The sequence below is a fragment of the Eurosta solidaginis genome, chromosome 2 (genome assembly GCF_040869045.1).
Source record: "Eurosta solidaginis isolate ZX-2024a chromosome 2, ASM4086904v1, whole genome shotgun sequence".
Classification (NCBI taxonomy): Eukaryota; Metazoa; Arthropoda; class Insecta; order Diptera; family Tephritidae; genus Eurosta; species Eurosta solidaginis.
This window is the reverse complement of record NC_090320.1, coordinates 197,482,019-197,554,107: the sequence shown is the minus strand read 5'-3', so window position 1 is coordinate 197,554,107 and position 72,089 is coordinate 197,482,019. Positions and strand designations below refer to the sequence as shown.

Here is a 72,089-nt window from a genome sequence, read left to right as displayed (position 1 = left end):
TCCCAACGTTTCTGGAGGCATATCTCGACGAAAAATTTGATGTTTAACCGGAAATATTTTCAGTAAAAATGGACTAAATCGGTTAAATCGCCTTCATTTATTTAAAAGATTTTCTAAAAGTGCGTAGATGCATGTAATAAGCTATTTCTAGTAAAAGTTGGAAAATTTCGTTAATAACCCTGCCCTTTTTTTGTAATAACGCTTTTTAGTACAACAGCACTTGTGTGTTTATGTTTATTGTTCTGTTATATCTTTATTTTAAAATAAACAGTAGGGAAGTCCCCATATCTGAAGGAAAACTGCATTATTGCCCGCTCAAGGTCATTGGTTAGCCTCTGTATCCGTTTTGCTTCTTTTACGCCCCGATTCTAGTGTGGTAACAACATTCTTCACCACGGTAATGAAATCATGTGGCAACTTTTACACCCTTTTGGTATTCTACCCGCGAAAGTAGCCGGATAATTTTTTACCCACAAAAGTAGGTGGTTACATCGAAATAACCACACAACAGCTGTTGTTTAGAAAAAGGCAAAACTGAAAAATAAAGAATTGTAAGGGCAAATAAGTAAAGATAATAGTAAAAAAGTGTTGCCTCTTGCTATACATATTTGTTTACATTATGTACTTTCACAGAATAAATTACAATATACCTGAGACGATGTGTATATGATCGTCCCGTTTATTTGTTAACCTCGTATCTTCAAGTGAGACATTTTCGGTAAAGCGAACACGGTTGCCACACCATGTTTTCATTTGGGACCAAAATTCATCGAAAAAAGGACAAAATTTTTGTTTTATTTTATTAGTATAAAATACAAAATTTTAGGATGTTTCCATATAAAATTTTACTAAAAATAGTGAAGACTTTCCTTTAATTCAAGCTGAACAAACAAATATATGTGCATGCAACCAAAAATGGTACTATATTTTGACATAGGGTAAGTCTATGTCTTTCACCAACCAAACGTTGTGAACCTAGTTTTGGTCACAAAGCTCTTGGTTCTAGCATTATGTTGTTGATTGCAATGAAATAAAATGTATAGTGCAGATAAGTTTTAGTAAGAAACGGTTCAAAACTTGCGTTCTGGTGTTGCCGAACTATGTATGTGGAAAACTCAATAAATCATAAATGAAACTAGGCAATTTTGTTAGTGCTATTTTTATAGATTCTTACTTTTTCCCTTAACGTTTAAACTGCATATCAGAGCCTAGATTCAGTAAGTGTGAGTTTTGGTCCCAGGCCTCAGGGGTTCTGCTAGCACCTACGGGAATAATTTTATACAAAACATTTCTTCCGAAATCAAATCTTTTTGCATTTGCTTCCTTCTGTCTTCCAGTTAAAATATTTCTTGTGCCAAGATTCTTACTTTTCAATTAACTTGCGTGACAATACCACAATAGTCCTGGAATTCCTTGAACTCATTGAGCTGGGTGAGAAAGATTTAAATATCAACGTGCCAAACGAGAAGTAATGCATAGAATTTCTTTGTATAAGTTTTGAAAGTGTTACGCTCACGGCAGAGTGCTCGCTATAAGCTATGCTAGGCGAGAAGGAATTTTTATTTTCATATATTTTACATAGTGTTTGATAACCGATCGAAATATCTAGCCGTTATTAATATTATTATAAAACAAGTTTTTTTTTTTTGATTAGTCGGTTATTTCATCAACAATTAACGACAATGTGTTTGCCAACACTTTTCTTTTTATACTCAGTTGAGCAGAGCTCACAGAGTATATTAAGTTTGATTGGATAACGGTTGGTTGTACATATATAAAGGAATCGAGATAGATATAGACTTCCATATATCAAAATAATCAGGATCGAAAAAAAATTTGATTGAGCCATGTCCGTCCGTCCGTCCGTCCGTCCGTCCGTTAACACGATAACTTGAGTAAATTTTGAGGTATCTTGATGAAATTTGGTATGTAGGTTCCTGAGCACTCATCTCAGATCGCCATTTAAAATGAACGATATCGGACTATAACCACGCCCACTTTTTCGATATCGAAAATTTCGAAAAACCGAAAAAGTGCGATAATTCATTACAAAAGACAGATAAAGCGACGAAACTTGGTGGATGAGTTGAGGTTATGACGCAGAATAGAAAACTAGTAAGATTTTGGACAATGGGCGTGGCACCGCCCACTTTTACAAGAAGGTAATTTAAAAGTTTTGCAAGCTGTAATTTGGCAGTCGTTGAAGATATCATGATGAAATTTGGCAGGAACGTTACTACTATTACTCTGTATGTGCTAAATAAAAATTAGCAAAATTGGATGAAGAACACGCCCACTTTTTAAAAAAAAATTTTTTTTAATTCAAATTTTAACAAAAAATTTAATATCTTTACTGTATATAAGTAAATTAAGTCAAAATTCAACTCCAGTAATGATATGATGCAACAAAATACAAAAATAAAAGAAAATTTCAAAATGGGCGTGGCTCCGCCCATTTTCATTTAGTTTGTCTAGAATACTTTTATTGCCATAAGTCGAACAAATATTTACTAATCCTTCTCAAATTTGGTAGGAGCATAGATTCTATGACGGTGACTGTTCTCTGTGAAAATGGGCGAAATCGGTGGAAGCCACGCCCAGTTTTTATGCACAGTCCACCGTCTGTCCTTCCGCTCGGCCGTTAACACAATAACTTGAGCAAATTCCGATATATCTTTACTAAACTTAGCCCCCGTACTTACCTGAACTCACTTTTTCTTGGAATAAAAAATGGGCGAAATCTGACCATAACCACGCCCACTTTATCGATATCGAAAATTAAGAATAATGAAAAAAATGCCATAATTCTATACCAAATACGAAAAAAGGGATGAAACATGGTAACTGGATTGGTTTATTGACGCAAAATATAACTTTGGAAAAAACTTTGTAAAATGGGTGTGACACCTACCATATTAAGTAGAAGAAAATGAAAAAGTTCTACAAGGCGAAATCAACAGCCCTTGGAATCTAGGCAGGAATACTGTTAGTGGTATTGCATATATAAATAAATTAGCAGTACCCGACAGATGATTTTCTGGATCACCTGGTCCACATTTTGGTCGATATCGCGAGAACGCCTTCACATATACATCTAAGGGCCACTCTCTTTTAAAACCCTCATTAATACCTTTAATTTGATATCCATATCGTACAAAAACATACCAGAGTCACGCCTGTCCCACCCTAATGGCGATATCTCGAAAAGGCGTCCACCTATAGACCTAATGCCCACTCCCTCTTAAAATGCTCAGTAACACCTTTCGTTTGATACCCATATCGTACAAACATTCTAGAGTCACCCCTGGCCCACCCTAATGGCGATATCTCGAAAAGGCGTCCACCTATAGACCTAGTGTCCACTCCCTCTTAAAATGCTCAGTAACACCTTTCGTTTGATACCCATATCGTACAAACATTCTAGAGTCACCCCTGGCCCACCCTAATGGCGATATCTCGAAAAGGCGTCCACCTATAGACCTAATGTCCACTCCCTCTTAAAATGCTCAGTAACACCTTTCGTTTGATACCCATATCGTACAAACATTCTAGAGTCACCCCTGTCCCACCCTAATGGCGATATCTCGAAAAGGCGTCCACCTATAGACCTAATGCCCACTCCCTCTTAAAATGCTCAGTAACACCTTTCGTTTGATACCCATATCGTACAAACATTCTAGAGTCACCCCTGGCCCACCCTAATGGCGATATCTCGAAAAGGCGTCCACCTATAGACCTAGTGTCCACTCCCTCTTAAAATGCTCAGTAACACCTTTCGTTTGATACCCATATCGTACAAACATTCTAGAGTCACACCTGGCCCACCCTAATGGCGATATCTCGAAAAGGCGTCCACCTATAGAACTAAGGATTACTCCCTTTTAAAATACTCATTACCACCTTTCATTTGATACCCATATCGTACAGACACATTCTAGAGTCACCCTGGCCCACCCTAATGGCGATATCTCGAAAAGGCGTCCACCTATAGACCTAATGCCCACTCCCTCTTAAAATGCTCAGTAACACATTTCGTTTGATACCCTTACCGTACAAACATTCTAGAGTCACCCTTGGTCCACCTTTATGGCGATATCTCGAAAAGGCGTCCACCTATAGAACTAAGGATTACTCCCTTTTAAAATACTCATTACCACCTTTCATTTGATACCCATATCGTACAAACACATTCTAGAGTCACCCTGGCCCACCCTAATGGCGATATCTCGAAAAGGCGTCCACCTATGGACCTAATGCCCACTCCCTCTTAAAATGCTCAGTAACACCTTTCGTTTGATACCCATATCGTACAAACATTCTAGAGTCACCCTTGGTCCACCTTTATGGCGATATCTCGAAAAGGCGTCCACCTATAGAACTAAGGATTACTCCCTTTTAAAATACTCCTTACCACCTTTCATTTGATACCCATATCGTACAAACACATTCTAGAGTCACCCCTGGCCCACCCTAATGGCGATATCTCGAAAAGGCGTCCACCTATAAACCTAATGCCCACTCCCTCTTAAAATGCTCAGTAACACCTTTCGTTTGAGACCCATATCGTCCAAACATTCTAGAGTCACCCCTGGCCCACCCTAATGGCGATATCTCGAAAGGGCGTCCACCTATAGACCTAATGCCCACTCCCTCTTAAAATGCTCAGTAACACCTTTCGTTTGATGCACATATCGTACAAACACATTCTAGAGTCACCCCTGGCCCACCCTAATGACGATATCTCGAAAAGGCGTCCACCTATAGACCTCATGCCCACTCCCTCTTAAAATGCTCAGTAACACCTTTCGTTTGATACCCATACCGTACAAGCATTCTAGAGTCACCCCTGGCCCACCCTAATGCCGATATCTCGAAAAGGCGTCCACCTATAGACCTAATGCCCACTCCATCTTAAAATGCTCAGTAACACCTTTCATTTGATTCCCATATCGTACAAACACATTCTAGAGACACCCCTGGTCCACCTTTATGGCGATATCTCGAAACGGCGTCCACCTATGGAACTAAGGATCACTCCTTTTCAAAATACTCATTAACACACATATCGTACAAACATATTCTAGAGTCACCCCTGGTCCACCTTTATGGCGATTTCTCGAAAAGGCGTTCACCTATAGAACTAAAGCCCATTCCCTTTTAAAATACTCATTACCACCTTTCATTTGATACCCATATCGTACAAACACATTATAGAATCACCCCTGGTCCACCTTAATGGGGACATCTCGAAAAGGCGTCCACCGATAGACCTAAGGCCCACTCCCTCTTAAAATGCTCAGTAACACCTTTCATTTGATACCCATATCGTACAAACAAATTCTAGAGTCAGCCCTGGTCTACCTTTATGGCGATATCCCTAAATGGCGTTCATCCATAGAACTATGGCCTATTCTCTCTTAAAATACTCTTTAATACCTTTCATTTGATACACATGTTATACAACCACATTCCAGGGTTACCCCAGATTGATTTTCCTTATTTTGTCTCCATAGCTCTCAACTGAGTATGTTATGTTCGGTTACACCCGAACTTAGCCTTCCTTACTTGTTAATGCCTGTCATAAATTATATCCTAGGTTAAATGTTATTGTTCTGGTACATTTTATTGACAGCAATTTTTTATGGTGAGAGTTCTCTTGAAGTAAATTTAAAATTATGTGGGGGCTAACGAAAGTGTGGCGAATTTTTTGGCAATATTGTGAATTTTTACCTGAGCGAAAAAGAAAGAAAAGTAACAATCATGGCTACTGCCTAAAAAGGATCAAAATTGAAGAAAAGGGACCAGCGGACCATTTTTGGTCCAAATGGACCAAAGTGGCAACCGTGAAAGCGAAGAAAACTACCTTTCAAATTTCTCCACAGACACTGGTGAGTTTTTCGGTGATGACGGCGTTACCACTTGGGCCAGAATCGCGGGTAAAAGAACTGGTAACGATATTCGGTTACATAATGTTCTGGGTACTATTTTACCGGTAACGCTCAGAAAGGGACGTTAAACGAAAATTAGTTCAGAATAGAACCATATATATATTTATTATTGCGCAGCCTTGAAACACTATTAAGTACACAAAACAAACAACAACAGCATTTAAAGTGTACAGTTGGGTTCGGTTTCACCCGCACTTAGACTTCCTTACTTGCTATTTTTAATTTACATTTTGAATATATTTTGAGATGCTGAACTCGAACATGTAACAAAATAAATCTGTTCAAATAATAACTTTCGCGAAAAACAACAACAAGTATATGCCATTGTTTAAGGTTCAGTTTTTATGAGCGATAGCTTCTCAGATTTTCTGGTTAGCTTGTAAGTTCAATGTTCGCTCATTAAAAATACCCTGAAACACCTCTGTAACATGATCTTTGGCGACCTTTTAAGTAAGAGTTTCGGTTATAATATTGTGACGAATATTACCATCTAATACGAATATTACCATCTACTAAGGTTATTAAATAAAGGCACAACAAAATTTAAGCAAGCTACATAAACACATTAATCATCATGTACACACATGCATACAAGCAGCAGAGAAGTAATACTCACATATACACACGCATATGGTTACACACTACAAATGCACGCGCGTAGAGATATACTCACAAACGCATGTCATCAGCGAAGTAATAGTCACATATACACACGCATATGGTTACACACTACAAATGCACGCGCGTATGGCTAGTGACCAGGTAGAGGATTCTAGAAGAAGAAACGTCTAGGCATTTGGGCAGAGGGTATAAAAGCAGCAGAGGCGGAGTAGTCCGTACTCAGTTTGATTTATGGACGCTATCAGTTTCGAAGTGAAGTTTAATTGCGAAGTACTCTTAAAATAGTCTAATAAAAACCATTTTGTAATACAGAATATTGGAGTGTTTTGTTCAACAGTTTACGATACGAACGTAAGCAGAAGGTTGCAAATAAGCGGAATTTCACTAAATTCGTTACAATATATTATTTTTTTTACACACTCGAGCTTAGCAATTCAAAATCTATACAAGGATTGATTTGTAAGAAAACCCAGCTTTTTGTTTATTTCTAATACTTAAAATACGTTCTAAGAAAACAAAATTACTTTTTTATAAACGGTATTCAATGTTAAGTTTGGACATTTGAACCAATGGTCGAGTCAAAAAGCACTAGAACGGTGCCTAAAACCCGCTTTTTAATCTCGAATACAAGTCCAGAAAAACGGCAATCAGTTTCCGAAATATAAAGATAAAGCATTTTATTGGGACAAAATGTCAACATTTGTCCACGGGTAATCCCGTGACATTTGCGAAAACACTAGTGGAAACTATTTTTTAATATATTGCTCCAACCCAGTATAAGAAAAATTGTTCCCACAAGCGTTGCCAAAGCCGTGAATAAAAAAAAAGTTATTTCCACTAGTGGTGCCGAAGTGTTACGGCCGATATTTATAAGGCAAATTTCAAATTTTTCTTTTCCCGTGCTTTCATCACAGCGCATCTTCTTCAGGGTGTCTTAGAATGTAAGTGTTTATAAGAACAATTTTTAAATTATTGGTTGTTATGTGTAATGTTGTCAACGGGTTGATTTCTTTTTTTTGAAATAAAAACTAGAATCCCCAAAGAAGATGCAAAAGCATCGTAATGTGTAGGAGGAAAAAGGGAATTTTAATTTCGCTCCAACTCGGGACTGCAAAAAGTGGAATGGCCACTAAGTGGGGAATGTGGATCTTTAGATGATTTTATTCCTTTTAGATAAAATAACTTAAAACTTATGGTGAGGAATGGACTAAAAGCTAACTTGGAATAAACGGACATCCTATTCATACCATCATTAACACGTTAAGCACCAAGCATTGAGAGGAACTGGTTTAAATCCTGTTAAATTTTCCGCATGAATGAAAGCACGTGTGAATTGAAACTACTATGTACGTACCAGACCTGTAAAGAAAAAGTACCAGTACAAGTACAAGTATCAGCATCTCAGTACTTCGAAAAATGAGTACAAGTATAAGTATCGAGGTACTTGTACTTGAATTGTTGAGGTACAAGTAAAGTACTTTTAAGTACTTTCGAAGTATTTTGATAAATATTGAACGGTTTTGAAGCGGATCAACCAGCACCCTTGCGATCACCTAACTTTAACAAAATTGTTGAAGAAGAGTTTTACAGGTATTTTAATGATACATCAACAGATTTCAATATACTTCAGAGTTATCCTCTTATGAAGGACCTATCACTCAAAATAAATACACCCTCAGCTTCCTCGGACCCAGTAGAGCGTTTATTTTCCTTAGCAGGCATTGTTTATAGTCCTAGAAGGCAATCAGTCACAGACTTTTCGTTTGAAAAGCTGGTAATAATGAAGGCAAACGCAAAACTACTTTAATATTGTTAGCTGTTGTACAATTTGTACTTATTTGATATGTTGTTTTACTTCTTCTTGCTTTCTAATATAAATTTTACTCATATTTTGAGTTTCCATTTATGAATCAAACTGACATATTTTATCAGAAAAAGTACTTTCGTGTACTTGCAAGTATTTCGTAAGTGTATCTACTTGTATTTTCGGTTCGAAGTACAAGTACCGTAGTACTAATACTTTGTACTTAAATTTGAAGTACTGGAGTACTTGTACTTATCTGATACTAGTACAGGTATGTACTCAGTACTTTACAGTCTGGTACGTACACATGTAATTAGTATTTGGGAGCGTGTATTGGTAAATGAGTAGAGGCTGATTCTATACTGATTTAATTTATTTATGTAATCCCAGTTATATGTTTGCACTCTATAGAGTTCTCTGAACATGCAAAATAGCATTAAAATCAATTAGTTAAATACATATAAATGGCAATGATTTTGAATTTCGAACAAGTTTTTGCGCACATTGAATAATTGATGTAAACGAAAAATAAAAAATAAATACAAACATAGAAAACTCAAGCCAATTCATAAAAGTGTAGCAAAACTCCTGTTTAAGGATAACTTAAAAAACGATCAACTAAACCCTTACAATTTGCATTCTGGATGTCCCCAAAGCAATGAAGTGGAATGATGGCACCATGTTGTGCTTAGATAGTATATTAGGCAACTTTATTAGTACGTTAGTCAGTTCAGAGGAGAAACTCTATAATTCCTTCTAATGACATATTGACTTCTGAGGCAAACGAACAGCAAACTTAAAGGGGCTACAACTCGTTTTGCATACAAAACCAAATGAAACGGGCATCAGAGCTCAAAGCAATGTGTGAATTTGGAAAACGAAAAATATTACATAAAAAATTTAAAATTAGATGTCAAATAACCAGGTTATAGCAAAAAAAAAAAACATTTTGCGAACCTGATCATTAACGTATAAAATCAACTTAAATTAGCCATAATAATTTTTAAGATCCACAAGTCTTCTGACATAATTTCTGCGCAACATCGGGAATCTTTTGGGATTTCCAGCTGCTGTGTTCTCAAGTGGTGATATATGGTCAATGTCGCCTGTATCTTTTCAAAACGCTGCAATGCTTGATTGCTCTTTACGTGCATTTCAACATCCCTACTGTAAGGGCAGATCTACAGAAACCTCTCTTCATTCACTTGCCAAACTGATAAAAGGGTAACTCCAGAGCAAAAATGTTGTACTTAACAGCAATGGAGCTTTGAAAAGCGTTTTACCAGCGGCCATTGAAAGGGCTTCGTAGTATTGGGAGTCCGTTCGACTCTGGTATAATTTATCAACAGGCTGCTAAGTGGAAGAACGGTCGAGGCAAGATCTAACGGTGTCGTTTCTAGATGGTCTGATTCTGAATATTAGCTGTCAGCCAAGCAAATTGGGGCTGGTTCTATACAAGACTAGGTGAATAATAATAACAATAACTTGGAGCGCTTTTACTGCGAGCAAACTTAGGCCAGTCTTTTCTTCCATTTTTTTTTTTTTCTACAAATTACCGGCAAAGGGGCACGTTTTTTGTGTCGACTTCAAACGCATCTTCAAAGCAGAAGCTTGCAATTTCGGAAATATACTTGGAACGTGTCAAACTACTGCTGAAGGGCGACACCGCTTTAAAAAAAACATGGCCTTCCCTAACTTTAACCCAGGTACGAACGAAAAATTATACTGATAATGGCGCAACGCCGAAACCGGTTTGCCTTCAACCCAAATTAAACAAGGGATGACGGAAAACCATTCTAATATACATTAGTTATCCATCCTGTCCGAAAATCTACAGAACAAGACGTATGCCATGCAACCTATTCTTAAGATAACAGTTTCATGGTCATAGCTATCTCATGCAGACAACAAGAAACGTAAAATTTTGTGTGAGGATTACCGATGTATTATTTATTTGATATATATCAAAAAAATCGCTTATGTACATTTCTTTTCTATATATTACATATCTTATATAGCTGATTATTCGGATATTACGAATGAGACAAGATCATTTCTGAGCTCCACTCATGAAAGATACGAAGACTTCGGCACAGCGGAAGACAGTCCCGTCCTCACTTGTTTTTATATTACATACATATTAGTGCTATAGTTTTCCATTGCTTTGATAAGTTATAAAAATTTTTATTGTAATACGCAATACTCTCATGGGACTGGGATTTATTTCTTTGCTATTATGTCATATCGTTTTAAAATGCATGTGCACATTTTTGCATAAGTATTTCCATACATCGGCTATGTTTCCCGAGCGAAGTTGTACTAACTTTGATTATAAAAGCATGTAATCGTTTATTTAAAGCTGACTTATTTACTTATTTTGTATACACACAAAAAATAAAAAATTTTCTCAAAACAAAAAATGGGAAATGATTCTACGTCATAGAAATTTTCTTCCCAACACTTCTGCCCAGGACTTCGTTTGAATAATAAAGAAGTCTTCATCATTATTATAACTACGTATGTATGTTTTATTTATAAAATTATTATACCGACAAAAAACTATCCCAATATTTTTGTTTTGAGATTTGTTTATGCGCAGTTTTTTTATCTCATTTAGACGCGTTAAGGATTTTCTGGCGTTACCTATACCTATCAGGACCTCACGAAAAACACACATACCCATCTGCATCATGTAGAGAAAGTTAAAAAAATTCAAATTTCCGTTGCTTCTTTCTATTTAAATAAAAAGAAAATTTCAAATGTTACTATAGTGAAACGCTTTGTTAGTTAACATTTCGAGTTAACTCGTTAAAATATTTATAAATTTTCTTTTACAATTAACAAACGTATGAACCTTTGTACGAACATGACTGTTCTTAGCAAATGTTGACTTAAATTCTTGTAGGTTCATATTTGAACTGTGAATGGTATACATGCCAAATTTTGTGTACATATGTACATTCAGATGGACATATCTTCCCGCCATAAAATGTGATGCTTCACAATTTATTTTGCTGTGATGTTGACATCAGCATTGCTCCCACCCCACTCTCCAATAGGCTACAGAAGCCCAAAAGTTTGAACACCCTTGTACATAATGCCAACAATACCATTTTCCAGTTAGTTCTATACTAGAAGTTTAGTTTAGGTCTCATTTTCAACCGATTTTATTACTAGATATTGGTTCCTGGAAAGGACAAACGTATTGGATAGTTCTCATTTCGATATATCTGACATAGTTTGCAAGAAAAGTCCTTAACCGATTTCGAAAATATGAATAAAAATAATTAAAAAAAAAATTTTAGTTAAACGGTTTTATTGAAAACAATACTTACATGAAGTAATAATAATACCAAAAGCTAGAAAATAATTAGGTAGGTCCTAGGTACTAGTCACACACTCCTCATAAATCTAGGGCGTTGATCAGACAATTAAATAAAAGCGTTGGGCGCGTGAAATTTCTAAAAATGTAAGGCGTAGCATAACCTTATTAAGCTTCAGTTGGTCTTACTTATGACTATCAATAGAAATTTGACGCGTCCAACGCTTTTATTTAATTGTCTGATCAACGCCCTAGATTTATGAGGAGTGTGTGACTAGTACCTAGGACCTACCTAATTATTTTCTAGCTTTTAGTATTATTATTACTTCATGTCAGTATTGTTTTCAATAAAACCGCTAAACTTAATCTTTTTTTTTTTTTAATTATTTTATTTTCAAGTTTTTAGTCTTTATTTAATTGCCTATTATTTCTCATTCTATTTAGTTCATTTAGTGACTCATTATTACAAGGACTCTTTCCTGACAATTTGTTACAATCTAAGTCCTCAATACATAATCCTTCCAAAGACTTTACTCGACTCTGCGCCACGTATGCTTGTCCGTCCTCCAACTCCAAAATATTTTGATGTCACTTCTAAGGGCTGTATGTAATATTTGTTCCAAATATGAGCCAAATCGGACATCATAGGTCGCTTTCTATTCATGTATGTATTATGTGTTCCAAATATGGACCACAAATACGATTTTTTTAATATCTCGATCTTTACGCCACCTAGCGGCGATTTTTTTCATATGTCGCTTTCTCTTCTTGTATGTATTATGTGTTCCAAATATGAGCCAAATCGGACCACAAATATGATTTTTGTGAATATCTCGATCCTTGCGCCAGCTAGCGGCGATTTTTTTTCATATGTCGCTTTCTCTTCTTGTATGTATTATGTGTTCCAAATATGAGCCAAATCGGACCACAAATACGATTTTTTTTAATATCTGGATCCTTGCGCCACCTAGCGGCGATTTTTTTCATAGGTCGCTTTCTATTCTTGTATGTATTATGTGTTCCAAATAATAGCCAAATCGGACCACAAATACGATTTTTTTTAATATCTCGATCTTTACGCCACCTAGCGGCGATTTTTTTTTCATATGTGCTTTCTCTTCTTGTATGTATTATGTGTTCCAAACATGAGCCAAATCGGACCACAAATACGATTTTTGCGAATATCTCGATCCTTGCGCCAGCTGGCGGTGATTTTTTTTTGCATATGTCGCTTTCTCTTCTTGTATGTATTATGTATTCTAAATATCAGCCAAATCGGACCACAAATACGATTTTTGCGAATATCTCGATCCTTGCGCCACCTAGCGGCAATTTTTTGTTTCTTATTATTGTATTGTTATCGGGTTGTGAACTATATTCCAAGTTTCAAGCTTGTAGCTTATCGCAAAAATACTTAAATTTCAATTAAAAAATTCGTGCCAGACAGCCAACCTGTCAAGTCAAGCTAAATAAAACCGCTTAAAAATATAATATGTGGACCAATATGTGCCCAAACATCGTACATTTGGGCATATATGAAATGCAGTATTTAGGTTGGCCCAAGTCAATAATAAATATATGAAATAAGTAGCGTGCTCTGCCTACCACACCGAAGATCCAGGGTTCACGCCCCGGGCAAAGCAACATCAAAATTTTATAAATAAGATTTTTCATTAGAAGAAAATTTTTCTAAGCGGGGTCGCCCCTCGGCAGTGTTTGGCGAGTGTATTTCTGCCATGAAAAGCTCTCAGTGAAAACTCATCTGCCTTGCAGATGCCGTTCGGAGTCGGCATAAAACAAGTAGGTCCCATCCCTCCAATTTGTAGAAAAAAATAAAAAAAGGAGCACGACGCAAATTGGAAGAGAAGCTCGGCCTGAAATCTCTTCGGAGGTAATGAGAACTGCTTTGGTGGTCATTTCGATATTCCAACTGGTTTCGGATATGTCTGGAAATGTATAGAACCAGGTTGATAGGCTTGCAAAATCTCCGTGTCAAAGGTATGGGTAGTGAGAGCCCATATTTGCCAGGCGTAGGTACGTAAAGTCGTAAGCCTTACATTTCGATGTTTGAAACGATTTCTAAGATATTTACCTTATGTATAACCAAAACTAGTTTTCAATATGGTTTTAGTTTTTATATCTCAACCTTTCTGGAGCCCACGGTCAAAATGGAGGTTAAAATAGGCCCAAAACCTTATTCTAAATTACGATTATCAAGATTATTAGAACTGATGTTAGGAGAGGCTTTCATTTCGAGATAATAAAGCGATGACAAAAATAGCAAACTGCAATTAATATTTGCAAAATCTGTAGTTATCATAACAGAGATTTAAAATAAGGTCTTCAAATAGGCCTTTATTATAGGGCCATGAGAAAGTGCTTTTCGAGCCGAGTATCTTGCCACTGCTACAATAAAAGGGATTGCCACTTTTTTTAAGTAGAAAACTCCTACTTCAAAAAAACTGTATAGTTTTGGGCTGCGCTTCTCAGGGATCTCCACTTTTAAATAAGCAGTAAAAACAGTAAAATGACAAAAATTCAATTCTGACTTGATGATCTACTTTGTGTTTCCTTTTCTATTGTAAATTAAATTTACCTACAATTTAATACCAACTTCACACAGAGAGCTAATGGAGTAATTAAGTTAACTAAGTTTCATACATTAAAAAGCTTATTGAACTCAATTTTCTATACAAAGTACAAATTCTTAATTGTTTCGTTATTAACCAATATCAATTTAGCATGAAGGTTAATGAAATAATTTATCAAGTCTTCTACCAAACTTCTACATTAAGGCTCGTATTCAATTCAATTTTCTAAATCAAATGCAATGGTGCTTCGGATTTTACTGTCAAATGTGTTTTTTCAATAATTTATTTGTCTAGTTGAAATTTCTATGAATAGGTGCGCATGCATTTTTAATTGGTTGTTGACTTTTTAAGACTTTTTAGTGGGTTACATACTCTAACCTCGCGTCCCAATGGACAGTGATCCAGATTCCGATAGAAATTTAACATGCAAAGGAAACAACAAAGGAGGACAGTTGGCTAACTTAATAACAAGGTACTACATGAATTATAACAATCTTATTCTAAAGTATATCAGTCCTCAAAGGAAAACCTCGCTTATTGCTCATAATCGCTTATACGGTTTTTTGATGTGTTTATTTGCAGTACATAAAGGTATGCGTTCTCATATTTGTTTATGTGTAAAATGTATTGTGTTAGTCCGAATAAGACGAATGTCGGAAAGAAAGCAAAGAATTTAAATACATATTTACATAGTATGTATGCATATTATACTATGTAGTATATTTTATGTAAATAAAAACATTTAATTGTTTTTTGTTTTTTTTTTTTTTTTTAAGTTATACAACCCTGCTAAGCATTGCTTTTAAGAAGGTAGGAGAGTCGAATGGTAACTTTGTGCCAGAATATTTTTTTTTTGTTGGTTTTTTAAATAACTTTCAAATAGTTCTCAACGATTACACCAAGGATTGTTGTTGCTACACGGTAGAAAATTTTGGTTTACATCTTAAACTTTTTGGTCTACATACATGACCAAATTTTTTTTTGGTTTTAAACGCAGACCTGGTTAAGTTTAAAACGAAACGAGCTCATTTGAATTAAACCATTTTGGTTTAAGTTTTTGTCCGGAAAATATCTATTTTTCAAACTCCTGTACTAAAAGTTAAACCAAAATATATTTAAAGTTGGGTTTAACCTCTTATAGTTTATAATATAGACTGCATGGGTAAAACTATTTGGTTTTAATTTTAAACTAAACTGTTTGGTTTTAATTTTAAAATTAAAAGATGATATCTTAGAGATTGCCTTAAACTATTCAGTGGTTTTAAAAATAGTATAAAAAAGTTTAAAACTACGCATAAACTTTGCTAGGTTTAAAAAATAAACTAACATTTTTGACCATGTACAACAACAACTTCACCCTGCTTTGTAGGCTCGATCATTCAATCAAGTGTCATCAAAGTCCTCTAACGGAAGTCACGGGGGCATCTTCATGTATGTATAGATAATAGTTTGAAAAAACTAAAAACGATTTTATAGCTAGCCGAACTAAAAGTTACGAATTAAAACTCAGCGGGCGGCAATGCTAGCTAGGCCATGTTATTCGAATGAAACACAATGATCCGGCTAGGGAAGTATTTTAATCGGAACGCGCTTATGGAAGCAGATGAAGAGGGCTGCCTCACTCCGTTGGAAGGACCAGGTGGAAAACGATTTAAATTTCCTTAGTGTCACCGATTGGCGACAGGTTCCATAACCAGTTAAACGGTTAAGCGACAAGTAAGTAATGTATGGACTTAAATCGTGCTACAGTATATTATTATTGTATCAGAAGACCGTCGAGTTTTAGTCTTGATAAAAATTTCCATCCCGAAAACCACAATTTTGCTTTAAACAGTAACGGTACGGAAACGCTGCTAGCAAAACATCAAAATTTAAAGCCCCGTCACATAAGCAGTTTTTCATATAGATGCGTCTCACACAATCTTATGCAAGAAGAGTAGATTGAATGTATTTTTGAGGAAAACGGCAGATTAGGCGGCACTGAAAACATCTGACATGAAAAATTAGCCAATTTCCAACTTTTGTTGCACTTTTTGCAAGTGAAAGGATTGTGGCGAATTTTAGTATCACTATGTTGTTAGTAAATAAAGGCACAACAACAATAAAGCAAGCTGCCACTCTTGTGTACAAGAACAAATCAATCATCATTTACACACATACATACAAGGCAACGAAGAGATACTCACAAACACATATAATTATCAGCCGAAGTAGTTACTCACACATACACCCGCATATGGCTACAAGATAAACATAAACTACAAATATACATGTATATTAGGCCGGGTCGATTTGTGGGGAGGCAAAAAAATCGCCCATTGCTCTGTCAAAATCATATTCTAGGGATCAAAATAAGGAACTTTGCCGAAGGAACCATACCTCTAAAACGAATTCTGATGTCCCCCAATTTGGGTCGAACTTTTGGGTAGGGGCAAATTTTGAAAAATCCCACTTTGACCCATTTAGAGTGCTCCAATCGAGTCCAAATGTATGACCGATCCCCACTAACTTTGGAAGCCCGACCCACCGATGCCAGTGGCACACCCCCTGGAACCCCCCTGGGGGTTCACCATACAAACATTTCAAAAAATCTCCGGTTTTGCACTTTACATGAAAAAATCAGCACAAACATATCCATACCAACTGAAAAGAGGTGCACCACTGCGTATACGTAACATTTTATTATCACGTATAAACAAATAAAAAAAATTCCAATAAAATAATTTGAAATGTTTGTATGGTGAACCCCCAGGGGGGTTCCAGGGGGTGTGCCACTGGCATCGGTGGGTCGGGCCTCCAAAGTTAGTGGAGGTCGGTCATACATTTGGACTCGATTGGAGCACTCTAAATGGGTCAAAGTGGGATTTTTCAAAATTTGCCCCTACCCAAAAGTTCGACCCAAATTGGGGGACACCAGAATTCGATTTAGAGGTATGGTTCCTTCGGCAAAGTTTCTTATTTTGATCCCTAAAATACGATTTTCGCAGAGCAATGAGCGATTTTTAAATCGACCCGCCCTAATGTATATATGTAGATGGTAACCAAGCAGGAGATACAAAAGTTCTAGAAGGCGAAACGTCTAGACCTTAGGAGAAATATGCGAACGAAGCAATGGAGAGTATAAAAGCAGCGCAAGCTGAGTAATGAGTAATCAGTTTGATTTAAACAGGCTATTAGTTACGAAGTGGAGTATAATTGTGAAGCATAATTGTCCTACTCCCAAAGTGGGCTAATAAAGCCCATTTTGCAATACAGAATATTGGAGTTATTTATTCAACAGTTCAGCGATTCGAACGTTAGCAGAAGGTTTCAAATAAGCGGAATTTCCCAAAATTCATTACAAGTGGTGTCAGAAGAGGAATTGTTGAATAAAGTCTGAAGATTTCGAATACAACTTGGACATGGCAAAGTTAAGTGAATTAAAGATCCAGCAACTGAAAAAGGAGTTGGAGAACCGTGGGTTGACTACGATCGGTAATAAAATAGAACTTCAAGCACGACTACGAGATGTTGTGGAGTCGGAAGGAATTAATGTGGAGGAGTATGTATTTCATCCTGATGGGGACGAGACATTAACAAAATTGGAAAAGAATAACGGAAGTCCGAGTCCAGTCGCAAGCGGCGGGAATAATGTAATATTGGTTTTGTTATTACAGATATCGACAAATATGGAAACTCAGGAAACACTTATAACAGAAGGTATGGCATCTCAACTAGAATCACAGGAGACTCGCATAACATCCCAACTGGAATCGCAGGAGACACGCATAACATCAAAGATGGAAACACAACTGAAAAAACAAGTGACACGCATAACAATACAACTCGAAACACAAGAGGCGCGTATATCATCAAAACTCGAAACGCGCATGGACGAGGAAATTATGGAGTTTGGATCGAGGGCGAGGTGGATGCTTTGAGAGGACGTATCCATGAGTTGCAACTTAATCGCCCGCCTCCTTCAGCGAGTAATGCGAAGGTAAAAGCTCCATCTTTTGACGGTTGTGTTCCTTTCGAGGTCTTTAAGCTACAGTTCGAGAAGACCGCAGCAGTGAACAATTGGAATGCTGAAAATAAAGTTGCTGCACTGTTCGTGGCATTGAATGGGCCTGCAGCTGAAATCTTACAGACAATTCCAGAGTACGAACGGAATATCTATGAAACATTGATGAGCGCTCTAGAGAGGCGATACGGAAGCGAACACAGGTAACAGATATACCAAATAGAGTTGCAAAACCGCTACCAAAAAGGAGTTTGCTTCGGATGTTGAAAGATTGGCTCATCTCGCAAATGCGGACGCACTCGTAGAATACACCGAGAGGGTTAAAGTTCAGAGCTTTATAAATGGAATACGGGATGTCGAAACGAAACGAGCTACATATGCGAATACAAAACCAAATTTGCTGAAACGGTATCCCATGCACTGACTCAGGAAACAGCGTCAATTTTGAGTAAGCCCGCGTACAAAGCTCATGGCGTGGAAGGGGAAAGGCCAGACTGGGTAGACACAATTTTGGAAGCATTAAAAGGAACGCAGCGGAAAAACGATGGTGCCGTCAAATGCTTTACGTCTGGTAACCCAGGGCACATTGCGCGTTATTGCAACACCAACCCTAACAGTTCCAACAATGTGGTTGGCCGTAAACGCAGGGCTGAAGGAGATGAGCAAATCTCCAAGACCACTTAATCGTTAAATTAAAGCGAGTCATTGCGCGTTATTGCAACACCAACCCTAACAGTTCCAACAATGTGGTTGGCCGTAAACGCAGGGCTGAAGGAGATGAGCAAATCTCCAAGACCACTTAATCGTTAAATTAAAGCGAGTCAGCCGCAAGGGGCGACAGCTGGCTCCCGCAATTGAATGCCACATAATCTCTATCTCGCAAATAGGAAGAAGGTCAAGCAATCTTACTGTCGGAGGACATGTTGATGGAAAGGATCGTTAACTGACCGTAGATACGGGTGCATCTCATTCGATCGGATTTAGTCAACAAGAAGATAAGACCATTGCATGGAGCAAGATTGCGTACAGCCACTGGAGAAGACACCCAGGTTCTAGGAGAAGTAGCATGTGAAGTCACAATTGGAATGTCACGGTACTACACAATTTTATAGTGGCAGAGATTGTTGATGAACTTATAATTGGAGTGGACTTCTTAATCGACCAAGGTATCAAGATCGATATGCAAAGCAAGACGATGCGATATAAGAACATGGATGTGCCACTTAATTTCGGTTACGAAAAAGACTGGTGGAGGAGAATCAGCAAATACCACCAAAATCGGAGGCAGTAATCTGGGCAAAGGTTGGTGGAGATTGTGGGACAAACAAATTGTGAAGTATCGAGACAGCAAACAAATCAACACCGAGTGTACTTGTAGGAAAAACCCTGGCTATGACAAAACAAGATGGACATATTCCGGTAAGAGTACTCAATGAGTTCAAGTCACCACTCAAATTCACCAGAGGAACTATATTGGGAAGATGCCAAGAGGCTGAAGTAGTAATCAATTGTGAACAGCTCCAGGAAAATGTTTCAACTAGCAAGACTGATCTTTCAGATGACATCATGGCATGGACGGAGAGACTAGAGGAAGAAGTAAGGCAAAACAACTGCTTCTGAAGTACGCAAACATATTTGACCAGGATGGTTGCAAACCAGGCCGCACCAACGTTGTGAAACATCAAATTGACACTGGAGATGCGATGTCGATCCGTCAAGCTCCTCGTAGTGTTCCACTGGCGAAGCGGGAAGTTGTGAGTCAAATCATACAAGGAATGAGTGACAGCGGCGTCATCGAACCATAAGCTAGTCCATGGAGCTCACCGGTGGTACTTGTGAAGAAGAAGGACAATTAGGTTTGCGTGGACTACCGCAAGTTAAACGACGTTACGAAAACAGCTACCATTTTCCAAGAATTGACGATATTCTGGACTCGCTATCTGGTACGAAATGGTTTTCCACACTGAACTTGATAAGCGGCTACTGGCAAGTGGAGGTGAAGGAGAAAGACAAGGAGAAAACACCAGCTTCTTTTGACAGACTCATGAATCAGGTACTGAAAGGTCTACATTGGAAAACATGCTTAGTGTAGACATCATCATATTGGAAAAGAACTCTGGAGAACATCTGAAGAACTTGGAAGAGGTTTCCCAAAGAATAGCTTTTGCTGGTCTGAAACTTAGTTCTCTGTTTAAAAAGGAAGTAAGTTATTTGGGTCAGAAGGTAACAACAGAGGGCATCTGCACTGCGAATGAAAATAAAGAAGCTGTAAAGGATTGGCCAGGACCACAGAGCTTGCATGAATTAAGAAGTTTCCTTGGACTGTGCACATATTACCGCCGGTTTGTACCAAACTTTGCCAGCGCAGCCCATAGCCTCCGCGAGCTTACAAGAAAAAATGAAGCTTTTGAATGGAAGAAGGAGCAAGAAGTGGCTTTCCAAACATTGAAAGAGCGTTTGTGCACTGCCCCAATGTTGGCATATCCGATTCCAGGCGAGGAGGCGTTTTGTCACAACTGGTCGATGGGGTAGTTGCATATTACAGCCATTCAATTGGAAAACCAGAGAGGAACTATTGCGTTACACGTAGAGAGCCATTGGTAGAGTGCAATAAACATTTTCACAAGTACCTCTACGGGCGGCGATTCCGAGTCAGGACAGATCACGCAGCGTTGAAATGGCTCTGGCAGTTCCGTAATCCAGAAGGTCAATTGGCACGGTGGATCTAGCGACTACACACCTATGACTTTTCCATTGAGCATCGGAAAGGTAGTACCCAAGGGAATGCCGATGCAATGTCACGAAGATCATGTAATTTGTAATGCAAATACTGTTCGAAAGCACAGGCTAAAGCAGACATTATAGATTTCCGGGTAATGACTATAATGTACGGATGAATGGGACAAAGAACAACTAAGGAAGTGTCAGCTAGAATATACAGATCTGTTACGTGTTATGCAAGGGCTCGAACGAAACGAAAGGCCAAATAGAGAGGAGATGTCAGCAGAGAGTCCCATTGCGAAGTCATATTGGGCACAGTGGAACAGTTTAGAATTGATATCCGGTTGCTTGCATCGAATATGGGAGTGTGAGGATGGTCAATGCAAGAAGAAACTGATAGTTGTTCCCAGGAAAGGGATTCCTGACGTGCTCAGCGAGCTGCATAATTGTCCAAACGGAGGTCATCTTGGAATCACGAAGACGCTCGAGAAAATTAAGCAGAGATTCTATTGGGTTGGTTGCCGTCAGTCGGTCACCGAGTGGATTGCCAACTGCGAGGTTTGCAACAGAGCGAAAGGGCCCAAAACAAGAAGTCATGGCCAGATGAAGCAGTATATTTCAGGTGCACCATTTGAAACGATCGCCATGGATATCGCAGGCCCATTTCCTACTAGCAACCGCGGAAACAAATACGTACTGGTGGTTATGGATTATTTCAGTAAATGGCCAGAGGAAAAAGCAGACTTGTTTATAAACAATTGGGTTGCAAGGTATGGTGTACCAATGGACCTGACCAAGGGAGACATTTTTAATCAGCTGTGTTCCAAGGAATGTGTAAGACATTGGGCATTCGTAAAACTGCATTGCATCCTCAGTCCGATGGTATGGTGGAACGTTTCAATAGAACCTTAGCGGGATACACACATATCATTATTCTTGATGGCTTACCGATCGGCAGTGCATGAGACAACGGGCCAAACTCACGCAAAGGTAATTTTTGCCAATGACCTTCCACTGCCAGCTGATTTGAAGTTTGGGATAAATGCCGATGCGAAAAGAAATGCCAAGAAATGCACTGGTGTCTTGGAAGAAGAGAGGAAAGAAATACACGATCTTGTAAGACAACGAACAAAGATTATGAGTGACAAGATGAAAGCCAGATACGATAAAGCAATTAATTCGGAAGGTTTTCGGGAAGGAGATTTGGTGCTTTTATACAATCCATAACGAAAAAAAAGTTTGTCCCCGAAATTGCAGTGTAACTGGGAAGGCCCATACAAAGTTGTAAGCCGGATCAACGATGTAGTTTACCGCATACAAACCATTGGCAAACCACGAAACAAAGTGAAAGTGGTTCATTTGGAAAGGCTGGTAGCGTTTAGATCAGAAAGTTTTGATTTGAAAGTTTGATTTAAACAGGCTATTAGTTGCGAAGTGAAGTATAATTGTACTACTCCCAAAATATTCTAATAAAGACCATTTTGCAATACAGAATATTGGAGTTGTTTATTCGACAGTACAGCGAATCGGACGTTAGCAGAAGGTTTCAAATAAGCGGAATTTCCCAAAATTCGTTACAGTATTTTTGCCACTTGTTAGGACTCTTGTAACATTTTTCACAGTTAAAAACTGCAATTCAACAAATGAATAGAACACAATCACCCTTATCGCGAAGTTCACGCGGAATAGTGTTCGCCTTCACTTCTTTTGTTCGGGTGAACTTTTTCCGCCTATCGGCAATTTCGGGCGAACAAAAGTTCACTTCGAAACAGCTGATGCTCTATTGTGAATTGGCAGTGAACAAATAATTTACTTACAATTGTGTGAATTTTGTAACCAAGCATATATTTCCTTAAAATACAACAAAAATAGAAATAAAAAATTTATAAAATATTGAAAATATGTTGGTATTGATTGAGCGCGGGTAGAATATAAATGTGAAACCGATTCGTAGGCAATTAAGGGGCAGTTCTAACCCTTTGGAGCTGAGTGATTCACTGTAAGCTAAAAATTACTTTTTTCAGCACTTTTGAATAACAAGTTAATTTTTTATACTCAGTTGAGCAGAGCTCACAGAGTATATTAAGTTTGATTGGATAACGGTTTGTTGTACAGGTATAAAGGAATCCAGATAGATATAGACTTCCATATATCAAAATAATCAGGATCGAAAAAAAATTTGATTGAGCCATGTCCGTCCGCCCGTTAACACGATAACTTGAGTAAATTTTGAGGTATCTTGATGAAATTTGGTACGTGAGTTCCTGAGCACTCATCTCAGATCGCTATTTAAAATGATACGACGATATCGGACTATAACCACGCCCACTTTTTCGATATCGAAAATTTCGAAAAACCGAAAAAGTGCAATAATTCATTACCAAAGACAGATAAAGCGATGAAACTTGGTAGGTGAGTTGAACTTATGACGAAGAATAGAAAATTAGTAAAATTTTGGACAATGGGCGCGGCACCGCCCACTTTTAAAGAAGGTAATTTAAAAATTTTGCAAGCTGAAATTTGGCAGTCGTTGAAGATATCATGATGAAATTTGGCAGGGACGTTACTCCTATTACTATACGTACGCGTAATAAAAATTAGCAAAATCGGAGAAGGAGCACGCCCACTTTTAACTTTTTACTTTTTTTTAAAAGTAAAATTTTAACAAAAAATTTAATATCTTTACATTATATAAGTAAATTATGTCAACATTCAACTCTAGTAATGATATGGTGCAACAAAATACAAAAAATAAAGAAATTTTCAAAATGGGCGTAGCTCCGCCCTTTTTCATTTAGTTTGTCTAGGATACTTTTAATGCCATAAGTCGAAGAAAAATTTCCCAATCCTTTTGAAATTTGGTAGGGGAATAGACTTTATGACGCTAACTGTTTTCTGTGAAAATGGGCGAAATCGGTTTGAAGCCACGCCCAGTTTTTATACACAGTCGTCCGTCTGTCCTTCCGCAAGGCCGTTAACACGATAACTTGAGCAAAAATCGACATATCTTTACTGAACTTAGTTCACGCACTTATCTGAGCTCACTTTATCTTTGTATAAAAAATGAACGAAATCCGACTATGACCACGCCCACTTTTTCGATATCGAAAATTACGAAAAATGAAAAAATGCCATAATTCTATACCAAATACGAAAAAAGGGATGAAACATGGTAATTGGATTGGTTTATTGACGCGAAATATAACTCTAGAAAAAACTTTGTAAAATGGTTGTGACACCTACCATATTAAGTAGAAGAAAATGAAAAAGTTCTGCAGGGCGAAATAAAACACCTTTGAAATCTGGGCAGGTATTTTATATAAATAAATTAGCGGAATCCAACAGATGATGTTCTGGGCCACCCTGGTCCACATTTTGGTCGATATCTGGCAAACGGCTTCACATATACAACTACCACCACTCCCTTTTAAAATTCTTATTAGTACCTTTAATTTGACACCCATATTGTACAAACACATTCTAGAGTCACCCCTGGTTCACCTTTATGGCAATTTCTCGAAAAGGCGTCCACCTATAGAAATAAGCCCCACGCCCTTTTAAAATACTCATTAACACCTTTCATTTGATACCCATATCGTACAAACATATTCTAGAGTCACCCCTGGTCCACCTTTATGGCGATATCTCGAAAAGGCGACCACCTATAGAACGAAGGCCCACCCCTTTTAAAAATACTCATTAACACCTTTCATTTGATACCCATATCGTACAAACAAAGTCTAGAGTCACCCCTGGTCCACCTTTATGGCGATATCTCGAAAAGGCGGCCACCTATACAACTACCACCACTCCCTTTTAAAACCCTCATTAATACCTTTAATTTGATACCCATATCGTACAAACACATTCTAGAGTCACCCCTGGTCCACCTTTATGGCGATATTTCGAAACGGCGTCCACCTATATAACTAAGGCCCACTTCCTTTTAAAATACTCATTAACACCTTTCGTTTGATATCCATATTGTACAAACGTATTCTAGAGTCATCCCTGATCCACCTTTATGGCGATATCTCGAAAAGGCGACCACCTATACAACTACCACCACTCCCCTTTAAAACCCTCATTAATACCTTTAATTTGATACCCATATCGTACAAACACATTCCAGAGTCACCCCTGGTCCCCCTTTATGGCGATATTTCGAAACGGCGTCCACCAATAGAACTAAGGCCCACTCCCATTTAAAATACTCATTAACACCTTTCGTTTGATACCCATATTGTACGAACTTATTCTAGAGTCACCCCTGGTCCACCTTTATGGCGATATCTCGAAAAGGCGACCACCTATACAACTACCACCACTCCCTTTTAAAACCCTCATTAATACCTTTAATTTGATACCCATATCGTACAAACAAATTCTAGGGTCACCCCTGGTCACCTTTATACGGCGTCCACCTATGGAACTAAGGATCACTCCCTTTTAAAATACTCTTTAATGCCTTTCATTTGATACACATGTCATACAAACACATTCCAGGGTTTCCCTCGGTTCATTTTCCTACATGGTTATTTTCCCTCATGTTGTCACCATAGCTCTCAACTGAGTATGTAATGTTCGGTTACACCCGAACTTAACCTTCCTTACTTGTTTCAATTAGCTTTCGCCAATATTACAGGCTAAACAAGCCGGCATTCTAATATTTGCTAGATATTCTTACCAACTCCTTGCCACCATTGAAGCAAAAATTTGGAGTTCCACCAATTGTAAAGTTGACTACATGTTTTCGTTTTTTCGCATAGGGAAAAATGCGTTGGAAAGGACTATGAAGTGAGTCTTAGCCAATCTTGTTTCAGTGAGGTGCTCAACATTTTGGAACCGTTGCTTTGTCCACTATGGATAACTTGGCCGTTATCATAAAAAATAGAATTTAAATACTTAGCAATACAGGAATTTCACTTTTTTCCACTCAGCTTCCGATTGTGCATTATTTAATGATTTATTTCTAATAATAAAAGTACATATAATTATAAGGGTATCAAATTTCAAAACAAAAAATTATTTACATTTTGTTTTCCTCTCGTTCGTCTGTAAAATATAAGCTATCATCCGGTGGCAAAATCCTGAGCAGGTAAATAATTTTGCCTATAAATGCAACAACAACGATTTGAGCCAGATAAATCTAGATAGAAGTCTGGTTCAATTTGTAAGCCAGATAATTTGTTAATTACTTCTTTTTAGGTTGGCAACGCGGCCTTTAATATACCTACTTTTTCAAAAATAGATGTCGCTGCTTAGCCTTTCGCCGTATGAGTTAAATAAAAACAGCGGCGACATCTGCCTATCACATTTCACGTGTGCGAAAATTTCACGACATCTGCTTCTCAAGTCTCTCAATAATCCATATCATTACCGTGAGAATTGAGCGTGAGCCGGAGATGTAAAACTCACTGAAAGACGGCAATAAGTGAACAAATTCGGGTTTCCCCGCTGTTCATTTCGCCCGAAAAAAGAGTTGCCGATAAGGTGAAATCTTTTTCGAACACGAAAAATTGTTTCGCCACCCTCTGCGATAGGGTGAACGAAAACTGTGAATATTTTCGGGTGAAAATAAAACTCGCGATAAGGGTGAATATAAGTAAGCAAGTATTTTTCTTGTATAAGGGCTGTACGCAGTTCAAAAGAAAACCACAAGAAAATATTTTCTATTATTTCTTCAGCATGAAAAAGTAGTAGCCAAGAAATGTTGACATTTCGTTGTGCACGCTGAACTAGCTTAAGGAAAGAAGAAGAAATAAAAACAAAACGCATTTGCATACGAATTCGTGAATTCATCTATATTTTTCACTTTTCGCAAAATAAAGAACACTAGTTGAAAAAAAGTGTCGGGAAATAATAAATTGTGAAAATGAATAAGCAAATTAATAAGTGAAACGTTCGCAAAGTAAAAAACAACTTCAGGAGCTGCAAAGAAATAGAAGTTCAAGCAGTGGAAGATCCTTCAGGGAGTGGGATACAAAAACTGTTTATAATATTAAATATACATTTGCGTAATTTCAATATGGCTCATTGGTAAAATATAAACTCCTATACTGTGTTTATGTTAGGTCATTTACTAGGTGGCGGTGTACTGCTTAATTTTGGTTGCACATTTGTTTCGAGCTATTTCTGTATGGATCGCGCAAACTGTGTTGGATTGGCTCAGGGTGTTTTTATTGTTTTTTACAAATATTTCTTGGCACAAATAAAATTATGTATTTGCGTTTTCGGACTATTAGAATGGGGGGTCAAAACGCGTCAACACAATTAAGTTTTGCATGTCACCTAGTAAGATCCCTTTAATCGTATTTACTTATATTTCTTTTTATTTAGCTTCAGGGAAGATTTAATGACAACATTGAACATAGGAATTTTAATGGTTGGCGCTGAAGTAATGAAGAGTCATTGTGTTCGTCACAAAGCACCAAGGTACCGTGTAAGCCCTTACCTTCTTGAGAGAAATCAAAAAGGGAGGTTTGAGACGGATTTTGAGAACTTGCGACACTCACCTACCCTTTTTAATGAGAATTTCCGGATGAGTCCACAAACGTTTGATATCTTGTACGAAGAACTACTTCCACATTTACGGAGGAAGCGAAACAATAGACCGAACGACTTCATACCAGAAAAAACAAAATTAGCAATGGGGTTAGAGTAAGTAGTTATTAATTTTTAAGTTTTTTTCGTGAAGTTAATGATATAAAAAGGTACTTAGCAACAGGTGATTTGGGTCGACATATAGCCTCCTGCTACAGAGTGAGTAAGCAACATTTTGGCACTATAATATCCCACGTCTGTCAAGCTATATGCACAGCTTTGAAGAGCCAAATACCACCATTCAACCAACAAACCATGTCCGCAGTAGCTAAGAGCTACAAAGAAAAATGGAATTTTCCAAATTGCGTTGGTGCCATCGACGGTAAGCATGTGGCCATTAAAGCGCCTCCAAAAAGCGGAAGCATATTTTTTAATTACAAGGTGAGATGCCCATACTCTCTTCATAACCAAAAACGGGCATAGCTTACAATTGTTGTGGTTGTGCTATAAATAAACAGGCTGTAACTTTTATGAGTGTTTTTTTTTATCTAAACGAGCTGAAAGTCTGGTGGTTGTATAGGGATGAAAACGGAAGAGGGGATGGTATAAAATGAGTCAAGGGGTAGAAAAGCGAAGCTCGATAGACATGCTGTATTTTGGGTAAGGTAAGACCGAGAGAAAGAAGATCTAAAGACTTATTTTGTTTTGTTGATTTTCTGACAGGATGGATAAATGATGTATTTTGGAACGATTTTTCGTCATCCTTTGTGAAAGTTTGTTCGAGACAAACCAGTTTCGGCTTTGTGCCATCATCAGTGTCGATTTTCGTTCGTTCTGTCTCGAAAGCAACTTTGACAAGGGATGACGGAAAATCGTTCCAATATACATCAAGATCTTAAGATGTAGGGAGGGAGGTAGAAAACATATAGGGCCTGAGGGTTAAGGGAGTTGCTGAGAAGGCAGAGATGCTGTATGAGGGGAGATGCAGGAACATACGAATTTCTAAGCTTATTAAGTACATTTAGATCGTGTACTGGCGCGTTACATTGTGCTATTCATGAAGGTTTTAGACTGATTATAAATAGTGTAATCATGAGATTTATATTTGATATATTTATATATTTTTCTTTCCATGAAGGGGTTTCACTCTATAGTTCTTTTGGCTGCTTGTGACGCGTGCTATAAATATACTTATGTAGACGTAGGAGCATACGGTAGTGAAGGTGATTCCAACATTTTCAATTACTCTGAATTCGGCTCAAAGATAATAAGAGACCAGTTGCCATTTCCCCCTGACACAAATATCAACGGGAAAAACGTACCACATTTCATCGTTGCGGACGACGCCTTCCCATTGAGTAAACGAATAATGAAGCCCTATTCTCATAGATCGCTGACAAGATCTGAAAAAATATTCAATTATCGGCTGAGCCGAGCTCGTAGATGTATTGAAAATGCATTTGGAATCTTAAGCACAAAATGGTTATGCTTGAGGAAAATACTTTTTTGTTCCCCTCAACGTGCTCAGGAAATAGTATCAGCTCAGGAAATAAACAAAGCTGGTTCTGAATACTGCCCGAACACATTTTCTGGTCATGAAATCAGCAGCGGAGAATGGATACGTGGAGATCATGAAATCTGGGAGGACCAAAACGAATCAAGGTTTTTTCATGGAAGGCCATCTGAATATGGAAAATATATACGTGATTTGCTCAAGGAGTACGTTAACTCAAACGAGGGATCCGTCCCATGGCAAAATGATGTGGCGTTTGTTTAACCATGGTATGTATTAGCAACAGACTTAGATGTACAAATTTTGGTTTTTGACAAAAGTAATTATGTTTTGAACTTACCACGTTAAGTTCCAAAACATAACACATTGCAGAGTACCAAAAGTCGAAATAAAGTGATATATATTCTAATATATCATAGAAGATATCCTGAAAAAATCACTTTGATCATACATACCATACCATACAACCGATCATTCAGATAAGGGGGTTTTTTGCCATTTTTTATTTTATATTTATCTTAAAAATAGTTTAGGTATGTATATTTCTTATCTTATACATCCGATTATTTGGAGATTACGAACGGGATAAGATTATTTTTCAGCCTCATTCATGAAAGGTATGAAGTCTTCGGCATAGCTGAAAACAGTCCCCTCCTTACTTGTTTCATTTAATTTTATCAACACTGCTTTATATAATATTTTATAGGTACGATTGAAATAAATCATTTGCTTTTATTATTTACACAGGCGAGTTCACCGAGCATAATCCCTGAGCTGCACAAAATACTTGAAACTAATTGCATTCTTTATACTTTTTACTTGATGTTTTTTATTGCTAAGCAAATTACAGCAATAACAGATATACATATCCATATCAGGTAAGATTACATTGAAGAAGAATTTAACATTGTTTTAAATTGTTTTTTATTTAATTATAGATCATTTCTTTTGGATAACGGATATATCACACAGGCAGAACAGTTTTCACACTCATTTTTTGATCACATTTAATAACATTCAATATTACAAATTCAATGGGTCAAATAAGTCGAGGGCTAACAAAGTGAGCAATGACACCCCCCCTCTCTTCTCCTCCTGTGGTGCAAAATCTATATATTGTTATAACTTAATGTAAATTTTCTCCCAAATCAATAATTTTTGGTATCAGGCTCATACAGATCGAGATCTGAACAATTTTGGAATAACGATCGGTGGTGCTCTCCGTGTTTTGTATATTTGTAATTTTTTTTTGGATTTTATGGTAGAAAAAATGTGAAGGAATGAAGAAAAATTTGATTTTCAATGAGAAGTTAAGTTTTAACAAATATAAAATTCATCATTTAGCCAACAAAGGTAGTATGAAAAGATTAAGAACGTTGATTGAAAAATGATTTTAAATTTTTGATCACAGAAGGTAGACAAATTAAATTCAAAAATTATTCCAAATTGTCATTGAAAAACTGTTTTAAAAGTGTTTTAAAAGTAAACAAGTTTTATTATTCTCTTTGTTCATTTTTATAAAATCTTAAAATTTATTCATCAAAGTTATTCAAAAATGATTTAAAAAAGTGATCGAAAAATGATTTTCAGTTTTTGATTATTAAAAGTAATCTTATTTTATCATTTATTTTGTTGAACTGTATGAAAGCTCAGTATTTATTCGATAGAAGTAATCAAATTGTATTGAAAAGAAGAAAAATTCAAAAATTAATCATCAAAATGCTGGAAAATGATAAATAAAAACACAAAAATTAAATCAGTAATAATATGCGTATTTCAATAAATTAAATCATTCTTTTTATATAGTAGAAAAAAAGTAAGTTCATTCAGTTTTGGGACGGTCTATGTCTTTGCTGGGCTATCTTCTCCAATAATGTGTTCATGAAATCACAGCACGCTTCGTCAGCTACCGGCCTAGGAAGCTGTTTAAGAAGATATTCAAAACCTGTAAAGGCCTGCTTGAAAGGCGATTCAGACTCGGTTGGTTCCCTACCCTTTATGAGATCTTGTTGTTGTTACAAAAGGCTGTCAAACTTCTTCCATTCCTCTTCGCTTTGTGATTGGCGTGCTGGGCGTGAAGTCGATGTTGGGCCTGTGTGAAAGATAAATGTGAAAGGAGATTGCAATGCATTTTGCTACAAGTCAATAGAAATGTGCTGGTTAATGAGAGCAAATCCAAAGGTGAAACTCTTACTTAGTGTAAGCAAACGGTTGTTGTTGTAGCGATAAGGTTGCTCCCTGAAGGCTTTGGGGAGTGTTATCGATGTGATGGTCCTTTGCCGGCTACAGATCCGGTACGCTCCGGTAACGCAGCTCCATTAAGGTGATAGCCCAACCATCTCTGGACCGATTTATAGGGGTCAATTAAATCTTCAGGCCCACGAGGAGCTTGGGGTCGTCAGAGCCTCGTCTGTTACTGAAACAGGATTCGCCACTGATAGGTGAGGTTGACAATTGGGTTTGGATAAACTATATATTGCGCTGGCAACCTGCAAGGGTTGCGCTACAATACTCCTTGAATCTGGTATTTTAGTCGCCTCTTACGTCAGGCATACCTACCGCGGGCACATTCATACGTTATAGAATGGCCTGTGGGGGATAAACTAGAGGCCGCCACCACTCATAATTGAACGTATAGTTTTCTTTGGATTTTTTGGATTCCCTCAACAAAAACATATTGTACTAAACATAAACTTACATAATCATATTGGGGACTAGGAGCATCAGGTGTTCCGGTTTCGACATCAGTGGTTGACGTAAACGTTCTGGAAATTAACATAATTAAATATGTATATAAATGTAAAATTCATATTGCTTACTTTCTTTTTTGCGAAACATTTGGCAAAAACGACATTTCAGCAGCGAACTCCCAATCTACGCTTTCGCTTACTGATGGTTCACTTAGCGGTTCTCCCCCCTCACTACCGCTTTTAGCTTTCCGAGCCACCTTTTCCCTATATCTGTAGCTCTCCCTCAAACTGATCCAAGCTGCTTTGCATTCTTCACCTACAAATTTTAATCGTGTGTTAATGGATATTACCTAAAAAAGCTGTATTCACTTACCAGGCTTTGATAGAACGATACCAATTTGCTCCCAAGACTGCTGCACCGCGTTTTTGTTGGAATGTAAGGGGTCGCCGATATTCCAGATACGTGGTCTAGCCTTTATCTCCTCAATCAGACTTAACTTTTCTTCTGAAGAAAAGTTAAATGCACGCTTTTGGCGCTTTTGCTGGCTGGGGCGTATATTTTCCATTTTTAAATGTTTTAGTATTAAAATATTCAAATGAAGCAATAATATATTTGAACGTCCTGCAGTAACTGTCACTTTTCTTGAAGAAATAAATGCAAAGTAATTTTTTTCTTGCCAAAACAGAGTTGTCATGGCGTCTGTTTCTTAAAAAACTTTAGGAAATAGTAGTAGAAAATGTATGAAATTACTTTAGAACTGCGTACTGCGTAAGAAATTTAGCCAAACGAAATTTTTCTTGAGCTTTTCTTATCTGTCATTTTATATGGATTTTTTACTTTTCTTTTGAATTGTTTATAACAGTGCTTCCGCAAATTTTGTATGTGAATGAGCAAGGCGAAATAAACTTGCAATGCCAATTCGGAAGTGGCGGTGTTACTGGAACGCATAAGATTCCGTTGAACGAATTTATATGAAAAATTTCATTGTGGCTCGGCCATTATGAAACTTCAAAATTCCCCAGTTATATTTTTAAGCTGAATCAAAGAGGATAAATATTCTAGGCGCTCATCGTCGGAGCATAATTCAAGAAGCAGCTTACAAAGCAGCTGCGAAAGGCCCCAGAAAGGGAACAGCAATGAGCGGAACCCGGAAGAGTAGAAGCGGCCCAACAAAAGGCATAATAGAGGCAGGCAACCTGTTCGGACGGGGTGCGTCTGATCCTTGCGAGAGGTGGGCGCACCGGGTCGATCTCAATGAACGGGTGTATGCGGGAATAAAATAATAGAAAGACGAGAATTTCTCGTTATAATGGGTGAACTTTATTCAGTAAATACTGTAACGAATTTGCTGCAAATCCTCTTATTTGCCCCTTTTGCTAGGTTCGTATCGCTAAACTGTTGAATAAATAACTCCAATATTGAATAATGGAAAAATGGCCTTTATTAAAATGCTTCACAATAACACTCAAACTGTGCAACGAATAGCTTAATAACCAAACTGATAGCTCAAATGAAACTCCACTAATCAAAATAATACTGGTATTGCTCGCTAGATATCTTCTTAGTCGTAACTGCTGATCAACTCAAATCAAACTGAATTACTTCTTACTCGCCTGCATCGCTTTTATAGTTTACGCTGCATACTTCTAGGCTCTTCGATTTCCAGAAGTTACTAGTTGTTTCGGCTACAAAATCGCCAGCCACAACTACGTGCACAAATTATTGCTCTCCCTTGTGGCAACTCAGATAAGGTATATGCATGTGTTTGTAGTTTACAGTCTCCCGCACACACATAAGCGTATAAGTAAATTCATCGGTGTGTGACATCTCATCTCTCGCTGCCTTGTATGTAAATGTTGCTCGTCGGAATGTGTACATATGTGTAGACGTAATTATTGATTCGTTTATGTAGATACATAATGATTGAATTATTGATGTGCATTCACGTCACTGCTTAGATCGGCTTAGAGCTGGCAGCACTCCTTAGTTTTGCTAATATTCGTAACACTGCCCTCCACCTAAGTCTGATCGTCCCGATCAGACAAATCTCTCGATCTAAACGCTGCTAATCTCTCCAAATGAACCACTTTCATTTTGGTTCGTGGTTTGGTAGTGGTTTGTATGCGGTACACTACATCGTTGATCCGTTTTACAACTTTGTATGGGCCTTCCCAGTTACACTGCAATTTCGGGGACAAACCTTTTTTTCGTTGTGGGTTGTATAGCAGCACCAAATCTCCTTCCTGAAACCCTTCCGAATTAATTGCTTTATCGTACCTCGCTTTCATCTTGTCACTCATAATCTTTGCTCGTTGCCTTACCAGATCGTGTATCTCTCTCAGCTCTTCTTCTAAGACATCAGTGGATTTCTTGACATTCCTCTCCGCATCGGCATCTATCCCATACTTCAAATCAGCTGGCAGTCGAAGGTCATTGCCAAAAATTACCTTTGCAGGAGTTTGGCCCGTTGTGTCATGTACTGCCGATCGGTAGGCCATCAAGAATAATGATATGTGTGTATCCCAGTCCTTATGGTACTTGTCGACTACTTTCCTTAAATGCTCCTCCAATGTTCTATTGAAACGTTCCACCATACCATCGGACTGAGGATGCAATGCAGTTGTCCGTGTTTTTCGAATGCCCAACTTCTTGCACAGTTCTTGGAACACAGCTGATTCAAAATTCCTGCCTTGGTCAGAATGTAACTCCATTGGTACACCATACCTTGCAACCCATTCGTTTTTAACCACTTCTGCTACTGTTTCTGCTTCCTGGTTTGAGATTGGGTATACCTCTGGCCATTTACTGAAATAATCCATAACCACCAGTACGTATTTGTTTCCGCGGTTGCTAGTAGGAAATGGACCTGCGACATCCATGGCGATCCTTTCAAATGGTGCACCTGAAATATACTGCTTCATCTGGCCACGACTTCGGGTTTTGGGCCCTTTCGCTCTGTTGCATACCTCGCAATTGGCAATCCACTCGGTGACCGACTGACGGCAACCAACCCAATAGAATCTCTGCTTAATTTTCTCGAGTGTCTTCGTGATTCCAAGATGGCCTCCACTTGGACCATTGTGCAACTCGCTGAGCACGTCAGGAATCCTCTTTCTGGGAACAACTATCAGTTTCTTCTTGCATTGACCATCCTCACTCTCCCATACTCGATGCAAGCAACCGGATATCAATTCCAAACTGTTCCACTGTGCCCAATATGACTTCGCAATGGGACTCTCTGCTGACATATCCTCTCTGATTGGTCTTTCGTTTCGTTCGAGCCCTTGCATAACATGTGACAGATCTGTATCTTCTAGCTGACACTTTCTTAGTTGTTCCTTGTCCCATTCATCCGTACACGTTATAGTCATTAGCCGGACATCTATAATGTCTTCTCTAGCCTCGGCCTTTGAACAGTGCTTGCATTCTAAACTACATGGTCTTCGTGACATTGCATCAGCATTTCCATGGGTACTACCTTTTCGATGCTCAATGGAAAAGTCATAGCTTTGTAGTCGCTCGATCCACCGTGCCAATTGTCCTTCCGGATTACGGAACTGCAGAAGCCATTTCAACGCTGCGTGATCTGTCCTGACACGGAATCGCTGGCCGTAGAGGTATTTGTGAAAATGTTTAATGCACTCTACCAATGCCAACAGCTCTCTCCGCGTAACACAGTAGTTCCTCTCTGGTTTTCCAATCGAACGGCTGTAATATGCAACTACCTTCTCCTGTCCATCGACCAGTTGTGATAAAACGCCTCCTATAGCATATCCACTCGCATCTGTATCTAGAATAAATGTTGCTCCTGGAATCGGATATGCTAACATTGGAGCAGTGCACAAACGCTCCTTCAGTGTTTGGAAAGCCACTTCTTGCTCCTTCTTCCATTCAAAAGCTTTGTTTTTTCTTGTTAGCTCGTGGAGACTATGGGCTACGCTGGCAAAATTTGGTACAAATCGGCGGTAATATGTGCACAGCCCAAGAAAACTTCTCAATTCATGTAGGTTCTGTGGTCTTGGCCAATCCTGTACAGCATCTATTTTTTCGTTCGCAGTGCAGATGCCCTCTGTCGTTACCTTGTGACCCAAATAATTGACTTCCTTTTTAAACAGCGCACACTTTTTGGGACTCAACTTCAGACCAGCGCCAGCTATTCTCTGGAAAACTTCCTCTAAGTTCTTAAGATGTTCATCAAAGTTCTTGCCCAATACGATGATGTCGTCCAGGTACACCAAGCATGTTTTCCAATGTAGTCCTTTCAGTACCTGGTCCATGAGTCTCTCAAAAGTAGCTGGTGCATTACAAAGTCCAAAAGGCATCACTGTAAATTGCCAAAGACCATCACCGACACTGAAGGCTGTTTTCTCTTTATCTTCCTCCTTCACCTCCACTTGCCAGTAGCCGCTTTTCAAGTCCAGCGTGGAAAACCATTTCGTACCAGATAGCGAGTCCAGAGTGTCATCAATTCTTGGCAATGGGTAGCTATCCTTTTTCGTTACGTCATTCAACTTCCGGTAGTCCACGCAAAACCTCATTTGCCCATCCTTCTTTTTTACAAGTACTACCGGTGAGCTCCATGGACTAGCTGATGGTTCGATGACGCCGCTGTCGCTCATTTCTTGAATGATTTGACTCACAACTTCCCGCTTCGCCAGTGGAACACTACGTGGAGCTTGACGGATCGGCCTCGCATCTCCAGTGTCAATTTGATGCTTCACAACGTTGGTGCGGCCTGGTTTAGAATCATCCTGGTCAAATATGTTCGCGTACTTTAGGAGCAGTTGTTTTGCCTTACTCTTAAATGCTTCCTCTAGCCCCTGTGTCCATGCCGTGATGTCATTTGAAAGATCAGTATTACTAGCTGAAACGTGTTCCTGGAGCTGTTCACAGTTAATAACTACTTCAGCCTCTTGGCATCTTCCCAAAATAGCTCCTTTAGTCAGTTTGAGTGGTGACTTGAACTCATTGAGTACTCTTACCGGAATACGTCCATCTTGTTTTGTCATAGCCAGGGTTTTTCCTACAAGTATGTTTAGTGCTGATTTGTTTGCTGCTTCGACAACCCACAATTTGTTTGTCCCACAATCTCCATCAACCTTTGCCCAGATGACTGCTTCGGATTTTGGTGGTATTCGCTGACTCTCTTCCACCAGCACTCGTTTACTGCTGTAGCCTCTCTCGTAGCCGAAATTAAGTGGCACATCCATGTTCTTATATCGCATCATCTTACTTTGCATATCGATCTTGATGCCTTGGTTGATTAAGAAGTCCACTCCAATTATGATTTCATCAACAATACCTGCCACTATAAAATTGTGAAGTACCGAGACGTTCCCAATTGCTACTTCACATTCTACTTCTCCAATTACCTGGGTGTCCTCTCCCGTGGCTGTACGTAATCTTGCTCCAAGCAATGGTCTTATCTTCTTGTTGACTAAATCTGATCGAATGATGGAATGGGATGCACCCGTATCTACAGTCAGTAAACGTTCCTTTCCATCCACATGTCCTCCGACAGTAAGATTGCTTGACCTTCTTCCAATTTGCGAGATAGAGATTATGGGGCATTCAATTGAGGGAGCCAGCTGTCGCCCCTTGCGGCTGACTCGCTTTAGTTTAACGATTGAGTGGATTTGGAGATTTGCTCGTCTCCTTCAGCTCTGCGTTTACGGCCACCCACATTGTTGGAACTATTGGAATTGCTACTGCAATGACGTGCAATGTGACCTGGGTTACCGCACTTGAAACATTTCATAACTCCGGCATTTTTCTGTTGTGATCCCTTCAGAGCTTCCAAAATTGTATCTACCCACTCTGGCCTTTCTACTTCCACACGATGAGCTTTGTATGCTGGTTTACTCAATAATGACGCCGTTTCCTGAGTCAATGCATGGGATACCGTTTCAGAAAATGTTTGCTTTGGGTTCGCGTATGTGGCTCGCTTCGTTTCGACGTCCCTTATGCCATTTATAAAGCTCTGAATCTTCACTCTTTCCGTGTATTCCACGGGTGCATCCGCATTTGCAAGATGAGCCAATCTTTCAATGTCCGAAGCAAACTCCTGCAAAGTCTCGTTAGCTTTTTGGTAGCGGTTTTGCAATTCTATTTGAAATATCTGTTTCCTGTGTTCGCTTCCGTATCGCCGTTCTACAGCAGCCATCAATGCGTCATAACTGTTCCGTTCGTACTCTGGAATAGTCTGTAAGATTTCGGCAGCAGGACCTTTCAGTGCCACGAACAAAGCTGCAACTTTATCTTCAGCATTCCATTGGTTCACTGCTGCGGTCTTCTCAAACTGTAGCTTAAAGACCTGAAAAGGAACAGAACCGTCAAAGGATGGTGTCTTTACCTTTGGATTACTCGCTGAAGCAGCCGGCCGATTAAGTTGCAATTCCTGTATACGACCTCTCAACGCATCCACCTCTGCCTCGAATTTTTCTTCAAACTGCGTTATTTTCTCGTCCATACGCGCTTCGAGTTTTGATGATATACGCGCCTCTTGTTCTTTCAGTTGTGTTTCCATCTTTGATGTAATCTGTGTCGACATTTCTGAAATACGTGTCTCATGTGATTCCAGCTGGGATGCCATATATGTCTTCTGCTCTTCCAATTGTGATGTTATACGAGTTTCCTGCGATTCCAGTTGGGATATCATATACGTCTTCTGTTCTTCCATCTTCGATGTTATTCGTGTCTCTTGCGCTTCCAGTTGGGATGCCAATTGCGACGACATTGATGCTACTGTCGATGTTTGTGCAGATATTGCAGCCAATATCATGTTCAAGTCTGTGCTCGTAACTGTCTGCGATGTTTCGTTTTTCTCTTCAATTTTTGTTGTTGTTTCGTCCCCATCAGGATAAAAGACAAACTCGTCCACATCAATTCCTTGCGACTCCATTACCTCTCGTAGCCGTGCTTGAAGTTCGATCTTATTGCCGGTTGTATTTAATCCACGGTTCTCCAACTCCTTTTTCAGTTGCTGGATCTTCAATTCACCGAACTTTGCCATGTCCTTGTTGTCCTCTGGAATTTATTCAACAATCCCACTTCTGACACCAATTGTAACGAATTTGCTGCAAATCCTCTTATTTGCCCCTTTTGCTAGGTTCGTATCGCTAAACTGTTGAATAAATAACTCCAATATTGAATAATGGAAAAATGGCCTTTATTAAAATGCTTCACAATAACACTCAAACTGTGCAACGAATAGCTTAATAACCAAACTGATAGCTCAAATGAAACTCCACTAATCAAAATAATACTGGTATTGCTCGCTAGATATCTTCTTAGTCGTAACTGCTGATCAACTCAAATCAAACTGAATTACTTCTTACTCGCCTGCATCGCTTTTATAGTTTACGCTGCATACTTCTAGGCTCTTCGATTTCCAGAAGTTACTAGTTGTTTCGGCTACAAAATCGCCAGCCACAACTACGTGCACAAATTATTGCTCTCCCTTGTGGCAACTCAGATAAGGTATATGCATGTGTTTGTAGTTTACAGTCTCCCGCACACACATAAGCGTATAAGTAAATTCATCGGTGTGTGACATCTCATCTCTCGCTGCCTTGTATGTAAATGTTGCTCGTCGGAATGTGTACATATGTGTAGACGTAATTATTGATTCGTTTATGTAGATACATAATGATTGAATTATTGATGTGCATTCACGTCACTGCTTAGATCGGCTTAGAGCTGGCAGCACTCCTTAGTTTTGCTAATATTCGTAACAATACAAATAACTAGGGTACAATATTACCTGAATATATTGGCAGGAAAAACGGCAGAGATCGCTGGCGGCAGATGCTTACAGAACGGCTGTTGAAATCCAAGAGGCCGGTTGTATAGAAAGCGACAACCGTTGACCCGCAAAATCCTCCGTTTTGGAGGGGAAAGGCACCCACACATCAACCCCGACATGCTATGCATGAGTGCTGACAAAAAGCACACATACACGTGCATGTGCATGCATAAACCAGACCACAGGCAAAGAACAGCCACCACCGAACGAGGAAGTAGCGCGGAAGAAACGGGCCTACGTCTCGACGTGGGCATAGATGAGGAATCCTACCAGCTCACACGTAGGAACGGATTCAAGCTGCACTATAGATACGGCTTGATGCAAGTGAGACCCTGGCGGCAGAAGCAACCAGGGAATAGTTTATAGAATAGGGCACTGGGCAGACGGGACGACATTGAGAGCGGGTTGTCGGATGAAGACGCTCCGATAATGCCGGACAGGCCAAAATGGTCGGCATTACTATTCAAAGAGCCCCGATCAACCTCCATCAAGCCACTGCAGCTTCGGCTGTATTGGCGACGAGGTACGCCTCGGATGATCTGGGCATAGCCCTCATTCAGGAACCTTGGGCTTACAGGACAGGGATAGGTGAGGGTCCTTAATGTGAGTAATAATAAAGTAATTTGGGATCTCTCTCAGCAGAGACCTAGAACATGTGTGATGCTTAAAGCAGATATTAACTATTTTTGCATTGCAGAGCTTCTAAGTGGAGATCTGGTGGCAGTACAAATCAATGTGAAAGTGAATGGAGACGACACCAGTATTGTGCTAGCCGCAGCCTACTTCCTGGGAGACGACAACACGGTCCCTCCAGATAACGTGCAGAAGCTGGTGGCATACTGCAGAAGAGCCAAACTTCTGCTCTTCGCTTTCCTTGACATCAAGGGTGCCTTTGACAACACATCTCACGAAAGCGTAAATAAAGCACTGGAGAGAAGGGGAATTCAGATGCCTATCCAGAGATGGATTGACAATCTACTCCGCACGAGAATCGCTGAAGTCCGTGTAGGTAATAGCGCAGTTAAGGCCAATACCACGAGGGGGTGCGCCCAAGGAGGTGTTCTGTCACCCCTTCTATGGAGCCTAGTAGTGGATGAACTCCTTGAAAAGCTATCAAACAGTGGCATAAGATGCCCTTGAGAGTATGACGAGGCAAGCACTGAAAAACTTAGCGACTGGTGTGTGTGTGCATCACGGAAGCTATGCGCACATGCCACACAACAGCGCTTGAAGCTATCCTCGATCTAACCCCGCTGCGCATATCGATAGAGCAGTCAGCCAAGCGAACCCTCCTGAATATCGCCAAGGAGGGCTCGGGCAAAGATAAAGTTATAAAGTAGAATTGGGAGACAAGGGTACATGAAAGGAAAGCAGAACGGAGAGCATTCAGCACCTACATAAAATAGTATGGTACACCGATGACTCGAACACGCCAGGGGGGTTGGATCCGGAATCTTCGGACCCAGTTCCAAGGTATCAACACCTCCGGGAGCATACCCGAGTATTTTTTCAAGCGCAAGTATTCGCCATAAGCCAGTACGCTGACCTGAACCTCCAGCGCGAATACTCCAATGAAACAATGGCCATACTCAATGACAGTCAGGGCGCCCTAAAGGCAATCTCGGCGTTCGAAATACGGTCAGCACTGGTCCTTGAGTGCGTTGAAAAGCTAAATCAACTAGAAGCACACAACGAACTACTATTGGCCTGGGTTCCTGGCCACAGGGGAGTTGGAGGTAATGAGCAGGCAGACAGCCTGGCCAGAGAGGCAGCAACGACATGACCTATCGGTCCCGAGTCGTTCCTACCAGTAGGCCCTCAGGAATTTAGGGGGCATTTATAAGTGGAAGAGAGGGAAAATAGGGAAGAACACTGGCGCAATATGCCAGGCTTGAGACAATCAAAGTTACAGGATATTGTAGACTGAATAGCCACATGCAGAAGCTGGGCATACTATCGAACAATACATCCCGATTTTGTGATCGATCAGTGGAAACGGCGGATCATATCCTCCTGGAATTTAACGCAATCTCAAGACGCAGGGCTAAGTTTATGGGCCATGTCCAGAGCATTCTCACATCAAATCCCTCAAGCCAGGTGAATCGCTAGACCAATAGTCGCAGTGCGATCCTAAATTAATTATCTTATCTATGGTCATAGAATCCTGCCATTAATCCCAAAAAAACTCCTAATTTCTAATTAAAAAAACTGGATTTCCCATATACATTTTTTTTTCGATTATCCGTAATTAGCTCAAATAATTCAAGATCTTTTAGTAAAATTCTAGAACAGCGGGAACACCAAAAATGTTGGCCCTTTTTAAGCGATGCTTGAAGTCGGGGTAATTCTTTACTTTTGCTCACAACTGCTAAAACTCGTCCAAAAATATCGGAAGAGCTGTCAAAAGACGTACTTTGGACGCAGGACCACTAATCTGAAAGGGGAAATTGAAAATTTTATTTCTTTCTAGAGATATTTGCAAACAAAATTTAAAATTTTCAAGTGGTTGTTGTAATTTTGTTGATTTATGAACCCACAAAAAAACTGTGGGTAAAAGTGTCTTGCGCGGATATAGTTTTGGCCTCCAAACCAGCGTTTGACCCACCCAGAGTAATTTTTTGCAAGAAAGGTGTTCTGCGCAAAAATACTATGGATCACATCCCCGGTTTCGGAGCTCTCCCGGGGGTCATTTTTCGGTTTTTGGGAAATATCTTTTGACAAAAAAAAAATAAATAATTGCCGCTTCGGATTCGTGGTCCTGGGTCCAAAACGTGTCTTTTGACACCCCTCCCGATATTTTTGGACGAGTTTTAGCAGTTGGCAGCTAAAGTAAAGAATTACTGCATCCAGCAATAGAAAGTTCGATAACAAGACCCAAACATCGACTTAATTCAGGGATGCTCATCCCTATCGATTTAAGTCAGGGATGCTCATCCCTATCGATTTAAGTCAGGGTGCTCATCCCTATATTAACAGCTAATTCAACACCGGCGTTTATTTACAGATTTATATTACCGACAATCAACCATAAATATGCTGAAAGGAAGAAAGATATCCAAAATTTTTGGCACGTTTCGTTTATCTTCCACCGCCGCCGCTCCAGCTATTGAGTCAAGTCAAAATGAAAGTATATCTCTAAAACGAAAGCCCCTTATCTGTTGCAAACGAACCCCGTTCCATTTATATGTACCAGCTCCGGAATATAGTAAGTTTGGCACAATACCATTAGCGACGAACGGTTGGAAGCACTTCAAAGCAAAAGGTGATTTTATGATTTTCAATGCTACTGTAAGCAAAATGGATATAAGGGCAGAAATGCTTGATGTTCAAGATTTTATCAGTAGATCCAACACTTCTTTGAACGACAAACTATTAGATAATGTCAAGAACGAATTCAGAATAAGTTCTTTCACCAATATACAAGTCAAAGCTATACCCAAAGTGCTTGATGGACATCACGTGCTAATCGCCGCCGAGACTGGTTGTGGCAAAACACTCGCCTACCTGCTTCCAATCGCTCAAAGTATTATTGAACGCAAACAAAGATGGAGCAGTTCACAAACAAATAAAAAAGAACGTAAATTGAACACGCCTTTGGCAGTAATCCTTACACCTGGTCGTGAATTAGCTGCGCAAATAGGTGGTGTAGCAGAAAAATTGTGTCAAGGGACTGATGTGAGAATAAAAACAATATTAGGGGGAAACACAAAACGCTTAATGGTTAATCCAGATTTTGATGATGTTGATATAGTAGTTGCGTCGTTTGGAGCCATTAGCAAACTCGTAACAACTGGCATTTATAGAGTAGGAGAAGTGCGCCACATTGTTCTGGATGAAGCAGACACATTGTTAGATGATAGCTTCACCGAAAAGCTAACGCACTTTTTACGACGGTTTCCGGTATATTTTCTAAAATTTTATAAATTATTTTATTCCCTAAACCTCTCGTTATTCTTTAACAGTTTCATAGAAACCATACGCAGGATGATGAAAAAGTTGGAACACAGCTAATTTTAGCATCTGCTACCATGCCCACCAACACAGAAGAAATTCTGCAAAAGGTGATAGACGTACAGACATTACATGAAGTCACAAGCCCAAATTTACACAAGTTAATGCCACACGTCGAGCAACGTTTCTTGCGTATATCCAAAGAAAATAGGCCATTAAATTTGTTGAAGTTGGTGCAGAAGGATATTGCCAAGAATCAGTCACTAATTGTATTTAGCAACAAATCAGCTACTAGTGATTTTGTTGATATTTTTCTTAACAACAACGGTGTGCGCAGTGTTAATCTCAACGGCGATATGTTAACGAAAATACGTATAGGACGCTTCGAGAAATTCCAAAATGGTGAATATGATGTACTCTCAACGACAGATGTAGCCAGTCGAGGTTTGGATACAACCAATATTCGACACGTTATCAATTATGACTTTCCACTGCATGTGTCCGATTATATACATCGTTGCGGACGGATAGGACGAGTGGGTAACTTAAAAACAGCTGTGGTTACCAATTTTATATCGTCGCGTCGCGAAGTAGAAGTTGTACAACGTATTGAACACGCAGCTCGTACCGGTGGTATATTACCGAACGTTAATGCGAACATAAAAAATTTGATAAATAAAAAAATATTGAACGATATGCAGGCGGCAGGTATGGCATTACCAGAGGAAGAAGCTTTTTAAAAGCAAATAATAATTTTTTTTTTAATAAGATACACTTTTCAATAAATTATTTATATTCTTAGATAATAAAAACTACTTAATGGTACAATGCGTCTCTCATTACTTAGTGGTTTGAATAATTTTCGACGTGCTATAAGTATATCACTGTGTCCACTCGGAACCCCCGTTATAGTCGACTCTCTATATGGCTTTCCATTGCTGTTGACTGTTTTGGATTTAAGTATTACTGGACGACAACCTGCAAACTTGAAGCGTATATTGCCAGCGCGATTCAAGTTAAGATTAGGTGCTACTAAATCGGGAAATACTTCTTTGATTTTTGGCTTGGCTTTTAATGCTTTATTTGGATCGTCGCCATGACACATAGCTGCAGCTAATGCATTCCATTCTAAACGGCGCACACCCGGCTTCGAATATATTTTGAAAGTACCTACTTTGCGCCGCAAAAAGCGTGCTGTTAGAAACTTTTCGAAGTACTCTGTGTGAAAAAATAAATTTAAGATTTCTTATGTAACATTCAATGTGACATTAAGATTTACGTGCGTAATATACTAAAAATGGTTGTAGTTTATCGGCACCACACAAATATTCAAGCCATTCGTACAGAAATATATCGTCAGGACCATGCACAAACACCGCGCTTAGCTTTAATGAAAACTGTTTAATTTAAGTTTATATATTTTTATATTTATACGAATTACCGCGTAATCATTCCAGAAGCTATCAGGTACAGTTTCCACGTTGAATTTATATATGAATGGTGTGAATTCGCGAAATGCATACTCCCCCAAAGCTATTAAACCACGCAAAGCACGACTTATATACTTAAAATCTGTAAAAGAAAAAGATGTTATATTTTTTTTTGTATTTTATATTTTTACTTTTAACAACATTGGCTTATCATTACAATTTACCTCTATCAGTAGACACACTGCGTCCTTCAAAAAATCTATGTAGTCTTCTGGTTATATGAAATATGCATTCCTTTTGAAAAAACCCGCTAGATGCAGCTAAATGGCCAATTGTGGAACACAATTCATCAACGTACCTCCAGTCAACAGGACTGGCAAAATATGGTGATACGTCTGGTCGAATTTCAACGTCTGTATCACAGGATTCATCATTTTCCAACTTAAACACCTTCTCATTTGTAATCGTATTTTGTGTGTTGAATAACTCTGACTGATCCATGAATTCTGTTTTCATTTCGTTTTTATCTTCTAACTTTACCTCATCTATTTCCGTCTTAATGTTGACGCCTTGACTTTGCTGTTCTGACTTCGGTTGGGGATGAACTTTTATGCTTTCATATGGAGCGAGCAATTGCGAAACTAGTATTTCGGATAAATGAAAATATTCTGTTCGTACGCTCTGCAATCGCGCATGTGAATTGCATGCACACGATCGGAGCAATTTCCAGCATCGTACGCTTATTTGTTCATTTTGCTTAAAAGCTAGTATTTGTATAAGTTTAGAGAGGATGACACGGTAGCAGGCGCCGAGAAGTGGTGAGAACGCAGCTTCAGACAAAGCGGTATCCAGTTCGTCTTCATCGCCATATAGTACAACTGAAAATTACCAATCTTAATCAGTAAACAAGTATGCTTAGAATATCTGATATATCGCTACAAAGGAATCTTAATCCGCCTGCCTGTTTGAACGCAAACTTGTCCCTCATTTTTTTTAGATATCTTGACAAAATTTGATACCACTACAATCGGACCACTACAATTTATCTCCCATACCACAGAATGTTCAGACAGGAGGGTTCTCGCCATTTCTGTCCCATTTTAAAAGCTAAAGGTTGAAATTTCACTGGTTGAACTCGTATATAAAACACAATTTGTCTGAAAAAATGTTGCCGGATATAGATTCTATACGTTCCGATAACAAGCACCATTAAGGTAGAAACCCGACCATCTCGGTAACGATTTAAAAAAACTTCCAGGCCATCTTCCCCACCCCCTAGTTCCATGAGGAACTTGGCACCGCCAGAGCTTCAGCTCTGAGGAAACTTGCAGTTTCACCCGAGAGAAAGGCATTGAAAAGATGGTTGGTGTCATTTGAGGACACATTACAAGCAGGACATATATTAGGTATGTCGGGTTGATTCTGGATAGGTAAGAGTTTAACCTATTACAGTATTCAGATAGAGTTCACCTAGAGTGAATGTGGTTGTTGTAGCGATAAGGACACTCCTCCAAGGCTTTGGGGAGTGTTATCGATGTTGATGGTCCTTTGCCGGATACAGATCCAATACGTTCCGGTAACAAGCACCTTTAAAGGACATGCCCGACCATCTCGGGAACGATTTGGAGTGACTACATGAAACATTCTAGGCTATCCTGCCCTGACACCCCCTTGATCCATGAGGAACTTTGGGTCGCCAGAGCCTCGTCAATCATCATCATGGCTACATAGCACTACCACCGCGCTAAACGCCATTAACGCAAAAAAATTGCGGATTAAACAAAAAACCCCACCACAGGACAATACCCGTTGCGCTAGACATTGCATTTGATACGGTCAACCAGGGCACCTTAGTGCAAGACTTGGAAGGGTCCTCCCTTCCTCTAAGTCTCAAGAGGTGGACCGCAAATTATCTGTCTGGTCGGCAAGCATTGGTGCAATTCGGAAACATAATATCTAAACCGATGCGAATTAAACAAAGGGTACCACAGGGTGGTGCCCTATCACTATCGTTTCCTACACCGATGACTGCACATTAATGACCGTAGGCCCAGTCCCACACATCGAGGAGCTTTCTAATAAAAGAAACAGATCTCTCCAGTTGTTTCACCTCGCGAAACCCGACGTTGTAAACGACCAAATCCTCGGCGACCTTATTTACAAAATACGTCGATGGCATTACGCTACCGACTGTCTTAGGGATTCAAGGGGTTGTGTAGCGCACCACATAGCTTCTCCAACCCAATTGTCAACCTCACCTTCGAGCGGCGAATCCCGTTTTACTAACAGACGAGGCTCTGGCGACCCCAAGCTCCTCATGGAACTTGGGGGTGGGGAGGGAGGGATGGCCTGAAGGTTCAATGTGGCCATATAAATCGTTCCCGAGATGGTCGGGTCAGCACCTTAATGGTGCTGTGTTACCGGAGCGTATCGGATCTGTATCCGACAAAGGACCATCACATCGATAACACTCCCCAAAGCCTTCGGGGAGTAACCTAATTGCTACAACAACAACAACAACAACCGACTGTCTTACACGCAAGAATTTTGGGTGTGACGTTCGATCAGCATCTACATTTTGGAGAGCATGCTACCGCAATTATACCTAAAATTCAGAGCCGTAATAAAATCCTCAAATCTCATGCCGGCAGCACTTGGGGTAAAGACAAAGAAACGCTCATTACCACTTACAAAGCAATTGGAAGGCCGATTGCTTGCTACGCGTAAAAGGTTACTCACTGCGCTACGGGCAGTCTTCTTATGTCCCCAGAACACGATCTACATAATGAGGCGAGCGTACTCTCTATTAGGGAGAGAAATTAAATGCTGAACAAACATTTCTGTTGAATACCCAGAAACCTGGGAATCCCAATAGACATCTGAATGATGAGGCCACACCTCGCATGGGGTTAAGGGGTCATCTCCGTAAGCATTGCGAGGATATGCTTCACCTGACAACACAGCCGTATGAAGTAATAAAGCACAAGCAGTTCCTCAGTGATATCTACAAACAGGTGTCGGGTTAGGGGTTTAGAATATATCCTCGACTCCAGTTCATAAAAAAAATTCCCAGGACTCGCAGAAGAGGAACGCACTCTCCCTAGGGAAACGCGCGTCACTCTAGCTCAATTTTGATATGGGTACTGCAACAGGTTAAACTCTTACCTATCCAGAATCAACCCCGATATACATAATGTATGTCCTGCTAGCAATGTGTCCCCACATGACACCAACCATCTAACCTCTCTGCCGGTGTAGGTAAACTTTTGTCCAGTGTAAAGTCCCTATCGAATCCGTCTAAGCACAATGACAAAATCTCCATCGCCTTTGGCTGTCGGATGCGAAAAAATGCGCGAGAGCTTTCTGTCGACAATATATAATGCATTCTATGGTCGACAAAGATAGACGGAGGGCCAACAGACACGCACATAAACATAAATTCAGCACGTGTTCAATTACCATCACCGCCAAAGAGGTTGAGGACGCCATCGGTCATGCTAAACCATCCAAGGCAGTGGGCCCAGACGGCATAGCTATGCCGATGCTTAAAAGCATAGGGAAAGAGGATTTCAAATATTTAGCACATGTCTTCAACCTGTCTCTTTCCGCCTTTGTCATTCCCAAAAAATGGAAAATGGTCAAGGTCGTTCCGCTACTAAAGCCTGGGAAACCAGCTAACATAGGAGAGCCATATCGCCTGATATCTCTCCTATCGCCAGTAGCCAAGACGCTTGAAGCCATTTTGCTACCCTACTTCAAAGTAGAGCTTACGAGGTCTTCTCGAACTCAAGCGAGATTTTTGAGACCCGAGAAACAGAGAACTCGAATTCTCGCGTGATTCTCGAAATACTCGTAAATCTCGCGGGCTTCTCGACATAAACATAATTGCTGTATGGACAGTATTTATACACTTGGTTTTTTTTACTTGTGAATTTTTTGTTGATTATATTGCTTTCCAATGACAGTTAACTCAAAACATTTTTCTTATACATACAATTTTGTTCACAATATTTTATTTTTCTAACGAGACATCGAGAACAAGGCTTCTCGCGAGATTCTCGAATATCGAAATACTCGTAATACTCGCTAGCTTCTCGACTTTCAATTTTCAGTGGCAGTATTCTATGCATTTCGGTCTTTTTAATTGTGGTTTTGTGGAAAATTTGCCTGTGCTCCATAAGAAATCATAACCTCTATATAAAACAGCCGATTAATCGATTAAATTGAATGTCGAGACGCTCGCGAGCCTTACGAGCTTTACGAGTCATTCGAGATTCGAGAAGGCGAGACTCGCGAGAAATCTCGTCTCGATCAGGATCTACATTTTGGTGAGCATGCAGCCGCAATTGCACAGAAAATTCAGAGCCGTAATAAAATCCTCAAATCTCTTGCTGGCAGTACTTGGGGAAAAGACAAAGAAACGCTCATTACCATTTACAAAGCAATTGACCAGCCGATTGCATGCTACGCTTCCCCTATATGGTCGCCAAGCCTAAAAACAACTCACAGGAAGAAGCTACAAGCCTGCCAAAATACTGCTCTCAGAACCGCTACGGGCTGTCTTGTTATGTCCCCAGAACACTATCTACATAATGAGGTGAGAATACTCCCCATCAGGGAGAGAAATGAGATGCTAACCGAACAGTTGCTGTTGAATATCCAGAAACCTGGGCATCCCAACAGACATCTGATTGATTGATTGATGAGCCAACACCCCCAGGGGCTTAAGGAGTCATCGCCATAAGCATTATGTGGAAATACGGCACCCGAGAACTCAGCCGTATGATGCAAAAAAACACAAGCAGGTCCTCAGTCAACTCCACAAACAGGCATCGCACCTTTATGCCGGGAATTGCCCGGTGAATCCAGTACGCAATGAACAGTATCCAAAACTTGCAGAAGAGGAACGCATACTCCCCAGGGAAACGCGAGTCACTCTAGCCTATCTTCGATCTGGATACTGTAACAGGTTAAACTCTTACCTATCCATAATCAACCCCAACATACAAAATGTATGCCACACTTGCAATGTGTCCCCACATGACACCAACCATCTCTTTAATTGTAATGTGGAACCAATGCCTCTAACACCCCTCTCATTATGGTCCACCCCTGTTGAAACAGCAAGTTTCCTTGGACTCCCGTTAGAGGATATTGATGAAATTTAGTGATGTTGTTGTTGTAGCGATTAGGTTACTCCCCGAAGGCTTTGGGGAGTGTTATCGATGTGATGGTTCTTTGTCGGATACAGATCCGATACGCTCCAGTAACACAGCACCATTAAGTTGCTGGCCCGACCATCTCGGGAACGATTTATATGGCCACATTAAACCTTCAAGCCATCCCTCACTCCCCACCCCCAAGTTCCATGAGGAGCTTGGGGTCGCCAGAGCCTCGTCTGTTAGTGAAACGGGATTCGCCGCTCGAAGGTGAGGTTGACAATTGGGTTGGAGAAGCTATATATTGCGCTACACAACCCCTTGAATTTAGTGATCGGTCGCACCTATTGGAAGCACTGCTACAACAACAACAACACCAAACATCTCTCCAATTGTAATGTGGAGCCCACCCATCCGTGTCAACGGACAATATGGATGGATATCCGGATATACCTACGAATATCCCAGCACTATGAGTGAGTTTACTACCACAGCGGATATATTTTGGGAATTAACTCATCCAGCGAAGAATCACTCTTGCCAAAAAACGCTACTTTGAACTAGGTAGGCAATAGAAAAGCAAAGTCCTACCTCGGCAAACGAAAATCATACTCTACAAGTAACTTATCGTACCCTTCCTGCCATATGGTGCCGAAACATTGACAATGACAAAATCAGATGAAAGGGCTCTAGTAGTGTTCGAGTTAAAAGTTCTTCGAAAGTTTACCGACCTCTCCACGTTGGCGACAGTTAGTACCGAAGAAGAAGTAGTGATGAGCTGTACGAACTTTACGCTGACATCAACATAGTGTAGCGAATTATAAAACAACGGCTGCCCTGGTTAGGCCATGCTATGCGAATGAAAGATGATCCTCCGGCTAAAATGTATTTTTATTGGAAACGATTTAAATTCCCTTGGTGTGACACCACTTATCAGAAAAGCTTTATTGGACGGCCATAAGCGTTTTAACGGTTAAGCGCCAATTAAGTCACTCATGTTTGCTTACCCTTGATCAAACTGGGTACAAATTTTCTTATCATCTCGCTCATCTTCTCATCAACAGGCCAAGTGCATTCATAATCCGCACCATCGGGCAGCTCCATAGTTACTTCTTTTTGGTACTCGTCACGGAGCTCTATAATTTTGTCCTGTATTAAATAAATATTTGTATTTATTTCTGTCCTTATAGTGAATATTAGGTTCTGTAATGAAAACTTACTGAGTAAAAAAAGTAACTACCATCATAATCAATACGATCCCAATCGCTATCCATAGCACCTAAAGAAGGGGGAACATCAGAATCCGCCAATACCTCATTTACCAAATCGTATGTTACAGTTCCACCAGAATGCCGGGAATATGTTTTGATATTCTACCAATAGCTGAGATATAGAAGTGCATATTTATGTTCGTGAAGCCACTTACGTTTACCAATTCCCACAATTTATATGATACATCTTCTGCGACACGCGCACACACTTCTGTCGACAATTCCACATCGCTCTGATCATGTTGCTCCCAAATAATTTTTATTGAACGCCCTTCCAATCCCGCATAGCTTTTCAAATGGTTCTAAGCAAAAGGAAAATAAATGTATCTTTTGTACAACTATACAAACCTTATCTGCGTTCACCTTTGAACTATTACTAACATCGGCGCCGCTTGCACCACATGCACCATTTGTAAGTGAATTTGAAGGTGCATCAAATAAGCCTCCGGGATTGCTGGTGGTAGGTGTAGTTGGCGTTATTGCTAAATTATTCGTTAATATACCCGCTTGATTGCTACTGAAGCTGGTAGAATTCTTTGCACCACTGCTTCCGGTCCCAGAGGAATCGAGTTTTGTCGATTTTGCACGCGATTTAGCAGATTTTTTTGTAGATCTACTTGCTTGTGCTTTCGATGAGTCGTCGGAAGAATTTAAATTATTTCCCTTCATACTAGTGCAATTTATTAACTGCAAATTAAATTATTGTTTATAGCTGCAAAAAACAATACATAAAATAAACAAAATTGATTCCATAACAAATAGTGCACATATAAATCACTGAGCACAATCACGACAACTACATTACAAATCGATAACAGTTTAATAACAATCGATAACAGTTTATCGGTAACCATATCGGTAACCTTTTAACAGCTGATTCGAACAACCTTATGAGAATCAATGCAATCGATTATTGGTGCCGCTAAAGCGCCAAATACACGACACGAACATTTCCGCGAACATTCCCGTTATGTCATGTTTCTGCGACCTTTTCTGTCGTGTATGGTGGTGTTTGCCAGTTCACGCAAATGTTCGCCAAAAATCAAAATATTTTAATTTTTGGCGAAGATTTGCGCGAACTATTCGTGCGTGTATGGCGAAATAGCTCATAATCGTAGTAATTTCTGAACGGAACAGACGTGCGCGGAAAAGTAAAATGGACAATAAAAAATTTCTGAGTGAATTTATTGAAATGTATAAATCTTTGCCATCATTGTGGCAAGTAAAAAGCAAAGATTATTGTAATAGAATTAAAAAGAATAATGATTATGCGACTTTAATCGCAGCACAATTGTTGTCCGTATACATCGCTGTCTGTAAGAGAACTAATGTTCGGCCAAAAGTTCGTATGGTGTATGGCCAAAGCTGCGAACAAGGTTGCGGAATGTTCGCGGAAATGTTCATGTCGTGTATTTGGCGCTTAAGGTCGTAACCGTATCGTAGCCAACCAATTGAGTTTTGGTTTACGGTCGTAACGATAAACAGCTGATTACGTTAGGGATACGACTACAGCGATACGACAAACGGCACCAATGACTCCAACTTAAAAGCACGCAAGCCAACAGAAAAATGTGTGGTAACATGCTCACTTTTCTGCATGACGGCAACCCGTTTTGGGCTAATGACAGATACTTAAAGGTCGCGGTACAATAACATTTTTCATATAGATGCGTTTAACACAAGCTTATGCATTCAAATAACGTCGCCACAATCAACCAAGATGTTGGCGTTTGTAAATATGAAGGAACTTCAGACTTGGCAATTGAAGTTTATTATGCTTTGCCCATTTTGAATGATAACTAAGTGTGATATCTTCTACATAGACGTCAAAATTCCAAAATGATTGGATCACCTGATTTGTAATTGACTATCACTATCTCATTCTGCATCTCTTTCTATCACCCGCTGAAGATATGCGCCGCCATATTGAACACCCTGTCAAAACGCTAAAAAGTAGCCATATTGAACAGCCTGTGAGGCAGTTGACAGATAAGATATCACACTTAGTTATCATTCACAATGGCTTTGCCTACTCACATACAAAATTTCGCGAAGCACTGTTGTAAACATTCTCCCTAAACAACAAAAATACTTGCTAACATATTTTGTGGCGATTTCGATTGTTATATTGCAGTTTTTAATTGTGAAAAATGTTAGAAAATTTACCAACCAGTAGGAAATATAATTTCACTTGCAAACTGTGTCAACACCCTTAGCCAAAGCAAATGTCGAATTCTTCTTTTTATGATTTGCTTGGAACAAAATTGGGGAGTTGGATATTTTTCAATATCAGATGTCGCCAGTGTCGCTCATTCTACCATTCTCCATAAAAATACGTGCATTCTACTTATAAAGCACAAGCTTGTGTTAAACTCATCTATATGAAAAAGTGCTTGTGTGACGGACCTATAAGGTTAATGCGCATTATATGACGCGACATGTAGCGCTACGTCCCGACTAAATATTCGTGGCATTAGGGGGACTCATGTAACCGTATAAATGCCTTATAAAGTGTGTAAACGTATAAATTTATCTAGTTTATGCACGAGCTGTCAAATTTTGTATGAAAAATCATTTACACAATTTGTATAAATTTACGCGCATATTTCATTGTGTAAACGCGGTAAACTCAAAGGAATGCAACCTTGCAGACATTACAGACGGCATTTTCATCAAAAATCTCCAACATCCGAAGTAAAGGCGTTTTAGTTTTGATTTTTCACTTAATCTTGGCATTTTTTAATTTGTATAACAATCAAAAAAATTTTGTTTGGCAATAATACAGCTGAAAAACAATCAAGTTTATCAAGAGTATTACTAGGTGCGTTCATATAACCGCGTGTGTAAATGGATATAATTTTACACCTTATAAGTTTATATGCTATCATGAGTCCCCCTATTTTTGCCTAGGGTTGGTCAACTTGGTCGTGTCGTGTCGTACGACTGTCGCGTCGCTAGATGTGAATGGTTACGTAAGAATACATGCAAAGAATGTATAATGTGCTTGAACCTTTAAACTCAACGGACGAGGCGCAAGAATTAGTAGAAAAAGAGCGTTCACACAGAAACATCCAAATTTCATTATTGAGTTTCTCGCATTCAGTAATTCTTGTTGGGCGTTGTTTACGCTGTATTTCGCGTATATTAGCCGCTGTTAAATTTATATTCCGCTCGCGTTTTTAATCTCGTCGTGTAGGGTTCGCTGAAGTTCCTTGCAGCTCAACCATGTGGTAAATTGGACTTATAACAAGTGGTTGAGTATAAATGCAGACCGCAAGGATTTTCACAGCGTTACGTGCAAGTAAAACGTGTTTCGCGTTAAATAATTAAAAAAGTGAAACATTTTCAATAACTTGTTATGGTTTCGTATTTACAGTGGAAGCAGTAAGGAGGGCAGTCGGCATGATGTGGTGGTGCACAGTGGCTAGTCACTGTCGGCTGGGGCGGGTCCTTGCCAACCTTACTGTTCCTGCGCCATAAACAGAAAAAAAGTCATATCATGCCTTAAAAAAAACTCAGCTGTCAGATTCAAAAAAAAAAAAAACTGACAGAAGCGCAGAGACCGACTCAAAACGCTTATCAATACAAAATAAAACAACATCCGGCCGAACCGGATGTCACGGACAGACCGTTAAAACATTCAAAATTAAAATTCAAAAAAAAAAATAAATCTAACGCAAAAAACATTACCAAACCGGACACGGCCGGTTACTAACGCTGAAATGAACAAAAAACGCTGAAAATTAAATTGAGAAAAACAAAAAAGGCCGAATATAACTTGGGGGCGCCGCGGGTGTTGTTGCGACTCCCGGTGCTTTGTCCCACCCTCAAAAACCATGGCCACCGACGCACCTAAAATTTCGGTGGCCCCTTACCTGTAGACCCTACGTGCCTTTTAAATAAATGGCGACGCCAGAATTCCCATTTTAAATATTAATTTATTTATAATTCGTTTCTATTAACGTATGTAAGCAACACAAAAAATAAGATAATGCAGGTTTCTTAACCGGGGCTACAGCATTGTTGAAATACGACTAGCTAATTACGCTATGAAAATGTAGGTAAGTGTGTGTGGTGTATAAAGTGAGAGAGAAAAAAAAATGATCTAACAGATCACACTTTATTGAGCCGAAATCGAAACGAAATCTAATATGAATACTTAAGTCTGACTAAGCTCGTTCTGTTGGGGGTTCTTTCCTTTTCTCTTACTTTTGCCCGTAATATTTTAAATTATACAATTATTTATGTCTCCTCTTTTTTTATCGTTATAAACGCTATGTGTGAGAAAAATATGTAATTAAATGTACTTATGTATTGTAAATATACTACTTACAAAGTAAGAATTTGGTTAAATTTTTTTGTCTTTTTCATTCACATTCACAAAACATATTTTAGGACTATAAGTTTGGATACAAATTTCGATATTTGGGGCTCTCTTACAAAATTATTATGTGGTTGTGGTAGAACTTACTTTTTAGTGTCACAAAATATCAATTTGGTATAATGGCATAGTATAATGAGAATAATATGTAATATGTACTAAGAAAATTTGTTATAAAAGCAATAAAGATCAAATTGTGATAGTACTATGTATTATATGCACGTATATTATTTTCTTCTGGTTGTTCGAACGATATTGCTAGCAATATTAATTCATATGTATATATATATATATATATATATATATATATATATATTGTATTTGTATGATATAAGAAAAAAAGTTTAAATCTTTTAGCCAATTCGTGCATAATCAACCAATGGCTGCGGTCGCAAATTTTTTTTCTAACAATTTATGGTTTAGCTCCAAAAATGGATCGCTAAAATGTTTCACGTGATGAAAACCGCTTATTATGAATAAAATTTATAGAGCTAACTTCAATCATTTTAAAGCAACAAAATATATTATTAAAATGATATAAAAAATGTATGCCCTTTGTTGTAAAGCTAACAATTTCAAGTATTCAATAATAAAATTTGACATAAAAAATCGACCCTTGTTAAATAGTTCAACCGGACTGTATAAAACCCTCTAAGTACCACTTAGAAGTTTCTTTAACTACCCTGCAAAAACGCTCTCGTCATTCCACGTCATTTGACTAGCTATTATACAGTCATAGGTTATATTCCTAGTCACATTTGCATGGGTGTGGGTAAGTTTTATGACCAAAATTTTTTTGTAGGGTAATTATTTTGAAGTTCATACATGGCTGGTACTTACATGGCCGCCAGAGTACGTGCCGTGGGCCTCTGCCGGCGTGGTTACTGGTGATGTTGTTGTTGCTGGTGAAGCCGTCGCCGTTGTTGGTTATGGCGCGCGGTCTTGGGCGCGCTGTGTTGGTACTGTTAGTGGTTGTTGCGCTCCGGTCCGAGGTAATCGAGTGAACCTGGTGGCGATAAAATTTCGTGCTGACCTTTACGATCTGGACGACTTGGTAATTTCGGCGTTAGTGGTATTACGCGGCAGCGTACTGCTGGCCCTGGAGGCGGAGGTGGTGTCGGACGCTTTTCCGAAGGTGGTAGTGTACTTCGTAACCGTAGAGAAAGGGGTTTATTTGCGGATAACAAGGGTTCTCATCACAATTAGTTTAGTGCCGTCTGAATCCGAATCGGAATCACTAGTACTTTCCTCACTAGGTGTGACTGTGAAACGCCGACCTACTTCAACTGGATATTCTATACGTTGAGTTTGTGCCAACACAACACAACCGTTGTAATGTTTATTACCACCCAAAATAGACGAGTAGAAAAGAGGTTTGTCGGAATGGACTTTGCGCTATCGACTCTTCCTAGTTTCTGGGCATTTACTTGAATACGTGCACAGCCGGCGAGGGTGTTTTGCGATTAGTTGAGTATAGTTGGCGATGCGCAGTTGATGTGAGCCATAAAGTTACTGAAACAGTATCGGTGCTTGACGCCTTTGCTGTAGATGTTGTGCCAATAGATGTTACACGATCCTTTTGTATAATCGCAGGGCCGCCAAAAATTAGGCTTTTTTTTATAAAATTTTTCCGATTAACTAGGCAAACTCTTGCTTTTCCCGGCCGGAAAAACGTGCTATCTTTTTGCTTTTATTTTTCTAAATTTTTCAACGTCTTCTTCGTTTTACTTGCGACTGGAAACTCATGGCTTTTTTTCGCTAGTGATCGCCGAATTTTTCTTTTCTTTGTTTCGATACTTTTGTATCGCAACTTTCGCCCCTTCACCAGTCACTAGGTGTGTTCGCACGAAAACGCTCCCAAGTTGACCGTAACCGTAGACCATAAGAGCAGACCGTAACAAACCTGTTTCGCTTCGAAGACCTGACGATGAAGCGAACAGGAAACCGGATCCTCTGTGGGAAGCCACTGCCAGGGGCCTCCGATGCCAATCAACGTGGGGCACGACTCACCCCTGAGATAAGAGTCTCAAAGTCCTACTACGAAGCTAACCGGGCAACATAGGTCCATCAAAAAAAGGTTAAGTCAAGTTGGAAATTATTTCTGTTTCCTAGTTTAAAAGGGCTTTACGGCAATTAGACATTTGTTATGGAGAACTCGTCAAAACTCCGAAAGATGATTTCTAGTGGTTATCGCCCCCACAGAAAGGCAAAACAAAAAAAAAGGTGTAGACATTTTGATATGGAGAACTCGTCCAAACTCCGAAAGGCTAGTGGTTATCGCCCCCACAGCAGGCCAAAAAAAATTTGGGTAGACATTTTGATGAAGGAGAACTCGTCCAAACTCCGAAAGGCTAGTGGTCATCGCCCCCACAGAAGGCCAAAAAAAAAAATTTGGATACTCAATGGGAACGCTGACATCTCCTGTTCCCCGAAGGCACTCGGGCTCCAAAAAAAATTTAAAAAAAACACAAACTCATTCATTCTTGTCCCTAGTGCTCCCAACCGCAACGCATAAGGGGGTCTTAAGGACCGGCCTCTGGGACTGGTTGGGGCCACTAGGGTCAATTTCCTACACACTCGGGTTGGTCCCAACTCACCCAGCCGCAACGCAGGGGCGGTCTCCAAGGACGCGCTAGTGGGACTGGCTGGGGGTGTTGAGGCCTCTCGTCATTCACCCTGGACACCCCTCCTGCCTCCACCGCTATGGGTGGAGCGGCTTCAATGCCCGCTCCCCAGACTGGTGGGACAGGTAAGGGTGCCGTTTGGGATCCCAGCTCAAACCGTCACAATCCAGGTGGTATTCTGCGGTACCATCTGAGACGTGGCTGAGCTGGGGTCCTACCATTCGCTCACACACTCACACCAGACAACACAAATTCGGCAAAAAAAATTAAAAAAAAACTATTAACTTTAAACGAAAAAAATTAAAAACCCAGTTAGCGGACATATATATACCTAGGAAGACTAACGGACAACATTCCGTCAACATAAAAACCCCTTTACAAAAAAATTTAAGTGCGTGCAGCACTGCCTCATCGGGTGAAATTCAAAACTCCGGAGACTCGACGTTAAGTCTCGTGACGCCTTCGGCTACTGCCCCCAATGACCAGTCTGGACAACCTGATCCGTCAACCATTCCACCGCAACGCAGGTGGCTGCTTCTGTGGCTGCCCACCTCGGACTGGTGGAATGGTCAACTTCACACGTTGCCCGAACTGACCACTGAGACCAGCGCCTCAGGTGCCACGTTGGGCGCCATCTGTTATGGCACCCTCAGCAACTGTCAACGATGATCACTCCGGACAACTTGATCCGTCCAACCATCCCACCGCAACGCAGGTGGCTGCTCCTGCGGCTGCTCACCTCGGACTGGTGGGATGGTCAACTTCACAAGTTGACCCGGAATGATCAGCGCGACAGCGCTTCAGGCACCAAATCCCGTTGGGCGCCATCTGTTATGGTTTCGCATTTACAGTGGAAGTAGTAAGGAAGGCGGTCAGCATGATGTGGTGGTGCACAGTCGCTAGTCATTGTCGGCTGGGGCGGGTCCTTGCCAATCTTACTGTTCCTGCGCCATAAACAGAAAAAAAGTCATATCATGCCTTAAAAAAAACTCAGCTGTCAGATTCAAAAAAAAAACTGACAGAAGCGCAGAGACCGACTCAAAACGCTTATCAATACAATTACCGAACCGGACACGGCCGGTTACTAACGCTGAAATGAAAAAAAAAAACGCTGAAAATTAAAATGGGAAAAACAAAAAGGGCCGAATATAACTTGGGGGCGCCGCGGGTGTTGTTGCGACGCCCGGTGTTTGTCCCACCCTCAAAAATCATGGCCACCGACGCACCTAAAATTTCGGTGGCCCCTTACCTGTAGACCCTACGTGCCTTCTAAATAAATGGCGACGCCAGCATTCCCATTTTAAATATTAATTTATTTATAATTCATTTCAATTAACGTATGTAAGCAACAAAAAAAATAAGATAATGCAGGTTTCTTAACCGGGGCTACAGCATTGTTGAAATACGACTAGCTAATTACGCTATGAAAATGTAGGTAAGTGTGTGTGGTGTATAAAGTGAGAGAAAAAAAAAAAATGATCCAACAGATCACACTTTATTGGGCCGAAATCGAAACGAAATCTAATATGAATACTTAAGTCTGACTAAGCTCGTTCTGTTGGGGGTTCTTTTCTTTTCTCTTACTTTTGCCCGTAATATTTTAAATTATACAATTATTTATGTCTCCTCTTTTTTTTAATCGTTATAAACGCTATGTGTGAGAAAAATATATAATTAAATGTACTTATGTATTGTAAATATACTACCTACAAAGTAAGAATTTGGTTGAATTTTTTTCTTTTTCATTCACATTCACAAAACATATTTTAGGACTATAAGTTTGGATACAAATTTCGATATTTGGGGCTCTCTTACAAAATTATTATGTGGATGTGGTAGAACTTACTTTTGAGTGTCACAAAATATCAATTTGATATAATGGCATAGTATAATGAGAATAATATGTAATATGTACTAAGAAAATTTGTTATAAAAGCAATAAAGATCAAATTGTGTTAGTACTATGTATTATATGCACGTATATTATTTTCTTCTGGTTGTTCGAACGATATTGCTAGCAATATTAATTCATATATATATATATATATATATATATATATATATATATATATATATATATATATATATATATATATATATATATATATTTTATTTGTATGATATAAGAAAAAAAGTTTAAATCTTTTAGCCAATTCGTGCATAATCGACCAATGGCTGCGATCGCAAATTTTTTTTCTAACAATTTATGGTTTAGCTCCAAAAAATGGATCGCTAAAACGTTTCACGTGATGAAGACCGCTTATTATGAATAAAATTTATAGAGCTAACTTCAATCATTTTAAAGCAACAAAATATATTATTAAAATGATATAAAAAATGTATGCCCTTTGTTGTAAAGCTAACAATTTCAAGTATTCAATAATAAAATTTGACATAAAAAATCGGCCCTTGTTAAATAGTTCAACCGGACTGTATAAAACCCTCTAAGTACCACTTAGAAGTTTCTTTAACTATCCTGCAAAAACGCTCTCGTCATTCCACGTCACATTCCTAGTCACATTTGCATGGGTGTGGGTAAGTTTTACGACCAAATTTTTTTTGTAGGGTAATTATTTTGAAGTTCATACAGGGCTGGTACTTACATGGCCGCCAGAGTACGTACCGTGGGCCTCTGCCGGCGTGGTTACTGGTGACGTTGTTGTTGCTGGTGAAGCCGTCGCCGTTGTTGTTTATGGCGCGCGGTCTTGGGTGCGCTGTGTTGGTACTGTTAGTGGTTGTTGCGCTCTGGTCCGAGGTAATCGAGTGAACCTGGTGGCGATAAAACTTCGTGCTGACCTTTACGATCTGGATGACTTGGTAATTTTGGAGTTAGTGGTATTACGCGGCAGCGTACTGCTGGTCCTGGAGGCGGAGGTGGTGTCGCACGCTTTTCCGAAGGTGGTAGTGTACTTCGTAACCGTAGAGAAAGGGGTTTATTTGCGGATAACAAGGGTTCTCATCACAATTAGTTTAGTGCCGTCTGAATCCGAATCGGAATCACTAGTACTTTCCTCACTAGGTGTGACTGTGAAACGCCGACCTACTTCAACTGGATATTCTATACGTTGTTTGTGCCAACACAACACAACCGTTGTAATGTTTATTACCACCCAAAATAGACGAGTAGAAAAGATGTTTGTCGGAATGGACTTTGCGCTATCGATTCTTCCTAGTTTCTGGGCATTTACTTGAATACGTGCACAGCCGGCGAGGGTGTTTTGCGATTAGTTGAGTATAGTTGGGGATGCGCAGTTGATGTGAGCCATAAAGTTACTGAAGCAGTATCGGTGCTTGACGCCTTTGCTGTAGATGTTGTGCCAATAGATGTTACACGATCCTTTTGTATAATCGCAGGGCAGCCAAAAATTAGGTTTTTTGTTTTATAAAATTTTTCCGATTAACTGGGCAAAACTCTTGCTTTTTCCCGGCCGGAAAAACGTGCTATCTTTTTGCTTTTCTTTTTCTAAACTTTTCCACGTCTTCTTCGTTTTACTTTCGGCCGGAAACTCATGGCTTTTTTTCGCTAGTGATCGCCGAATTTTTCTTTTCTTTGTTTCGATACTTTTGTATCGCAACTTTCGCCCCATCACCAGTCACTAGGTGTGTTCGCACGAAAACGCTCCCAAGTGGACCGTAACCGTAGACCATAAGAACAGACCGTAACAAACTAACAAATAAACCACTCACGGGAATTGTTAATACATAAAGGTATAAAACCTTCGTTTTGTACACGTTTTCAGTGGCAAAAACATATAACTGCTATCGGGCAAATATCCGAAATAATTAATTCTAACGACATTAGTATAATGTTAAAAAAATAAAAGTTAAACATAAATAAAACTATCTTTTTATGTTCATGCATGCCGTTTTGGAAAATATAATACATAGTGTCACCGAGGACAAACGGAACATATAACCATATAGAAATTAACCTAATACATAAATGTACATTCATGTACATATACTCATATTTCAATTAAACTTGTTATAATATAAAACTGAATACGACGAAAATTTTTACTAAAATAAAATAACCTAAAAACTAAAGGTCGGCTAAAAGGATTGGACTATTTGCGACGAGATACATGTGCTTTACAACAAAAAATTACATAATTATATCAAATGACATAATTCTTGTATAAAACGATTCACCAATAATACATAACCCCACCGAGGACAAAATGAACAATTAACGGGATAGTAATTGCCCGTGATGTAATTACAAGGTGACTGACGTTGGCAGCTTCTCTTTCTAATCCGCCATCTTGAACTCCCACTTTGAAACTCAATTTGCCTCTTTCCGAAACTACTTTTATTTTTACATAGATTTTCTGTGTTTTTTAAATTTTACTCGAATAAATATAAAATTATTTAATGAAATTTTTAAATGAGAAATAAATTATCTTTCAATAAATGAAAGCAAGTTACTACACATCTTAATATAAGTTATCACACCCATATTCCCAATACCCCCAATGGCGCACCCTTTACTCACGTTGCCGTGCATGTGAGTTTGTTGGCCAATATAGAACTTTCGCTGACGTAGTCCACGCGCAAGCGAATGGTAACACAACACGATCAACAACGCGTGAGAAATGCAGCATAGGCAATATTGACGTGCACACATAACTCATCGATTGCGAAATATTTGATGGTGGCGGGATCTGCAACGTTAACATAAGTAGCGTAGAGTTAAAGGTTTCATGGGAAGAAGTAATTATGTTTAGAGTTAGTTATGATAGTGAGTGCCACCAGTGCACAATAAATTTGTCTTGCGAAATTCAATTGAATTCTTGTGTTTGATTTAACCATTGGCGAACTGCTGGTTCGTCACAACTTTAATTTTTTAAAGGTTCCTATCCTGGGAACTGTAAGTGGCGCCCGAGCAATCGGTGCGAAGTGCTTGTTCTAAGTGAAAGAGGAAGTGAACTAAAACCCAGATAAAGAAAAAACTGGGTAAAAAACAATAAACAAATCTTCAACACGTTGAAAAAGTTCTAAGTGAAAAAGAGTGAACTAGCAAAGGGAAAATACAGATAAATACATTTTTTCCTTACAAAAATCTCAATAAGTTTCAACCAGAAAGTTCCAATGAGATATTGGATCTTGTGAGTATAAACTAATCCCTTCTGTATATTTATTTTCTTATTTTTTCACAGAGATAAAACCATGGACGCAGACGAGGTGAAGAAATCGCTTACGGAACAGAATGGCGCCATTAACGCCATACTAGCCCAACTCAAAAAAATTGACCAACGACTCAAAGGTGTAGAATCAAAGAACAGCGATGAATCCTTGTCTGGATTGAGTGATAATTTGGAAAGGCTAGGAGCCCAAGTGCGGGAAGTGCGAAGGCAGTCTTCGGACACCAGGGAACAACTAATAGTAGAGCCATTAGTGAGTCCTCGGAGAGAGAGTGAACTGGCGGAGGTCGCCAAGTTACCCGACGGTGTAAAAGAATTACAGGTATTCGATGGATCACGGGAGCACTACGGCTCCTGGGTCCATAGCGTCGAACAAGCTATACGTAATTATGAAATAGTGCGGCATAAGCCAATATACACTGCTATCTTAAGGCACATTAGAGGGAAGATTAGGGGCGCGGCAGATTCTGCGCTGCTGGCGCACAATATCCTAGATTCGGACTGGAGGAGGATAAAGGAAATCCTCTCTCTGCATTACGCAGACATTAGGGACATAGAAACGTTAGAGCAACAACTGACACTAATGTCGCAAGGACGGCAAAAGATGTCCGATTTTTATGCTCAAGTGCAGAAACAGCTTTCTTTAATGATAAATACAATAAAGATAGACAAATACGTACACGGAGAAACCATAGAGGCATTGGCCGAGGCTCACCGCCGAAGGGCGTTAGACGTCTTCATAAGAGGGCTAAACGGAGATCTTCCTGCCCTGCTTCTTGTCCAAAACCTGAAAACCCTACCTGAGGCATACTCTGCATGCCTCAAAATCTTGAATGTAGATCGCAGGAATGCAATCTACCGCCCACCCGTTCACAGGGATAATAGAAATGACAATTATCAACCCTCAGCTCCAAAATTTTTTTCCCGCAATGGAAGAAATTATCCTAATTTAGACAATTCGGGCCGCAGCTGGAGAGATAACAACCAAACAGGGCAACGGCCCTCTTACCCAAGCTCAGTTCAAACGAAATTTAGCAATCAGTCCACCCCAAGTTGGAGAAACAACACGGTAGTAAGAATGGACGCCGAACCATCTTCACAGAGCCGACAAAGAGGCAACAGCACATTCTCTAGATACGACAATACAAAAAGGGGGGCAAGTTCTACAAGCTACCAAGGATATGCAAACAAAACCCCGAGTAAGCAACAGAAATTATTTCATCTGATTCCAGTAGACGAAGAAGAGAACCCGAGCACCTCAACCAACAACAACAGCGAACAAACAACAGGCGATCAGGTAAATTTTACCATGGGAGCCTCGTGTCCGGCGTACCGTATTTAGAATACGCTACACAAGATTTGGGTATTCTAGAATTTTTAGTGGATACGGGGGCGAATAAAAATTATATAAGTGAACGAATAGCACAAAATACTTCACCGGTAGAAAAGCCGTTTCATGTAATCTCCGCTGGTGTAACTATAAAGGTGGACAGGAAAATATGTGGACACTTCTTTAAATTTGTAGGCAAAGACCTACTCACCACCTTTTTTGTTCTCCCAGGCCTAAAATCGTTCGACGGAATAATAGGCGACGATACGTTGTCAGAAATCAAGGCAGTCTTAGACCGGGAACTGAATGTTCTCATTTTAAAACCAGACATTCTGCTGCCTCTTAAACGAAAAAAAGCGCAGCAGGTGAATAGTATCAGTACAAATATCCCCCTTGATAATAATATTACCCACTTTACAAGAAATAAGCTATGCCAGATAATAGAAAAATATGAAATTTTGTTCGGACCGGTCGACCGAAGCATGGAAATCCACACCAATGTCCAGGCAGAGATTAAAACTGTAACCGAGAACCCCATCTATAAAAAAAGCTACCCCTACCCCGTTAATATGCGCGAGGAGGTGGAAAAGCAAATCCGGGACTTACTATCAGAAGGCATCATTCGTCCTTCCAAGAGTCCCTACAATTCACCCATATGGATCGTACCAAAGAAATCTCTATCCGATGGAGAAAAGAAATATCGAATGGTCATTGACTTCAAGCGGCTAAACGCCGTAACAATCCCCGATACGTACCCTATCCCTGATATCAATGGCACTATCGCGAGTCTTGGTAATGCGAAATTTTTCACGACACTCGACCTTACTTCGGGATTCCACCAAATCCCAATGAAGGAGAGCGACATCGCAAAAACCGCATTTTCCACAATGAATGAAAAATATGAATTTTTGCGGCTTCCTCTCGGTCTGAAAAATGCACCCTCTATCTTCCAGCGCATGATAGACGACGTGCTAAAAGAATACATAGGTCGTATTTGTTTCGTATATATCGACGACATCATAATTTTCAGCAGAGACGAAGCTACACATTTAAGGGACATCGACACTATCCTTGCCAGGCTTTTGATTGCGGGTCTTAAGGTCAACCTTGAAAAGACGCAATTTCTGAAAAGAAGTGTGGAATTTTTGGGGTACATCGTGACTCCCGAAGGAATACTCCCTGACCCAAAGAAAGTCAATTCCATTAGAAACATGCTGCCTCCATCGAACCTAAAAGAACTCAAGAGCTTTATAGGGCTAACTTCATATTATAGGAAGTTTATTCGCGATTACGCGAAGATAGCAAAGCCACTTACTAACCTTACGCGAGGGGAACATGCACAAGTAAGGGCAACTCAATCGAAAAAGGTGCCGATTACCTTGAACGATGAATCCCAAGAATCATTCGCGAATCTCAAGGAGATATTGACGACCTCCGAAGTCTTGATCTTCCCTAACTTCGATAAATCCTTCAACCTGACGACGGACGCTTCCGATTTCGCTATTGGTGCAGTACTATCACAAGACCACGATGACAAGGACAAACCCATAGCGTTTATATCTCGGAGTTTATCCACTACGGAAGAAGCATACGCAACAAACGAAAAAGAAATGCTTGCTATCGTATGGGCTTTGGACAACCTCCGGAATTACCTCTATGGTGCTAAAAAGATACGTATATTTACTGACCACCAACCGTTAACTTTCTCTCTAAGCAATCGTAATTACAATGCCAAGCTAAAACGTTGGAAGGCTAGGATTGAGGAATACAATTACGAGATAATCTACAAACCAGGGAAATCTAACGTCGTGGCTGACGCTCTGTCTAGACTCAAATCTCAAGCAAACCCACTCACAACATCAACATCCGAAGCCGCCAGTCGGAACGCAACCACAGGATCAATAGCGAACTCTGAAAGCGAGGACGATGATACGATCCACAGTGCAGAACAGGACAATTCTGACCTCATACCGTTCGTTGAAGTGCCCCTTAACGTATTTAGGAACCAGCTTGTATTTAGGGGCAGACTAGAAATATTTGAAGAACCTCATCCAGGTTACTCGAGACACTACCTAAAGATAGAAGGTATCACTGAAGAGGAGCTTATTAGGGTACTCAAAGAGAAGCTTAGGCCGAATGTTGTCAACGGCATTAAAATGCCAGAAGGTAATCTAGGGCTGCTCCAAAAAGTATACCTAGAGAATTTTATGCAATATAAAATCCGTGTAACTCAGTCTATTGTAGAGGATTTGAGAGATCCTGATAGGATTTGCGAGATAGTGTGGGCAGAGCACAAAAGAGCTCATCGCAACGCCACCGAAAATAAAAAGCAAATCTTAGAGAAATACTACTTCCAAAAAATGAACAGCATCATCAAGAAATACGTCTCGTCCTGCGAGACGTGTAAAATTAACAAATACGATAGACATCCAAATAAACCAGAATTACAAAACACACCTATCCCATCACGTCCTTGTGAAATTATTCACGTGGACATATTTGAAATACAAGGAGAGAAATTTCTCAGTTGTATTGACAAATTTTCAAAATTTGCGAAACTCTTTCACTTGAGAAACAAGTCTACTTTGCACCTTAAGGACAAAATAGTGAAACTCCTACACTATTTTACGACCCCAGATATCCTAGTGACCGACAACGAGCGCGGTCTGATTAGTCCAATTATACAGAACCTCTTGGAATCATTAGGGGTTAGGTTGTATCGCACACCGACCCAGAGAAGCGAAGTGAATGGTCAGGTGGAAAGACTACATTCCACTTTAATCGAAATCATCAGGTGCCTAAAGGCAGATAACGCAAACCTAAAAACAAAGCAGTTAGTAACCATAGCAGTAGATCGATATAACAATTCTATCCATTCTGTTACAAACCGGAAGCCCAGCGAAATATTTTTCAACCGCGCAAGAGCTTCCAACTACCAAGAACTTCTAGAAAAAAGTAGGAAGACCAATGAATATTTGAAAACTTTGTTGACAGAAAAGCAGCAAGCCCAGATTGAACGACATAATAGTAAAAGGTCTTTAACTGAGCGTTATGACGAAAATGATGTCATATACGTGAAGGACAACCAGATCAAGGGTAAACAAAAACCCATATATAGAAAAGAAATTGTCGCAAAGGATAACAGGGTATCAGTAACCACAGTCAGTGGTAAAAAAATTCACAAAACCCACATTAAAAATGTCAAACGCAGGAACACACATCCTAGCACATAACTGAGAAAAAAAGCAAACATCGTTGCAAAAATAAAAAATATAGAGAAAAAATCACAGAAAAAGAAATGAAAAAATTATAATAACTCAAAAACAAAAACGAAAAGAAATCGAAACAAAAGGAAATGATCATTACTACAAGAGCGGGCTTGTTAGTGGGACAAATCGTGCCTTAGTAGGTTGTGACGCCATCGAATTTGACAAATGGCTACGCCACTCCCAAACCGGACTCCACGATCCGCCATAGCTGGTTCGAGAACAGTATGATCCTCTAGCCTATAAAAACATTGAAACTTAATCCTAGCGCCTAATCCGCAGGAAGAAAAAATATGAGAAATTATCCTCTTCGCCTAATCCGTTGAGTGAAAAAAAAAGAAAAAATTATCCTCTTCGCCTAATCCGTTGAGTGAAAGAAAAAGAAAAAATTATCCTCTTCGCCTAATCCGTTGAGTGAAAAAAAGAGAAAATTATCCTCTTCGCCTAATCCGTTGAGTGAAAAAAAAAGAAAAAATTATCCTCTTCGCCTAATCCGTTGAGTGAAAGAAAAAGAAAAAATTATCCTCTTCGCCTAATCCGTTGAGTGAAAAAAAAAGAAAAAATTATCCTCTTCGCCTAATCCGTTGAGTGAAAGAAAAAGAAAAAATTATCCTCTTCGCCTAATCCGTTGAGTGAAAAAAAGAAAAAATTATCCTCTTCGCCTAATCCGTTGAGTGAAAAAAAAAGAAAAAATTATCCTCTTCGCCTAATCCGTTGAGTGAAAAAAAGAAAAAATTATCCTCTTCGCCTAATCCGTTGAGTGAAAAAAAAGAAAAAATTATCCTCTTCGCCTAATCCGTTGAGTGAAAAAAAAAAAGAAAAAACTTTTTTAAATTTGCCTTTTCCTTTTTTCTTTTATTTTATTGCCAAAGGAAAAAAGGGAAATGAAAAATTATAGAACAAAAAAGTATAAATAAAAACAATAAACCATTCTTTTTTATCCTTTCATATTTTTAAATTTTGTTTCCCTTTCCCCCACTAATCAAAATTACAACTTACAAATCTTTTAACCGCAATCTAGTCACATTTTTTGCTCACCGCACAAGAAATGGGGAATACACTTAAACAAGAAAACAAATTATTTTTTCCCATTTTAAAGACATAATAAGGGAAAAAATAATAATTGAAGAAAAACTACCACCCTTTTATTTTTTATCCTTTTTTTTTTTTTTTTCTCTCTCAACTAATCACAATGGCAATGAAAACTATTCCTATAGATATTGTACTAAACATGTATCGAAATTTTTAATTCTAAAAACATAAATAAATAAATAAAAGCTACTAACACACTAAAAAATAATTTATCTAAGCAAGAAGACCAAAGCTATGCACAATAATAAAATGTCAAAATAAAATACCTTTCTGTAAACCTAGCACTAATAACTACATTTACAGCCTAAAGGCAAAATTAAATTTTTCTTTCCTCACACTAGTTAGTAAAAACTACAAATCCTAACAAAATTTTTAAGTAACTTAGGAATTACTTTACTAACACACTAACAAGAATAACATCCTTGCAGATTCCCACTGCTGGCACCAGCCATCAGCGCCCTTCATATTTTCCACTATAAAGAACCCATCATAACCATCCAGGACGGAAATGGGTGGATCATTAGCGGATCATTCAAGCTGATTCACGCTATCAACCTCCAACAATATGCTACAATTACCATGCAGATGGAAGAATTGACAAGCCGGCTAATGAAGCGAACCGACGACAAGATTTTGGCTCAACTCTACATTAACCAAACACTAGAGCGACTCCAGGAATTAACGGGCAACACAAGCAAAGTTAGGAAAACCCGCTCAATCGATTGGCTGGGCTCAGCATGGAAATGGTTGGCAGGGTCACCCGACGCAACCGACTGGAATAATATTCTCCGCAGCCAAAACGAAGTAATTGAGAGCAATAACCACCAATATAAAGTTAATAAGAAGCTTTTTACGGCCACCCAAGACATCGTGAAGAAAATTGACGAGGTGATGGACCGCACAAACTATGTTACAAAGGAGAACGAGGCAACAGAATTTGATCAAAATGCACTGCACAATATCCTGCTCGTTCGCGAAGAGGTCAACGAAATAGTGCGGGCATGCCAGCTGGCAAAAAGTGGTATTGTCAACACAAACTTACTTGACAATGACGAGATCAATCAGGTGCTGTCGGAAATGGAGACCCTTCCGTACGAAAATATAATCGAAGCAATTGAGTACGGTCAACCGTCAGTATATACAAATGGGACACTGCTTCTCTATGTGCTCTCAATGCCGAAGGTAACAGCCAAAAAATATAATATGCTGATCACTCGCGCCGGCATATACGGACACAAACAGCTGGACCTACCGTTTGACAGGATGCTCGTAAACCAAGAGGAAACTTACGGGTTGACGGGTAATTGTATACTAATCAGTTCATCTACAGTATGCAGGTCAGACTCCTTATCAAAATTGGATGAAGATAGCTGCATACCACGATTACTAAAAGGGGGAGACGCTAGCTGCCAATTCACCAGGAGAAATGGATCGACTATAGAATTGGTAAACGACAATACGATATTCCTCTCGAATTACCAAGGCGTGATCAAGAGCAATAATTCCACAAACACCATCAACGGCACCTACGTCATCCAACTAAACAACGAAACTATCAAGATCGGTGACCAAGTTTTCTCCAGCAACCAAGCACGATATCACAATGGACAACGTAAGGTATCTGGGATACGTTAATGAAAAAATCAATTTGTCTATCATTACAGAAGCCCTAACAGTATGCGGAATAGTCGTGGCCGCTGCTATCCTATGGAGATGGTGCACTAGAAAGCTAAACCTTCCAGAAATATTCGAACACGGGGCATATCGCACAAAGGCCAATACGATCACGAAGGACACATCTACATTTGAGCTTGATTACTCAGGAACTAGCCAACCAACAGGGAGCCTTGACCACTCCATACCTACCATAAACCTTTCACGTTTTTCGTTTGATCTGCGGGACGCAGATCTTTAAAGGGGGAGGAGTTATCACACCCATATTCACAATACCCCCAATGGCGCACCCTTTACTCACGTTGCCGTGCATGTGAGTTTGTTGGCCAATATAGAACTTTCGCTGACGTAGTCCACGCGCAAGCGAATGGTAACACAACACGATCAACAACGCGTGAGAAATGCAGCATAGGCAATATTGACGTGCACACATAACTCATCGATTGCGAAATATTTGATGGTGGTGGGATCTGCAACGTTAACATAAGTAGCGTATAGTTAAAGGTTTCATGGGAAGAAGTAATTATGTTTAGAGTTAGTTATGATAGTGAGTGCCACCAGTGCACAATAAATTTGTCTTGCGAAATTCAATTGAATTCTTGTGTTTGATTTAACCATTGGCGAACTGCTGGTTCGACACAACTTTAATTTTTTAAAGGTTCCTATCCTGGGAACTGTAAGTTATATATGTTTCTTTTGTACGTGTGCTTGTGACTGAACTGATCCTTCAAGTCTGGACCTATTTTGATATAATTTTGTGTGCGTGTGTGTTCAAAAGGATGCATTAGAATCACAATTTGGTCCGTTTTCTTTCTTATCTTTCCGAAAAGGGAACCAGGGACCGTCCCCTACCAAAAAAAAAACTACTTTATGACGCGGTTTGCTCAAATCCGGTACAGGGGCAACTCATTGACCAAGTTAATATTTGATAAACTTTTCTTCCCGGAAAAAGGACCAGGAACCGACCTATTATACAATTTTATTCGGCTAAGAAAAAGAGCGAGAGGGAAATGGAGAGTTATACAAACAGACATAGGCTGAAGAAAGAGAAAAAGAAAATCAGAGATTGGAATGAGATTTGGAGATGGAGGGAAAGAGAAGAGTGAGAGGAATGAAAATGGAGAGAGGGTGACGGAGGACGAAATTGGTTGTAGGAAATGCAGAAAAGATGAGGGGAAGATAAGAAGGGGGAGACCTAGAGAAGGA

General features: G+C 39.5%; 3 protein-coding genes and 1 long non-coding RNA gene across 5 annotated transcripts; 3 read left to right on the top strand and 1 right to left on the bottom strand.

Annotated features, from left to right (window-relative positions):
- Nucleotides 1-26,784: 26,784 nt before the first annotated feature.
- On the top strand, nt 26,785-29,123 carry LOC137241787 (putative nuclease HARBI1; the record flags this gene model as incomplete). The annotated part of the gene is made up of 4 exons (XM_067769189.1): nt 26,785-27,049; nt 27,350-27,670; nt 27,724-27,994; nt 28,692-29,123. Coding segments are annotated over exons 1-4 (1,035 nt in total), but the record flags the coding sequence as incomplete, so codon positions are not given.
- Nucleotides 29,124-29,134: 11 nt separating this feature from the next.
- On the top strand, nt 29,135-30,480 carry LOC137242542 (uncharacterized). Its single transcript, XR_010950283.1, has 3 exons — nt 29,135-29,335; nt 29,814-29,944; nt 30,005-30,480. It is a non-coding gene; the product is annotated as an uncharacterized lncRNA (long non-coding RNA).
- An 11,981-nt stretch (nt 30,481-42,461) lies between these two features.
- Nucleotides 42,462-44,340, top strand: Dbp21E2 (putative ATP-dependent RNA helicase Dbp21E2). The gene is made up of 2 exons (XM_067766856.1): nt 42,462-43,461; nt 43,524-44,340. Exons 1-2 carry the CDS (start codon nt 42,595-42,597, stop codon nt 44,250-44,252), a joined length of 1,596 nt encoding a protein of 531 aa, XP_067622957.1. The 5' UTR covers nt 42,462-42,594; the 3' UTR covers nt 44,253-44,340.
- Saf6 (SAGA factor-like TAF6) lies at nt 44,242-52,170 on the bottom strand. 2 transcript variants are annotated; one of them, XM_067766855.1, is made up of 8 exons: nt 51,754-52,170; nt 51,528-51,674; nt 51,322-51,474; nt 51,109-51,250; nt 45,167-45,820; nt 44,954-45,084; nt 44,792-44,897; nt 44,242-44,730 (listed from the first exon to the last, which is right to left on the bottom strand). In XM_067766855.1, exons 1-8 carry the CDS (start codon nt 52,039-52,041, stop codon nt 44,303-44,305), a joined length of 2,049 nt encoding a protein of 682 aa, XP_067622956.1. In that variant the 5' UTR covers nt 52,042-52,170; the 3' UTR covers nt 44,242-44,302. The 2 variants fall into 2 exon arrangements, with proteins under 2 accessions (XP_067622956.1, XP_067622955.1); XM_067766854.1 differs by having other exon boundaries at nt 44,244-44,730; nt 51,736-52,167.
- Nucleotides 52,171-72,089: the final 19,919 nt, after the last annotated feature.

What these genes read in the sequence shown, in the direction of transcription:
- Dbp21E2 (XM_067766856.1), top strand. Translation starts at nt 42,595, where the DNA reads ATGCTGAAAGGAAGAAAGATATCCAAAATTTTTGGCACGTTTCGTTTA. An exon ending in ACTTTTTACGACGGTTTCCG is followed by an intron (nt 43,462 to 43,523) that starts GTATATTTTCTA and finishes ATTCTTTAACAG; the next exon opens with TTTCATAGAAACCATACGCA.
- Saf6 (XM_067766854.1), bottom strand. Translation starts at nt 52,041, where the DNA reads ATGAAGGGAAATAATTTAAATTCTTCCGACGACTCATCGAAAGCACAA. An exon ending in GTAGTTACTTTTTTTACTCA is followed by an intron (nt 51,251 to 51,321) that starts GTAAGTTTTCAT and finishes TATTTAATACAG; the next exon opens with GACAAAATTATAGAGCTCCG. An exon ending in TGTACCCAGTTTGATCAAGG is followed by an intron (nt 45,821 to 51,108) that starts GTAAGCAAACAT and finishes GGTAATTTTCAG; the next exon opens with TTGTACTATATGGCGATGAA.